We start from the raw sequence: 70,823 nt of genomic DNA, 5'->3' as shown, positions 1-70,823 counted from the left end.
AGAAAGAAAGAAAGAAAGAAAGAAAGAAAGAAAGAAAGAAAGAAAGAAAGAAAGAAAGAAAGAAAGAGACAAAGAGAGAAAGAAAGAAAGGAAAGAAAAAAAGAAAGAAAGAAAGTTGGTTTATACAACTAACTTTATGTTAGTTTTCAGACCAATGGGATTAATTACACCTTATCATTATTTTCCCTTTACATCCAATGATAATTTCTTTCCATCCTATGACTTTCTACTCAAGATCTGTGGAAAATTTCCAAGGCATCAGCCTAAAACTGCCACACCAGCCTACTCAAGGGCTGACACTTGACATGCATCCTCAAAGGAGGAGGGAATGGCATCGAAAGTGAGTTCCAGAAGCTGTATTGCTGGCTCCCGCTGCACATGGCAGAAGTAAGCAGAGGCCTGACCAATGCTATGGTGGAAAATGGATCCAAAACCTCATCACTTTTTAAACAACAAACACTTTAAATGGGAAAAGCACTCGGCTCCATCTCTGTGTGTGTGTCACCAGAAAGGGCATCATTAAGAATTCATTGCAACTTCTGCACCCAATTTTCCGGCCCAGTGCCTTGTCCCACTTGTCTTACTCCAGCTCCAAAGACAGTGGAGGCTCTGCCATGAGCATCAAGGGGCAAACGGGACCTGAATAACAAGATGGAGCTTGAAGAAAGGGCAAGGGAAGCTGAGGGCCTCTGCCAGGGAGCATGAGAAAGAGCCAGGCTTGTATGCAGACCTATGAGGTGTTGCCTGCTTACACAGGTCAGGGGACTTCCTTCCATTCTGTTCTTTCCCTTCTTGAACATCTGGAGTTTATCCAAGGATGGATTTAAGGCTGGGGATTTCTCACAGCTGAAAATGGCCTCTGTGCTGATGGATAAAGGTCCTGAGCTGACAAAAATGGCCAAGCCAAGCAAAACTGTGTCATAGGGTAGGTTCATCAGGGCAGAGAGGTGCTAGGCCTGGCAAGATAATGCTATAAAGGCTGAAGTGGCTGCCCCTGGTGTGTATGAGTGCCTTCAGTCACAGCAAAGTGGCTGCTTAATGTCATGATACCTGTTTGTCAGCAGGGAAAGGGGTTTCATGCTGGGCTTTGCTCAGATTGGGCATTGGGCCACAAGAAACATGAGATCCCAGCTTTTCATTCCTTCCTGATAAGGTGGGAGATGGCTGTTGCCTCTGTTTCTCTGCCATATGTTTTCTGTCTCTATCTTGTGTCACCATCACCCACCAGGCTTCCTGCCTGCGACACCCCTTTCTCTTTCTCTCTGCTTCTCAAGTGGCAGCCAGGGAGATAATTGGTATTTTTGACACTGTCTGTTGAGCACTTTGTGGCAGGAGCTGCCAGGATGAAGCCATGAATTAGATAATTAAAGTTAATTAGAGGCTTTCCAGGGCTATGTTACCAACCTCCAAGAGGACAGTGCCCTCTTTTCGCAGCCGTTGTAGGGAATGGTGCCTTTGGGGGAGAGGAGTAAGAGGTGCTGGTGACATTGATGGTGGTTGTGGTGGCCAAGAGAAGGGTGTTCCAGTGGCATTGGAGGTGCTGGGGGGGTGGACAAACAGCTCAGAAAATTGAGAAACATGGTTGGATGCAGACTGAAGTGAGACAGTAAGGAGACGTGGCGTAGAAAATGCAGCTGAGAGACTCAGTTCTCAGCACCAGCTGATGGGATTCAGCTTTTGCTGCAGCAAAAGCAGTGGATCTCTAAAACCCACCAGGTAAAGAAGAGGCCCTGAAGAGGCAGGTCAACCTGAGCTGTTCATGAGGTGTAATGGCTGATGTGGTGGAGGTAATGAGTTTCTGAACTCCTATGGAGCTGTGGTTACATGTTGGAGGGGTAGCTGGGGGGCAGGTCCCCCACTACTCCTCATTTCTTCCTCTGCTTCTGCAAGGGAGAGTTGGAAGAAAGAGCTTGTCGGTGCAGCATCCATAGAAACTAAGGCCTGAGTGATCTCTGAAGGCACTTGTCCACCCACAGTGGCCAGGTGACCACTCTGCTCTGGCATGTGTGGCCTGCTTCTGTAAGAAGACATCATGGACCCTTCTATGACTCCTGCTTCTCTGAGAAGGTTAGCCTGCCTGTGGCTGAGTGTGCAGTGGACAAGAGCACCAGAGCAGTGGTAGAGTGCGAAGGAGAGAGATGATTCTCCAGGTTTTGCTGTCCCCATCAGATGATCTGCTCTGACTGCATCCACTCTGCCAGTGCTGGGTTGTTCATCTGTGGGGAAGAGGAGGAGACACCGCTCACCCATCACCATCCAAACCTGTAACAGAGAAGGGGGCACCAATTTCTCCAGCACTATTGTGTAGTCAGTGTTTGAAGGTGAAACTGAGGCAGGTCAGCCAGCCTGTGAGGCAGGTTAGATGACAGCTCTCCACCCTAGTTGGAGTTGTTGCCCCGGAGAGGTCACCTTTATCAGTGCAGCTTCTCAACACCCCAGTGCCTTCTTGGAGGAATACAAAACTTGTCTATTGCTAGAAGGCCTTGGAGTGATCACTCTGGCGTATGATGTGGTCTTTCCACAAAAGACTATGAACTTCAGGCTTACTACAGCTGTGAATTTACACCTTTGTAGAGCTCCTGGGTCTAAAAAAACCTGGAAAAATTCCCTTCTGGCTCTAGGGGAGGGATGGACTACTCTGGGTCCCTTGGAAAGTCACATCCCTTATTCATGAGTGTCTCTGGGAAATGGAAGAGATTTGTCTCCCTCACTTTCTCTCCATCTCACTAAATCTCAAGTCTAATTATTGTGGTGGATAGAGAGAGGCAACAAACACATGATGGTAATCAGACCTCAGGGCCTCTTCTGCCTGGTCACTTATCTGTGAGAAGCAGCCAGTCATCCAAAGCACTGTCAGAACAGGGCATGGGCTCTTTCCTCACCTTTGCTTTATCTGGCATGATATGGCCATCACATCTCTTCTCCTCTCCTGCCTTCTGTATTTTCCTCACCATTCTCACTCACCACTCCCTTGGCACTTGCTTTTTATTCTCTTTCCTGGGTTCTCCAGCTTACTTTTCTGTCGCTCTCCTCTGTGTTTCTTAGGGAACCATGACTCTTAGGGAATCATCTCTCTTCTCCTTCCCTTTCCTGATGCTTTCACTCACCACCTTCCACATGCTTCCATTTCCCATTTCTTTCCCCCCCCGTTCGCCCCCTTCTGCCTCCTCCCCTGTCCACGCATTTTCCTCTCTTCTGTAATATCTAATGCAATTCCTCACATCCTGAGTCATCCAAACCTGCAAGGAATTGGTTTCCTGCAGGGAAACAGAATGTGAAAAAAAACTATCTTTGTTCACCAGAAATTAAATATTGACCATATGGGGTGGAAAAAACCCAAGGAACTAGGGAGAAAAAAAAGGAGAAAGAAAGCAAAAAAAAAGCCAGCTCATTGCTCAGGAAGGGCTGAAGGAAGGCAAAACTTGTCTCAGCAAGTATTCACCACTAGGTTTTGGGGGGTATCTGCATCACTGTTTCAGCCAAAGTCCTGCTAAAACTCTGATCCAGACGTGCACTGCAGTGGGGTCAAACTACAGCGCACTGGGGCTGACAGAGGGTGGGAGCTGGGATGCAGCTGTGATACAGCCAGTGTGTGAAACAAACTTAGAATGCCTCTTTCACACACACACACGGTCCTACAGCTTTGTCCTTCTAGGCTGAGTCAGGAAAGAAATTTAATTTTAGGGGGAAAAGTACAGAGCCTGCTGAACGCTGAACCTTTCTTTTATATTAAACAAGGGCTGTAATAAAGTGAAGGCACAGCCCTGCAAACTAAGGAAAGGGGAAATGCAGCCTACCAAGCTGTTGGATATCCTCTGCTTTGGTCCTTTCTGAGGTGGTGCCTCTGCCCAAATTGCCCCAGTTGTGGACTTTGACAGAAATGGCCTTGATGGTGGGGTAGGAAGGGCAGGGCTAGGTTCAGGAGGCTCAGGGGAGAGCTGATTACTCTCTGCAACTACCTGAAGGGAGGCTGTAGCCAGTAGGGGGTTGGTCTCTTCTCTCAGGCAACCAGCACCAGAACAAGAAGACACAGTCTCAAGCTGTGCCAGGGGAAGTTTAGGCTCAAGGTGAGGAGAAAGTTCTTCCCAGAGATAGTTGTTAGCTGTTGGAATGTGCTGCCCAGGGAGGTGGTGGAATCAACATCCCTGGAGGTGTTCAAAAAGGGATTGGACGTGGCACTTGGTACCATGATCTAGTGGTCATGAGGTCTTGGGTGACAGGTTGGACTTGATGATCTTTGAGGTCTTTTCCAACCTTATTGATTCTATGATTCTGTGATTTGTTCTAACATGGTGCCATACAATCAGAAATAGGAGCCTGGTGAACACTGAGAGCATCCATGAACACTGAAAAGTATCCATGGACACCCAAAAGTAGTTCCATGTGGGATGAGATACTTTCCCCTACAGGTGGTCCTCCCCAAGGCTCCCCTGGTAACTTACTGAATGCTCTCAACTGTAACCTTCATCCCAGAGATGACCTGCTGCGGTTTTTGGGCATCACCCACAGGATGGAAGTTTTTAATGAAGGCCTAGTGTGGAGGAAGTGCAACAGATTTAGGCAGGGGCATCACCTCAGCACCACTCAGGTTCTAAGAAGAAGTTGACTCAACACATAGCAGCTCATTGAGGGAGCAGCTTTGGTGGTTAGAGAAAAACTCTCAATGAATGCCTTTGTGTTCCAATGATCTATTGAACAATTTGCATCTCTGTGTACAGTAAGCACAGGTTTAATCCCACATGACTCTGGTATTTTTAGCAGCTTGCTCATGAATAGGGTAACTGGGACCTTTTCTTCCCTCGCTTGCAGGAGCCCTGAAGCCAGGCTCCAAAGACTCCTAGTAAATAGAGAGCTCTCAGGTGAAAATCAAGGTCTCTGAGTGCAGCAGGGAGAGACACAAGAAGGCCAATTAAAATTAAAATATGTGGAGATTTAACTGAATCAGCTGTTTGCAGCTGGGTCTTAGGCTAAATTCACTGCCTTCCTCTGTTGGGATCCATCAAACTGAACAGAAGGTGCAGGGAAAGGCTTCTGCTTTGTCAGTGCTTCAGACAGCACTTCATGCAGTGGTGGTGGGGCAGTGGTGGGCCTTGATGCAGAGCAAGACTGCACACAACAGGAGAGTGGGAAAGTGACAACGCAGAGTGGTAGCAGAGACCTTGTGACTGTGTGGTCTTGATCTGCAGGGCACCAGACCTCTCTCCTTTACCAGGATATCAGAACCCAAGCTGTGTGTTATGGTCTGGGACATAGAGTCTTCAAGCAATGTAGAGGCTATGGCTGTTCTGACAATTTGTGATGGTCTGGAGAACAGATCCTGCCCTGATCAAGCTCTGTAGCTACAGCAGTGTCCTCTGGTATGATGATCTTTGAGGTCTCTTCCAACCTTGGTGGTTCTGTGATTCTGTTTGGAATGTGCTGCCCAGGGAGGTGGTGGAGTCACCATCCCTGGAGGTGTTCAAGAGGGGATTGGATGTGGCACTTGGTGCTGTGGTTTAGTCATGAGGTCACAGAATCACAGAATACATCTGGCTGGAAGAGACCTCAGAGATCTTCTAGTCCAACCCTTGACCCAGTATCATAGTATCATAGGTCTGTGGTGACAGATTGGACTTGAGGATCTTTGAGGTCTCCTCTAGCCTTGGTGATTCTGTGTGATTCTGTGATGCTATTATGAATGAAGGGGGTTGGTGGGCAGGAAAGGATTCCTCTTATGACAGAGTTCTTTCTCCCAGTATTCTGCTGACACCACTTGAAAGAATCTAGAGAGAAGATATTCCTTGGATCTATACCAAGGCTCCTTGGGCAATGTCCATTCAGGAGGTCCTTGCCAGAAACGTTCCCTGTGGCAAGCCATGGTGGGAGGGCTTCTCGGCCTTCAGAGGGGGCAGCCCTCACAGCTACTCCTCCATTGCTAGCGTCTTAGGCAAGAAAAAAGCCCAGTGGAAGAATGCACATTTCCTGGTCCCTGCCCCCATGCAGATGGGGCAGATTTATCTGCTCAGGGACCATGGCCTTTCTTCCAAATGAAGGAGACTGTTTGTGGAACAGAAACAGAAAAAAAAATGCCGTCTCAGCATGAATCAGAGCTGCCTGCATCTTCCCTGCCACTGACGATCCTGAAATGACAAAGGGTCTGAAGAAGGCAAGCAGGGCAAAATTACTGACTCTTTCTTCCAGTATGAGAACACTGAGTACCCTCAAAATGATCAGGGGTAAGAGAAAATCCCAGGAAAACAGCGACTCATGGCACAGAAATATCCCGTGAAACTCCTTTGCCTAAGTGTTTAAAGCAAACCTCTGGGAGTGTTTAACTGCTGATGGCCAGGATCAGGGAGCAGAGAAGAGGGAAGGCTCATGCCCTGCTCTTGCCCAGCCAGCCAGCCCTGGATATCATCAGAGATGGAGTACTGGGACAGATGGTGCTCTGTGCTGACACAGTGCATCCATTCTTCTGCATTTTTGTGCATCTTATTCAACCTCTGTCAGTCTTGAGCCAAGGTCTACCCAGCAAGGCTGCTGCAGTGGTCTGAAATGCCAGATAACTCTTTGCCTGATCCTAAGATCATCTGACAGACCTGATGGGGAAACAGATGCATCTGAAGCTTCCAAACATTGCAGCAGAGATATGCACAGTTTCAGAGCAGAGTTTGTGCAGATGCTGTGGATGGCTCTCCCAGCACACAGCAAGCATCTGCATAAAATTCAAGCCTTGTAACTATTTGGCAGGAGCTGAAAGGGCAAGAAGAATGCTCAGGTAGGAGAAAGCTTAGACATACACAGCACTAATCAGATCAATGAACAAGAGAAAGAACTACATTTAGCTTGGGCTTGTCATCAAATAAAACAGTGTGAGTCATAGAATCAACAAGGTTGGAAAAGACCTCAAAGAACACCAAGTCCAACCTATCACACAACACCTCCTGACTAACTAAACCATGGCTTCAAGTGCCAGGTTCAATCCTTTTTTGAACACCTCTAGGGACTCCACCACCTCCCTGGGCAGCACATTCCAAGGGCAAATTACTCTTTCTGTGAAGAACTTTTCCTCACCTCAAGCCTAAACTTCCCCTGGTGCAGCTTGAGACTGTGTCCTCTTGTTCAGGTACTGGTTGCCTGGGAGAAGAGACCAACCCCCACCTGGCTACAACCTCCTTCCAGGTAGTTGTAGAGAGCAATAAGCTCTCCCCTGAGCTTCCTCTTCTCCAGGACAGCCCCCGAGACGATGCTTGCCCTCAGAACCAGAGTCTTCTTGATTACTCTGCTCAGCACCTTGGCAGGTGTTGTGACCAAGGCCAGGTACATCAGATGACGTGAAAGAGCCATGGTCCAGGGCAGCAGAATCTTCCTAGCAGCAAAATTAGCCTCATGACAAGAATGCTGATGTCAGCAATTGCTGACACAGGAATGTTTGTAGGGAGTGGACAGAAGAAATGAGGGTTTTATTGGTGAAAATAGACAAGGAAGAAGCTGAAACATACAGCTTCATGTGACCCAAAGCTCCTTCTGAACCAAGAGAGGTCTTGAGTCAGGAAAGTCCCTGTGGGATTGATCCCAGGAGATGTAGGTCTATGCTAAATGTGCTGATGACCTTTTTTGCAGTCAGCTTCACATCTACTCCTGAGCAGATGGTAGGTGTGCTTTGCACTACTTGCCTATGGGACACAATGCTGAGTACCTCTGAGCAGGCTTCCAGGTGACTACTCCATGATTGCCCAGAACCTTCAAACTGACAAAAATACAAGAGTATATAAATGGCAAAAGGAAGACTTGGGAAGCATGTGGGTCCTCTGCTAAATGGGGCAAGTGCCCTGGTACGACAGGAGATGGAAAAGGCAGAGGTATTGAATGCCTTCTACAGCTCAGGCTTTACTAGCAAGGCTGGCCTTCAGAAATGGCAAGCCAGGGGAAAATGTGGAGCCAAGGGAAAATGGGTGGAAGAGGACCAGAGTGTACTTAAGTGAACTGGACACATGCAAATCCATGGGCCCTGGTGGGATGTACCCAGCAGTGCTGAGGAATCTGACTGATGTAGTTTCCAGGTCACTCTAAATAATCTTTGAACACTCATGGTGACTAGGGAAAGTGCCTGAGGACTGGAGGAATGTAAATGTCCCTGTGGAAGATCTAAGCCTACATGAAGTCATGGGAAGGATGAAACTGAAATTCTTCTGTCTTCTTAGAGGGGTGATGCTGCTGGGAGGAGTTAATGCATTTCTGCTTCCTGCCAAGTGAGAGCAATGTTGGTGATGCAAGGTTTGCAGAGGAGGATAAATGTCTATTTTTATGGTTTTTTGTCTGGACAAGACAAACTGAATGCAAATCTGGACAAGCTCTTCTTTGGACCTGCTGCATTTGTCTCCTCCAGACCCGCTTGTGTGCTTTGTCCACCTCTTTCTGCTGGTATCATAGCTGATTCTGCTCTACAAACCCTGGCACTCTCACAGTCTTCCCCATCACACTATTTTCATGAAGGCTCAGCTATAAAAGCAACATGCCCTACACTGATTGGTGAGCTGGAAAGAAGAAGAAGCAGGAGATTAAGGAACTCATTGATGATCCATTTGCACACAGATACCCACTGTGATAATCCACACTCACAATAAGGAGGAAGAGGATCAACCATTTGTCCAGGTAGATGACCTGCAGTTCAACAGGTAGTCTTCCAGGGCTGATCCTTGCTACTGTTATCACATTAAACTCACCTGAAGTTCAGGTTAACCCATGTCAACTTGCCACATGCTGGAAGCATCACTGACAGATGATGCAGCCAAACAGACCTGAGTCTAAATCAAACCCCTTGTGCTCATGAAGGCATGTCTGGTGAATCCTAGGAACTGGGACATGTTTATTGCTATGTCATAAGGGTTTGAGGCCCTCCTTGGAGGGAGGGATTCAAAAAGTGGTCATGGTCTAGTAGTCATGAAGTCTTGAGTGACAGATTGGACTTGATGATCTTTGAGGTCTTTTCCAGCCTTATTGATTCTATAATTCTATGATTCTATGAGGGAGTTGAGCTCTGAGCAAAGGAAATAGTAGTAATACAGCAAAACAAATGGTCCAGACTGGCAGGGAGCCAGAATCTGTGACAGAGGGAGTAAGACAGAGCCTTGTCCCCTGAAACTCCCACCAATGCTAGAAAGAGAAAGAGGCAGAAGAAAAAGAGGCACATGGAGGTACAAGTGTGAGGGAGAGAGACTGCATGTGTGAAATGGACATCTTGTGAGAGAGAGGGATCCTATACCACTTGTGAGAGACACATCCTATAGCTTTCATGTTTGTGTCAGAGCTTGTGTGTGAGTGAGACAGGCTGTGAGAGAGAGCCCAAGACACCTTCAGCATGCATGTGAGCAGGGGCATGAGAGCCAGGCAGAAGGAAGGGTGAGATGAAGCGGAGCCTCTCTAACCTCCTCTCTGCCTGGGAGGCCACTTTGGAGGCTTGGAGTTGTGGCAGTTTGGCTCATTTCAGGTGAGGATGGAGAGTCCTAAGAGCTGTGCACTCACCCTTCTGCCTCAAGTCAATACCAAGGGGAGCCAGGGAGCTGCAACAAACTCCTGCCTGCATTCATGCCTTCCCCATTATGGAGCTTGTCCTCCATCCCCACTGAAACTGAAATACCACTGGGCATGTCTCTGGTGGTGAGGATGGAAGTAAGAGAGAGCAGCTGAATGAACCTTCTCCCTTCCGTGTACACTGGGAAGCTAAAGAGATCTCATTCAAAGGTCTCACCCAGCCAGTCCTGCTGCCTCTGTGTTTGTGGTGTTGGTAACTGGAGCAGGAGGCAGCCAGCCTTCATTCTGCTTGCAGGAGGCTCCTCCACAGAGCCAAATGGCCAGTACAGCAACAGCCAGATCCTGTAGCAGGACACTCAGTCCTGTCTAACCACAAAGTTCCACCCCTGAGGAGATGGGAACATTGTGTCCCTTCCCAGCACCTGCTTGGTCTGAGCATATCCCCTCTGCAGGAGAAAGTGTCTGCCATCCAGGGCTCAGAGACCCCTCAGTTTTGGTCAGGGCTCAGTGACAGATCCTCTCCAAGCCCTGCAAGGGTGAGGGAAACATCAGCATGGTAACAAAACAAGGGTTTGTGCTGTGCTCATGCACTGTGAAATGCAGCTCAGCTCTCTGTCAGCTGAAGGGACAAGCAGCATGAGCCTGGGTGATGGGAACAGCCCTCCACATTTGAGTGACTGTCCCCAGAAAAGAGCAAAGGCTGGATGGAAAGCATCCCACTTAAATTCTGCAGATGGAAGATGGCACCATTGCTGCAGGTCCTCAGGGATCCAGAGGGTGAGATTCTGGTTTCCAGAGGCATTTTTGGTTCCTTGGTTTATCCAAAACTTTTGCTCAGTGCTGGCAAGTACCACACAAAATGTGTGGGAGGTATTCTGGAGGAGGCACTGAAGATGGGTGAATGACCTTGCACTGAACACCAGTGTTTGGGCCTCTGACTCACTCTTTGACTGACATCATTTGTGCTAACCCTTAAAACCAGGGAGAGCATCAGCACTGCAGCTTTTCAGAGGTACCATGTGGCATCATCCAAAAGAGCTCTTCAAAGCCTGGGTGATGTCACCACTGCAAAGCTGTGGTGCAGGGCTGAGGAGCCTGTGCATTCCTGGCAGGAGAGCAGGTCTGCCCAACACCTTCCAGCTGCTTGCTCATACCTTAGCACCACACAGCACTAACACAAAGTGAGGACATCGTGTGGCTCTCAGTGCTGGTTGGGAATATGGTTTGTGAGCTGCATCTTTGATCTAAGATTCTGATAACACACACAGAGACTCTGGTCTGTGCCTGGGGCACCCCTTGTGTTGCCCAGGTTCAGGTCTTTTGAGCATGTTGTGTGCCTGTGGTATGTCCCAGGCCTGTGAACTCTTGCAGGCTATTTGCAGCTCATGGGCTTTCGGTCTTCCACCCTTGATTTAGAGAAAACAATGAGGTCCATGTGTGCAGCCCTAGGGATAACCACAAAGACAGCACAGCCTTTCTAAGGAAATGAAAACATCATGCTTTGCTTCTACAGGGAGGGACTATGAGCAGCAACTTTTAACAAAAGGCAACGATTCTCATCCATATGAGCCTCTAGAGACACTCCGTGATGTCACCAACTTGTGCAGCAGTCAATTGCAATATCAGTTCTAGAGGCTAAAGACTGGTGAACCACTTGAACAGAGTGTAATGCCCAGCTGACCACTCCTAATAAGTAGGCTGTCCCTGCAGGCACTAATGAACACTTGTTGTGATTACTTAATCAGAGCTGGCTGGGGAATTTGAGCACATGCCTTCTCATTGTACTGCAGGGCAAGTGTCTGAATGCACTTACCAGCAGGAGTGCCTCAGGAGAGAGTTACAGTGCTAGATAAATGCCTCACTCTAAGCCTCCCAGAAATCGTTGGTCTATGTTGGAGCCATGTGGCTGTAGCTCAAACCCAGAGAGCCAGAGAGCCATACGTCCCTGGGGTTATACCTCTGCCATCCAAACCTGCATGTTGCTGTTGTCTGTGAAGCAAAGGAAGCTTTCTTCATCACTGCTCCCAAGAGAGAGGAAGCACAGCCCTACCCATCAGCCTGGGCTGTGGGTTAATTCACGCTGGATTGAGATTTGATGAGCCTGGAGGGATGTGCACATGTACCTGGAGTGAAATCTATGCCTAGATCCTACGAACAAAGCACAGGGTATCTGTCTGCATTCGACTCTGCACAGAGTGCACATGTGCCCAAGTTGGTGGGATGCCATTCTCCCTCCCACCAGGCTGCCCTTGGGCTCAGCACTGCCTGGAGTACTTCTTATAGCAGCTTGCTCTTCACAGCAGCTCCCTCTCCTTGAAGCCCTGAATATTCTCCCCAAGCACTTGCCCTGTGGTGCCCTGCTCCATGACTTCTCCCTCAGTCCAGTGCCTCCTCTGCGGTCACATTCCCATGCCCGTGACCTCCATCAGTATTACCTGCCCATCCCCATCAGCCTCTGAGAACAGAGGCAACAAACTGACAGGCACAAGCCATTCCTGATGGGAGGGAGAAGATAGTCCCCACAGTTCTCTCATCAAGAGGCCCCTGTAAAACCATCCTAATGAGATTCTCCTTAGGGCCCCTGTCAGCTCTGCCTTTCTTTGCAGGCTCCTTTGACAGACGGATGTCAGTTCAGGGAAAGCTGTTTGATGTTCTTCATCTTAATGAAACTGATCCTCAGGCAGGCACTGTCTCCTTTGCCTCTAGGCACCTCTGGTCTAACAGTGTCAGGCTCCTCTGTGCTTTGTCATACTGGATCCTAATTAGTGGCTGGCTCCTGCTGCCTCTGAAGTCAACAGGGAAAGCATCCCTCTGGCTGCAGTGGAGCAGAAGGTAGAGGATGGGAAAGTCAGCCTACAGAGAAATGGCAAGGATCTGGGTATGTTCCTGCCCATCCTCCCCAGATCTTACTGTCATCTCCTTTTCTCCCTTCCCTCTGCTTACCCAGAGACCAGGGTGGATGTGCAGGCAGGTCTGTGTCTGCTCCCTGGCTGCTGCTGACCTGTTGTGCACGTACATGCTACTGTGGGAGCGAGAGCAGAGCCCCTCTGAGACCACACACTTCAGACTAGCTAAGTGCTGAGAAGAGGTGAGATGAGTGTGAGAGGTGCTGTGGGGTGAGAAGATGTACATTACAGGTTCTCTACTCTGGTCTTACACCCAGAGAATGTGTTGCATCTTTTTGGTTTAAGTTGGCTGAAGTTTAGAGCTCCTGATTATTGTTTTCCTTTCAGAAGACAAATTGTGATGGACCTAGGAAGTTCTCTGGAGACACCCTCTGTTTCCCAAGGAAGTATAAAGTGCTGCTTTGTTAAGTCAAAAACAAGGAGGCATTTTTTTCCCCTGCCTTAAGCACTTTCTTTGAGCTGTTCTTAGTGTTTGGGGTTTTTTTTCCCCTTCCTGCCTGTTATCTCATGCTCTACCAGACTGCTCTGCTTGCTTTATTCCTCTCTCAAACACAGCTTTGCTTTTACATACCTCTGTGTCTTGGGGAGTGGTGTGGGCCTGTGTGCAGGTGATGACCACTAATGCTGCATACAGGAGGTTAATTGTGTCCTGGAAGCGTTTTGAACAAGCACAGCAGCTAAATCCACCTCAGTAGAGGACACTCAATCCATTCGTGGCAGAACTTATTAAAAATCCACTCAGATCCTTACCCACAAGCAAATGCAGGCTCCCCAGGAATCATTAAACCTGCAGTACCTTTTTTATTCATCCTTGTCAGACACATATAGCCCTGTCCTGGGTTCCTTTCTGCTTTCTCAGTGGGATGTGTGTGTGGCTACGCAGGCCAGCACCTCTCTGAGCTTGTGTGCTGGAGCTATTTGAAGTGATTGTTAAACTGCTAATGCAGCAGAAGGAACGAGGAGAATCTCTCCATGGTTCTTGCTGTGATTTCTGCAAGATACCTGACAAACCTTGGTTCCATTATAGCTTTTGAGGCTGTCTCATTCTGCTGTCCTTAACTGTCAGGTCACTTTGGGGCCATGCAGGCTGCCAGAAGGGGAAATCTGACTATGTTGTGTGTACATGGCTGGTCAATTGACAGCGAAGACACTGCTGGGCTTTGGTACGTGGTGCTTGAGGGCTGTGAACTGGACTGCTGGAGGGCTTTGGTATGTGGTGCTTGAGGGCTGTGAACTGGACTGCTGGAGGGCTTTGGTATGTGGTGCTTGAGGGCTGTGAACTGGACTGCTGGAGGGCTTTGGTATGTGGTGCTTGAGGGCTGTGAACTGGACTACTGGAGGGCTTTGGTAGCACTGCTCTAAAAACCACGATGCCTGGAAGGTCCTGGAAGGCAGAGATGGATAAATATCTTGCAAATCATGTGACACCACAAAGACTGTGGTGTAATGTGAGGTTCCTTAGAATCATAGAAGCAATAAGTTTGGAAAAGACCTCAAAGATCATCAAGTCCAACCTGTCACCACAGACCTCATGACTACTAAACCATGGCACCAAGTGCCATGTCCAATCCCCTCTTCAACACCTCCAGGGATGGTGACTCCACCACCTCCCTGGGCAGCACATTCCAACAGCTAACAACTCTCTCTGTGAAGAACTTTCTACTCATCTTGAGCCTAAACTTCCCCTGGCACAGTTTGAGACTATGTCTTCTTGTTCTGGTGCTGATTGCCTGGGGGAAGAGACCAACCCACTCCTGGCTACAACCTCCCTTCAGGTAGTTGTAGAGAGCAATAAGGTCTCCCCTGAGCCTCCTCTCCTCCAGACTAAACAATCCCAGCTCCCTCAGCCTCTCCTCGTAGGGCTTGTGCTCGAGGCCTCTCCCCAGCCTCATTGCCCTTCTCTGGACACGTTCAAGAGTCTCAATGTCCTTCTTAAACTGAGGGACCCAGAACTGGAAATGAGGGGCCCAGAACTGGAGATTTAGATTCCTGCAGCTGAGATATGGTTATCATAATGAATTTTAAATGGTGTCTTTAGGATTTGTACACATATGGGTTTCTTATTGTCAAACTTTCCTTACTCACAGCCTTCTGTCTGTTCCAGAGAAGTACAAATACCTTTACACAGAATTCTAAGGACACAAAATTGCCCCCTCTTCATCTGACACCAGTAACTGGCTCTTTAAAAGAGAAACCTGGCATTAAACTGCTAGGCTTAGCAAGTGTGGTAGAGAAGGATAGAGAAGATTACAAAATGGTATTCATAGTTGCGGTTTGGAGGAGGCAAAGTGGAGTAAGAGGGTAGAGAGGGAAATGGCTGTCCTTAAAGAAGCATCAAGTCATGAAACAGAGCTGCTAGCCCCTCCTGAGAGGGCTCTGCTTGGCTGGGCAGCTTATTGTCTGAAATGAGGAGAAAATGGAGAAGATTCAGGGCAGACCAGCAGATAGAGGGGCAAAATAAGGCCTGACTGATGAGGGAAAATTAAGCACTAAATGTGTTTAGCTTTGCCAAGTGATCACTAAGAGGATGTGTGAGAACCATCTTCCCATCTGAGAACGTGTGCAAGAGTGTGTGTGTGGGCAGCCTTCAGGTCAGTGATGGGGTCAAAGCACTGCAAAGAGCCAGACCTTGCCCCTGTGCAGGTTCAAGGGGAGGCAGCCCTTGGCACAGCACCATAAAGAGACTCCTGCTGAGGATCAGAAGAGATAAGGGTAGTGGGTTTAGGTCAGGTGAGAAATGGGATGAGAAAGAGAATGAGAAAATCTTGCTGCTCCATCTACAGATGCACTTATCTCCCCCACCCTAATCCTCCATTTTTCCTGCTATGTTTACCCCTTTGGGCCTAGTTGCTTTACTTCACTTAGTGTCCTCATCTCAGCCTCTTCACTCTCCACTCCCCACCTTGCCCTCCCCACCTTCTCCCTGTGTTTCCTGCCTCCATTTTTGACACTTTGTTCATGGTTTCTTCTCTCTGATTCACATGCCCATCCTCTCCTTGCTTTTCCCTTCCCCTGCCCATTTCTCTCTTACCCCCCCTCTTCCTTCCTTTCTTGGCAGGTAGACCTGCATCTGTGATTGAAGGTTCATTTTCCTTTCATTCTGTGGGTGACAAACTCTGACTTTGATAATCACTTGTGAAAAATCAAGAGAGAAGCAAACTGCTGCAACAGCATAGAAACTGGCTGTGATGTTCATGAGGACCGAGGGGTGGGAGGGTGCTATGCAGGGTAGAGAGATGTTCTTCTTTCACTCTACAGGATGGGAGGGGGGATGACAAAGACGCTGAACAGATTTGGGACAAATGGGAAATCTCTTCAACAGGCAATTTAGAGCCAAGTGAGCACAATGGAATCTGTTTCCTGAGCTCTGGTCTCTGGGGAAAACTGGGGTTTCACCTTCGAGTTGAGGAGGAAAGATGCTGCACTGCTGGAGCCATGTAGAGGTGTGAGTGCACTGTGAGGTATTGAACAGACCATGTTTCATGTTGCTGGAGTGAGCTCGAGTTCATGTCCTCACCATATCCCCAGGCAGAGCCCACTTTGGTGTTGCTGGGACACCATGTTGAAGCAAACATCTCCATGGCCCTGCTAAGGTGTCACTATGTAGGTGATGTTGCTTCCACAGAGCACTAGCAACCTCTTAGCACTTGCATGAGTGGTTCTGACCTGGTAAGTGAGTCTTATCCATGTTCACTGGAGTGACTGTCACCTCTCACAGCTCCAGGTTGCTCTTTCTAAGGAAATGGCTGTATGTAGCATGATGCTTCCTTCTACCCTGCAGAAGCTGAGTCAGTACAATTTAGACAGAGGAATCCCTCTGTCTCTCGTGGCACAGTGGCACTCACAAAAGCAGAGTCATGGTGATGACACACAGGGACTCTCTGATGCTCCTCCCTCCCTAGAGAGAACTTCTGCCAGGCATTAGTGTCAGACAGAGGATTTAGATGTGGTAGCATACCACCCTGAGCCTCAGCAGCATCAGATGGAAATACTTCTGCTTGTATCTTTGCACGTGTAGCCCAAGTGGAGTGACCAGAAAGGCACAAAGTTCTTAGTGTGAATAAATCCACTGCAGTAAAGTGCTTCACAGGGGCATCCCTTTTGCTTGTAGGCTCCACAGCTTTCGAAGCCAGAGGTTCACCATCTTGCTGTGAACAGCAAGGGTCAGGATGAGGGCATTAGGAGATCATACCAGATCCAGACTGAAAGAAGCCACTGATCCACTTATCTGCCTTTTTGTTACTGACAGCTTAGTGCTTGGAGATCCAATCTGCAGTCCCCAGTGGCATGGCAACACTTGTACTCTCAGCACTTAGATTTCTGTCTGAGAAGACATTCCCCTATGCTCTGGAGGAAGTTTTCTTCCTAGAACACAGGGGAATGAGCAATGGGTAAAGACAGATGGTAGGGAAGGGCATAACTTGGGGATGTGTTGCGCTGTTCTGCTTTGCCTTTTCTAAAGCTCCTCTCCAGTGCCATGAAATTCAGTGCATAGTGGTGGGAGAAGAAGAAAGATGTCAGACAAAGGAGAATTTGGGAGAAGAAGGCAGCGTGGCTAAAGGGGGAAGATGAAGGCAGATCTGCTTTGGGCTAGAGGTGACCGTGAGACTTAGGCTGGTAGGTGTGTAGAGCTGTGACCAAGAAGAGAATAGCATTAAATAGCATAAACAAGAGGACACAGTCTCAAGCTGTGCCAGGGGAAGTTTAGGTTCGAGGTGAGGAGAAAGTTCTTCCCAGAGAGAGTTTTTAGCCATTGGAATGTGCTGCCCAGGGAGGTGGTGGAGTCACCATCCCTGGAGGTGTTCAAGAGGATGTGGCACTTGGTGCCATGGTTTAGTAGTTATGAGGTCTGTGGTGACAGGTTGGACTTGATGATCTTTGAGGTCTCTTCCAACCTTATTGATTCTATGATTTAAAGGAAACACAGCCATGAGGAAGCCACAGGGGAAAAAGCTAGGGGAATTAGAGAGCAGCCTGTCCTGCAAGGGGCACCACACTTCCTCCGACTTCAGACATTTTGCCCCTTGTTCCTCTACCTCTCTCTTGTCTTAATCTGGCTGCCTATGGCTGCTGGGCATGTGCTGGCCAACTCATCCAAAAGTGGAATGCTTAATGGGGTTAATCCTCTCCAGCCCCTCTAGGGCCAGACTGAAGCAAGGAGTAACTGAGCTGTTAAGGAAAACATATGGACACACCTGGGGCTGTAAGAGCCCCATGTTTGATGGACTCCTGGAGCCCTAATGAGAAATGCCCAAACACAAACCAGAGCCTGTAGGAGACAGAGGATGGAGGGTTAAGGGATGGTAGGGAAAAGAGGGCCTCCTGATTGCCACACCTACCAGAGCCATCCAGGCAGGGACCAGGGAAGAGGGGAGCAGGGAGAATGGGACAAGGGAGAAGACAAGAAAGAAACCAAAACCAGGCTGTGTGTCTTTGCTCATTTTCCTTATTGGTTTATTAATGACAAACTAATGGCTTAGTCCCCCTCTGCTGCTTCACTTTGCTGCCTGCCTGCCTTTGCTTGGCAGCCTCCACTGGTGGAGTGGAACATTGCTGCTGAGGGTGCCAGGGAAGGTGCTGGATAGGCAGCCCTGGATGTGTTGTTTTCCTTCACTCCTTCAGTCTCCTTTTATTTTTTTCCATTCACCAGCATGGCATTGATCCAGCTCAGTGAGGATTTCCATTTGTATTTCAGCCTTGCCTGTGACACCACCCCTCAGTCCCTGCAGCTCTGACACGTGCTCTCCTGCTCTCCCAAATGCTCTGCTTCATTCAGCCCCTCCTTCTCCTCAGCCTCTTTGCCATTCCCTCACCACTACATGCAACCCTCCCTTCTCCCTCTGACAGTCCTCCCATGCCACTGCTGATGTCTGCTCTCCCAGTCACTCCATCTTCCCCTGATGTGCCTCAGCCCATCTCCCTGTGCTCCCAATTAGCACAATCACCAGGTTTAGCTGGGAAGCTGGTACATCCAAGTCTGCATGGTGAAAAGATGGGAATTTCTGCTTCAGAGTAAAGCTGCATATGGATGCTCTGGTACCTGCTGGGGCTGCCCTTAGAGACCCTCAGCCTTCAGTCTCAACTCACAATGAACAAGTTATAGCCTAAGTTCCTACAGATCGCCAAGCAGCAGAGCAGTCCCCTCCCTCCTTCTTCACAGTGTGTCCCCCAGGAGCCTCTCCTGTGCATTCAGAAGCTGATACACTGGATGCCCTTTGTTTGGGCTGGCTGGATAGATAAGTGGAGGAACAGAGGATCCCCCCAGAGAGCCTTAAGAAGTGTAGTTGTGCCATGGGTACTAAATCTGTGTCCCCCAGATTAAACAGGCTGGGCAGGCTCATGCTTCCATGAGCTTCTGAAATGCACAGGCTATGAAATATCTTTTGAAGGTTTAGCATGACAATCTGAACATTAGATCCCAAACACCTAGATACTGGGGGGCAGAGTTTTGCAAGTCTTCTGCATAAGAAGTCCTTCTCCTACCCGTAGCCATGTGAGCTGGTGTGATTGTTCACCCTCTGCACCCCAGGTCTGGCCAGGTGAATTGTCCTCCAGTACTGTCTGTCTACCTTTCCATCCTTTCCCCTGTAGCACTCACAGGAGAAGAATGCTCAGTGATTCAAACAAAGCTGGGAACCAGGTGTTGCCCTCATTAGAAGAGAAAATTTAGCACACAGAAAAAGAGAGGAGGAGAGAGAGGGGAAGGGAGGTGGAAGCCAAATGTTCTTGCTGTCAACAGGGAGAATTATCTTGGTTTTGGAAAGGGGTGGGGTCTTCCTGCCCAGCCACTCTTCATCAGGATTAGAGCAGTGAATGGTACAGGCAGGCAGAGCCTTGAGATAGAAAGGAGTGAAGCAGGCTATACCCTCTGAGCATGGGGCCAGTTACACACAGCCAAAGGGGATGAGAAGGCACCAACTCGGAAGGACACAGAGCTCTCAGTCACTGTGGTGCATGTGAGTGAGACAAGTGTAGCAGCACCAGCTGCAAGAAGCAGGGGCCTCTGCATGGGGCCCCTCACTTGCCATGTCTCCCCATCCATCCCCCTCCAGCAGCACAGCCCATACCAGCCCTGCAATAACTCACATGCTGCAAACCAGTGATCCTGCTGCGTCCCTAGCAGCAGTCCCATGACAAACACACTGAGACATTGCTCCCACTCTGCTCTCTGCACCTCGGGAAGCAGAAGCCATCTTCATGAGCCCTTGGACAAGTCAGATGATGCATCAGGAAACTCAGGGAGTCTCTTTCTGCTTAAGGATAAGGTGGGGCTCATGCTGATGTGACGGAGGGAGAATATTCAGCAAACCAGAGCAAAAGCAAGGACACTGGGAACTAACACCTTAGAAAAGCTGGGGTGCTTGGAAGATTTCAGAGAAGATAGAACATGGCATAGTGGCAGACATTTGTCATGGATGGTTTAGCCCTGGATGGAAAAGCTTCCTTTGCCTCAGGAAGCAGTCCCAGCTCTGACAGGGAGACATCTGGCTAAGAAGAGCTCAGCAGATCTCACTACCTGCAGGGACCATGCATGTCAGTCTTTTTCTCCTGGCTTTGCCTCTTCCTGTTCCCCAGTCCCTCAAAAGAGCCATCCAAGCAGAGGAGATTGAAGTCTGCAACATTTCAAAGTCATCTGTTCTTCCTCCCGTCCCAAACCCTGCTGTTCCCTCCCTTTTCTGCTCCTGGCCCCGTGTGCAGTCTCTCCAGGGAATAAGCTCATTGCAGCATCCCTGCTCATCAGCACAGCCAGCATTTAGAAAGGGCCCCAGCTGACATTATCTGTAGGAGAGCTGATGTCACTGTCCCTGTCAGAAGCCAAGCTGGTAGAGAAGGTGTCCTCCACCCAGCCACTCTTTCTACCTCCCTCCCCACTCCAGCCCTCCTCCCTTTCAGTACCTAGCACAACCCCTTGCTCTATTTAGCCTACCTAATGTCACCTCTCTAGGAGTCTTACATGGTCCCTTTTTGCCTTTATTTCAGTAGATGTCCCTTGAAGCACCTGCAGGGCAAGCTTTCTTCATTTTCCCCCCTCCAACCCAGCAGAGTCTCCCTGCCACCCTCATGTTTGCATCCCAGTGATGATGGAGGGCAGTGATTGTGGTACCTACATGGTAAAGGTGCTGAACTCTGACTGTCTTGTCCCAAGAGAGCAAAAGAGGGAGCAGAAATTGCCACCCAGAGTTTCTGTTGTGCTGAATAAGGCTGCATCAGAGGCTGGAAGTTAAAGGAGAGAGGACACAGATGGCTATGCTGGGAGCTGGGCAACTCAATCAGAGCAGACTTCTCTTGAAAGCCTCAGCCAGAACACCTCTCTGACTCTGGAGGGGTGTTAGATTTACAGACTTCCCCATGACTGCCTTGTTTCTCAATATTTTCCATGGTAGGAATGTGAAATTCCTGCTCTTCCACAAACAGAGCTCACCTGCCACCCACACATCCTTACCCCAGCTCCCTGATACTTGAGAGAAGCTAGAATTGAAAATTGCCAGAGGTGCAGAGAGTGCTACTGTGAAGCAAACTGAAGAGTCAGTGACTGAGGCACTGGAGACTGAGTGGGGGATGAAGGATCTCATCTGCACACAATGAGCTAAACCACCATTAATTCAGAAGGTAGGCAAGTTTCAAGCAGGGCTCCTAAGCCTTCAGCCTACCTGTGCTCCCATACTCCAAGGCTGCAAGGAACTTGCTCCTGCTCACTGCTGAGGTACAGCAATGCCAAAAGTATGTTCAGCCACACAAGCCATAGCTCTCTGATCTAGGCATGCAGCTTTTCCAGCAGGTCTTGGGTGGGTTTCCTTTGGCTCAGTCCCTCAGTTGAAGTTTGTCCTGGCTGTGGTCCCTCTGTTCTTCCTGGCTGCCTGGGCAGGGTGTGGCTGTACTTACCCCATGGCTGGGGTGCCCACAAGGAGGTTGTGTCCCCAGCCAAGAGATGGCCAGAAAAGGTAAGGAAGAGAACTCAACACTTAATGAGTAAATTTGGTACATATTGAGTCCTGCACCAGCAGGAAAACCAATGTGAAGAAGAGAAGGGGATTTCCTGGGGGAACACCAAGAGCTAAAAATGCATTGGGAACAAAGTGGGGAAAATCCATTGTCTGGCAGGGCAATCTGAGAAGGTTGGGAATGGAAGGCAAATGGGGAAGGCATGCATTGAGGAGCAGTGGCAGGGCAGGGGACAGGATTCTAAGACTGCAAAGAAAGCAGGATGGGGCATGAGAGAGCAGTGGAAGAGAGGGTCAAAGTAACAGAAGTGAAGAGCTCAGCGTTTCCATGCGTGGTGCTGTGCAGACACAGCTAACAGGGGAAAGTATAAATGACAAAGGGTCTGATCCCAGAGTGGAAGTAGAAAATGGATTTTCACAGGATTGTGGGATATTCTGCCACTGGTTTGCATTTAGATGGCCAGAGGGTAGGAAATAACATCAAACCAGGCAGATACCTTTAAAGCTTTCTCTACAGCAGCATACTAGACTGAGAAGCAACGAAAGCAGGGAGTCAAAGATACTGGAAAAGGGTTAGCCTGATCTCAGCAATGAGACCTCCAGTGCTGGCTGCAGCAAGGTCAGAGCCCTGCTGTGGTGTGATCTCCACTGCCCCAAGAGTCCTCTCCTGGAGGAGGGAAGGTGATTGCTGTGGACTTCATTCAGTTTAGAGGTGGCTTCTTCTGAGAGCTGCTGTAATCATTACTCTTCTGGCCAAGCCTGGCTTGGCACTGAGCTTCTCCAACAATTTGCTCTTGGTGCCACTAACAACCGAGGAGGCATAACCCTTCATGTACAAATGCTCTGAACCAACTCGTCCTTTACCTTCCTTTGTCCTCTCTTGATTGAAGAGTTTCCAAGGCAAGCATTGCTGCATCCAGGTCTCCCTAAAGAGTGTCTCCAAACATTTCAAGCAGTAATCTGGAGAGCACTTACTTTCTGATTAAAGAGATGAGGCTCCATTAGCAGAGAGAGGGAGCAGCATGTGAACGAGGACGGGAGCCTGCCATCAGCAGGGTCCCTGTTCACTGCTCTAGGCTGTCCCCTCTCTCAGTGCTATTCATCAATTTAACCCAACACGATGCCATGGGTTTAAGTGACTCCAGCATTAGAAACTCTGTCAGGCATGAGATTTATGGGGCAATGTGCGACAGAGCTGCTTCCTTTGCCAAGTCACGTATTGTACTCTCTTTCTCTCTTTCTTTCTTCCCTTCCCAGTCTTTGTGGAGCTGGAAAACTGGCTCCTCACTGACTCCTCCAGCTGGGTTGTGAGAGCAGAGAAAGGGCCAACATTCCTGCAGCAGACAAGGGGGAAAAAAGGGGGAATCTGTGGAGAAGGATCAGCATGGGGGGGCCTGAAAGAATCAGCGCAACCTCAGGATGATTTTCAAGAGTAACCCAGAGCATTAGCCTTCCTGTGCTTGCCCTCAAGCCCTCCTCCCTCTTACCTCTACCTGTCCACAAGGATGAACTTCATGCTGAGGCATGACAGCCCCCTTGGATATCCTCAGTAGGCTCAGAGGTGTTACTGTTTTCTCCCTTATTCATAGCATGAGGCTCACCAGTGCTCTCAGGAGCCTGGTGGGAAGCAGAAACCCAGCAGCTTTCTGTGATAATTGGCAACCTGCCCAGCTCTGGGGCTCCCAGAGTGGTTAAGGCCAGGGATGCTGAATGAAGTGTGGCAACAGTAGGAGATGACTGTAGTCCCCACACAGATTTCTTTGCCAAAAGCTATGCAAAGAGCCACTCCTGGCTACATTGGAAGCTCCAGCTTCCAGTCTCCTGACTGGGTGCTCAGTGGCAGCATGGAGGGAAGGTACTTGGGAAAACATAAGGAGATGGTGGAGGTGAGGAGGAGCAGTGGAAGATAGAAAGGAAGAGGAGCCCTGTGAGAAGCAGCAAGCATATGAGGAGTGTATTATCAGTAATGCATGAACCAAGAAGCATGCAGCTCTCGAGTACTTTGTTTTCCTGATGCTCTTCTGCTTAGTGCACTCTCTGCTTGTCCCCTTGGATCTGATTTCTGTTGGATTTAGCAGCAGCTCTGTTAGCCTCACACTAGGTAACCAGTTTGTGGTGAAAACAAGAAGAGAGAAGCCCCCAACCACCCCTGGCAGAGCAGCTGTCACAATGGATTGGCTTCCAGCCCCGTGCCAGCTGCCCCCAGCACCAGCTGTCCATGTGAGTTAAGAGCCTTCTCCTGAGCTGCTGAGAACTGCCACAGCTAGCCTGTATCATTCACAGCATCCATGAGCACAGAGCTGCTGCCCGGGCATCGTATGGCCTGCAGCTCCCTGGCAGCTCAGCTGGCACAGAAGGCAAGCAGCAGCACACACTTGTGCACACACACACACACACCCCCCCACCACCTTAGCTGCACTACTGTGCAACAGCAGCCTGGGCTGGCAACTTGCAGGCACAAATCCAGGCTGCCCCTTAATCTTTCATAGGCTGCCTATGAGCAGCTGGGCACAGAGGGTGGGTGGATGTGCACACACACAGCCTGAGCACGTGGGCATGGGAGGTCTGTGTGTGGAGGGGCACAAGGCACATGGGCACAAAGCAGCGTGCACACGGGCAGCAGACAGGCACAGGCACCTCACAAAGTGTGCTTCCCACCTCTCTCCTCCAGTCACTCTAAGTGCATCTTGTTTTCTGCTGCATGACATTGTGTCTGCCTCTGCCACACCATGGGTTGTGTCACTCACTCCCTCAGCTGTGTGAAATGAATTGATTTGACCTTCTCACACCAAAAACCTACTGTCACCTCTGGATGTCCATGCATCCTGTGATACATTGCTCCATTCCTCTTCCACACCCTTTTGTCCCTGTCCTCTAGACTTCAGCCAGGTGTGTGCTCACAGATGACAAGGTCAGGGCTCCCCAGCCCCAGAGTGGAGTTGTTTGTGTCAAGCAAAAGCCCAGTGCAGGAAATTCCTATGAAAGAATAAAAACTCTTTGTGTGCTCCACTCCTCTCCCTGCCCTTACGCCTCCGCACCTCTTACCACCCCTCATGGGGTCTGGCTGCTGCTCTGGGCTTTGAAGACATCATTAACATTGCAATAATAAAACCAGGCTGTCACTCCACAGCAGCCAGATGAAAACAAACAAACAAAAAGTCGTTGCAGTTAAGAATTTGTTCAGGAAGTCAGGGGGAGGGCAGCACCCACAAGGTGATGGAGAAAACATGGGCTGCCCTTATCACCCTGCTTTCCTTCCCCTGATTCCTCCCTCTCTCTCCACTTGTCTGGCTACCCTCTTGCCATTTCCCTCCCAATCTGTTTGCCTCCCTCCTGGTGTCCTGCCGTGGCACTGCCTGCCACAGGCAGCATCACTGCACCTTCGTTAGGTCCTGCACAGCTCTGTGGATGAATGCTGCTGTCAGCTGGAGCAACGGCTCCAGCCCCCCGCCCCCACACAGGCTGGCTCCTGCTTCTTTCCCTTGGTAAACAGAGCTGTCAGGAGATCAGTTATCCATAATGGCCCTCCGTGGTAACAAATTTTTGTTTGTGGGGGTGTCGAGGAGGAAAAGGTAACCAAAATAAAGATGGCCCTGTGGTGGTAGAACTACCAGCTCTGGACCACATCAGGTGGGGGCTGTGGGGGAGCCTGTTAGGAGAGGGCTGCACCAGCAAGGATGGGGGAAGCACAGGGAAGGCCCAAAGGTTAATCTGCTGTGTCATACCTTAGCTTATTCTGCCATGAAATCATAGAGTCATAGAATCAGTCAGGGTTGGAAGGGACCACAAGGATCATCTAGTTCCAACCCCCCCTGCCACGGGCAGGGACACCTCACACTAGATCAGGCTGACCAGAGCCTCATCCAACCTGGGCTTAAACACCTCCAGGGACGGGGCCTCAACCACCTCCCTGGACAACCCATTCCAGGGCTTCAACCACTCTCATGGTGAAGAACTCCTTCCTCATGCAGCCTTCTTGCCCTGGACCTGCTCTCACACCCTGCTGGCATTTTCCACAATGATGGAGCAGGGTGAAGACTGCACCCCACTGAAGCAGAGCTGGGAGGCTGGGGGAGAACTCCCAGGATAAGCAGGAGACAGGTGAAATTCTAGTTGTCACTGGATGAAAGAGGCATATGGCAGGTTGTGCATGGGACCAGATGTGAAAGGATCAGAAGCCCTTCCTGGCATCTTGAGCACCAACTGACTTTGTGAAGAAACTCCTAATTCTCCCTGGTCTTTCAGCCTGGCAGCTGGTGAGGAACACTCAGCACCATGATGACATTGTTGTTATGTCCAGGGACCACAGATGAAATAGCACATAGCCAGTACCACTTTTTTGGAGAGAGGGCTATCCAATATGGAGAAACAGCATCTGTCAGTACTTTGGGAGAAAAAAGAAGCTGAGAAAAAGAGAGAGAGACAACAATCATCCCCCAGAGATGTGAGGAAGGTTGCTGGAACTGGAGGGGAAGCAGGGGAGGTCTCAAAGCATGACAGCTAAGAGTGTGGGAGATAGAGGCAATAAAGCAATGTCCTGCACATGCAGTGAGACTGTCTTTCTTCCCTTCTTCCCTGGTACTTGGCCAAGCCTAGATGTTGCTGTGCAGTTGCATGTTCTCTGATATGGCATGACATGGCAGAGCTGGCAGTGATCCACACCAGCCTCCCTGGGCTGTGGCCTTCCTTATTGTCCTGGCCTCAACTCTAGGCTTCCAGAGACCACTGCAACCCAGAGGAGGAGACAGGCAGAGCTATTACAGTGCCTGGTGCAGGGGCAGCCCCCAGGGACTCTGACCAATTGGCAAGGGCAGGGGCAAGGGTAACACCTCTTTCCATCTTTGGCAAAAGCCACAGCCGCCTCCAGCAGCAAGCCAGGACAACAGCCAGACTGGCATTGTGGGTGCTTGCTCTTACTCACCAGGGAGACAGTCTGGGAGGAAGGATTTCAACTGTCCTTGTCCTGTCAGTTCCCCCTGCCTGCCCTGTTTTAACCCAGATACATTACAGTAAAATGAATCTGTGAGTCCCCTTGGGATTTCACAGTTGTTGCTGTGCTGTGTAGCACAACTGCTTACAATTTCACAGTGGTGCCAAGGCTGGCACTCATAGCCACTTCCCCTGGAAGAGCCCTTGGGGACAGAGGAAAAGCTCTTTTAGGCTACATTTGAGATTCAACACTCCAGACCACTGTGCAGCTATGGTCATTGCCCTGTGGTCACTGCCCCTGTGCTGTGCCAAGCCTCTGTGTGGGAAGGGAGGCCATCCAGAGGGACCTTGACAGGCTGGAGAGGTGGGCACAAACCAACCTCATGAAGTTCAATAAGAGCAAGCGCAGGGTCCTGCATCTGGGTCGAGGCAATCCCAGGCACAAATACAGGCCGGGCAGTGACTGGCTGGAAAGCAGCCCTGAGGAGAGAGACTTGGGGGTGCTGGGGGAGGAGAAGCTCAACATGAGCTCTCAGTGTGCAATTGCAGTCTGGAAAGCCAATCAGATCCTGGGCTGCATCAGGAGAAGTGTGGCCAGCAGGTCAAGGGAGGTGATTCTCCCCCTCTACTCAGCCCTGGTGAGACCCCACCTGGAGTACTGCCTCCAGTTCTGAAGCCCCTATCACAAGAGGGATGTGGAGGTGCTGGAAGGTGTCCAGAGAAGGGCCACGAGGATGATCAGAGGGCTGGAGCACCTCTCCTATGAGGACAGACTGAAGGAGTTGGGGCTGTTCAGTCTGGAGAAGAGAAGGCTCCGAGGTGACCTAATTGTCGCCTTCCAGTATCTGAAGGGGGCCTACAGGAAGGCAGGGGAAGGACTTCTCAGGCTCTCAGGTAGTGATAGGACTAGGGGGAATGGAATGAAGCTGGAGGTGGGGAGATTCAGGCTAGATGTGAGGAGGAGGTTCTTCGCCATGAGAGTGGTGAAACCCTGGAATGGGTTGTCCAGGGAGGTGGTTGGGGCCCCATCCCTGGGGGTGTTTAAGCCCAGGCTGGATGAGTCTCTGTCCAGCCTGATCTAGTGTGGGGTGTCCCTGCCATGGCAGGGGGGTTGGAACTAGATGATCCTTGTGGTCCCTTCCAACCCTGAATGAAACTATGAAACTATCTGTGCCTGCCTGCTGTGGCCGGGCAGGGAATCAGGTGAGCAAGCTACAGTCTCCATGGCTTCATTGAGGTAGGATGGGAATACCAAGGCATGCTTCATCCAGTCTAGATGAAGCCTTTGCAGGGGCACAACTGAGCCTCATGGAGGAGACAGGCTCAAGCCTCCAGCAGAGGCTGGTAATGCACAGACACATACAGCACGTTTGTGCCCAGGAGAGGCCCTGTCCCTGTCTTGGTGCTGAAACTTGCTGTCCTATAAAGTGGTCACACTATGGAATACTTAATGTAGTGCAACAGAGGCTGTGACTGAGATCCCCTAAGTATAAAAGGATGGGTTAGTTAGAGCTAGTTATGTGGGAGCACACCTTTTCTTTAGGGTTAAGAGATCCTACCTTGCATCATGTGTACTCCTTACCCCCTGTTCATCTTCCAGAAGGCACTAGTTTCTCTTGGCAAGCTTTCCATCCCTCCTTTGACCAAACCCCCATCTCAGCACACTTTTTGCTTGCCTGGACCAAGTTTTTAATGTGAAGCAAGTTATGCTTTGACGCCTTCCCCTCCCTGCTGCCCTGGCCTGATAGCTGTTCATCACTGCCTGAGGACACCAGCCTCCAGAGCACAGGAGCACTTTCTCCTCATAAATCATTGACACAACCCTTTGCCTTCCCATACCCACGGGCTCCCCACCCCTCTCCCTGCCTCTTCTCACCCTGGCTGTGTTTATTACTTACCTCTTCATCTAGCCTTTCTTTTCAAAAATTCTTTTTCATCCTGCAGCAGCTTTTTACCAGTTCCTTTCTTCCTGGGAGGGTGGTAGGGAGGGATGGTGTGTGGGGAGGGCACTTACCCCAGCCACTGCTGGAAATACAAAGGCAGCTTGTGCACGGCATGGCTCTTAATTGGCTGCACTCTGGGACCCCAGGGCCTGTCCTCAGTGATGAAATACAGGCATGCACTTCTCTCCTAGCAGAGAACATTGCAAGAGCAGAGATTCCCAGTCAGGGGGTGGGTGAGGCAAAGTTTGGAACAATTTGTTAAGAAGGCATAGAGTGACCCCAAACAAACCCAACTCTCCTCTTCTCCTCCTGCGCTGAAGCCAGCTGTTTGCCTTCCTGGGGCTTTCCCCCCTCCCACCTCATGCACATGGTGAGTTCTCCCAGGAGGCATCATCATTAAGTGTTAATTGGTTGCTTGTATAAATAGCCTGGTTTCAGCTGGTAGGGGAGATTGGACCCTGCATCTTGATCACCCAGCCCTGGATTTTGGTGACTTTGTGGGGGGAGTGGGTCTGTGAGGCCCTATCCCAGATAGATCACAGAATGCCAAGATGGAAAGGACATCAAGGATGATCTGGTCCAACCTTTTGAGGTGGTGGTGTAGTTCAAATGAGATGGCCCAGCGCCCTGGCAAGCTGAGTCTTAAAACTGACCAATGTAGGAGAATCTGCTACTTCCCTCAGGAGATTGCTCCGATGTCTAACTCTTCTCAGTGTGAAAAAATTTCTTCTGGAGTGCAATTGGAATCTCCTCAGGAATAACTTGTACTCATTACCCCTTGTCTTTTCCATGTGCCTCCTTGTGAAAAGGGAGTCTTCAGCCTCCTGGTAGCCTCCCTTTGTGTACTGGTACATGGTAATAAGGTCTCCCCTAAGCCTTCTCTTCTCAGCCTTTCACATAAGGGTAGGTCTTCCAGTCCTCTGCTCATTCTTGTGGCCCTTCTCTGGACACTTCCTAGTCTGCCCACATCTTTTTTGTACAGCACTAGAGGGAGTCAAAGACCTGCCTTCTGTTGCAGCTCAGCTTGACCCAGAAGCCTCTGGTGATGGACAGGACTGCTCAGTTGCTGATGTATGGAAGGAATGGGTTACCCCCAAACCTCACAGAGGGCAAAGACCTGTTAATGGGGCAGGATTTAAGGCTCCCTCTTCCCCTGCCAAAAGTCCTGGATAAAGACAGACCTGATAATTGACCTGTGTGCTAGGGAAGAGCTACAACTCCTACTTATTTGTGATACAGGGCAGAAAAAGGTTAGGATGTTTTCCTTACTGCCTGTAAAAGCAAGAGTTTCTCCTCACTGATGTGAATCCCTCTTTATCTGATAGCCCAAATCTCAGTAAGAAGGTCATTGTAGGAGAGAGGCAGCTGCAACATACTCCCAACTCTTCCTTCCTTTTAGCAGCAGGTGCTACCCAATTGGTACTATACCCACCGCCAAAGAGCTGGCAGTTTGCCCATCCACCATGCAGCTTCCTCAAACCTTTAAATGCTTTTTGAGGAGGTGACTCCAGCAGGAGAGAAGAGCTGAAGTGCCCTTCTGGGTTAGATGCACACCTGAAGAGGAAAAATGAGCATTTGAAACGATGGAAGGTGCCTGCCAGCTGAGGACAAGAACAAGACAAGATGTGGGTGTATTGTCTCCCAAGGAAGATGAAGTTAATCTGCATGCCAATGAGTGGGGAAGAATTTGCAAGTGGGAAAAGGAAGGGGGGGGGGGGGGGGGGGGAAGGGAAGCGTGTGCCTCAGTTAGCTGGGATCTGTGAAAACAAAAGGGTACAAAAAGCAGGTGGGACTTCACACCTTGTGGGATCAAGGCTGGAGTGTTTCTATCAGCCCATCTTGCCCGGGTTTTATGCCGCTGCTGAACGTGTTCTGAAAACAAACAGAACGTTGAGGAAGAAACTTGTGGAGCAAATGACTGTTTTTTTGGTTGCTAAGCCATCTGTTCTGCTCCAGCAGTTCACCGAGGGCTCCGCCGCCGCTCCCGAGCTGCGGGTGTGTGTCTTTGCGGGGGTGGCTGGCGCTGGCTGGCGTGGCAGGAGGGAGTATCGGGGTGGAGGGGAGGATGTGTGTGTGTGTGTGCTGGCTGGAGAGCTCGCAGAGCTTTGAGCAAATGTGCTTGGGAGGGGAGGAAGAAAGTTGGCTCTGGCAGTGTGTGTAAATGCGGGAAGGGAGCAGGGGGCTGTGCTTTCTGTCTGTGTGCAAGTTTTGTGTGTGTGTGTCTGAGGGGCTAGGATCACAGGCACGGGGTGGGGTTTACATCAGGACGTGGAGCCACAGCTCTACAGCTGCGCAGCTGCAGGTCTGGTCAGTGCATGGCAACTTTGCCCGAAGGTGGAGGCAAAGGTGTGTCTTTGTGCATGTCAAGGAGATAGCCGTGAAGAAGGTATGCAGATGTGCAACAGCAGTGTGTCAGCCAGCGGGCTGAGGGGCAAGGTGGAGGGGGGAGCCGTTTGGAGGGAAATGCTGCATGGTACACACTGCCAGCAATGTGGCCAGAGTGCAAGAGGTGAAGGTCATGGCCAGCCCATTCATGTGCAGGAGCCCAGGTTTCCCACTCTTATGCTTGTCTGCCCCACACCAATCCACTGCTCCTCTGCCATGCAGCCCCTGGAGCCCCAGCTGTGCTGTAGTGATGAGGGACAGTGAAGGCTAATGACATCTGCATATTGATTACCTCGAATCAGGCTCCTCACACCCTCTCCCATCCCTCCCTTCACTCTCATTCTTCCTCACTCCTTGCAGACAAAGCAGTGTTGCCATAGCAGCTGACAGCTTCCACTGGCCTACCTCTCAGGAGGACAGCCAGCAGCAATACAAAAGATGGGCTGTAGGAAGAAACCTATGGCCTGTTTGTTTCATTGTCTTCTGGGAACAGCAGCTGGGATTTCTTTGGTAACCTTCTGAGGCTGGTGGTAGTCACCTCAGACACATCCAGGTGCTGTACCGAGGGAGAGCTGCTCGTGTGCTGGGCATGCATGGTGCTGCTCACCCCCAGCCAGCTTTGTCCAGCTGCAGTGCACTCTTCTGAAACCTAAACTGTGCTATGACAGCATTAAGAAGGGTTCTCCAGACCACTCCTGGCTGGCACTGCAGGCATCCTTTCCTTCTCTCCCTGTCATGCTGCTGCACTACAGAAGTGAAGAGGGCATCAGCCTCCACCCCAGAAGCAGCTGCATTAAAAGCTGAGCTGAATGCTACCTCTGTCTGCTCTAAGCAGCATCATTTAGAGAATGTACTTGATTGGTTGGTAGCACTAAGAGAGTTGGTGTTGTTTTGTGCAACAGTTAGTGTCCCCTGGAAAGATAGTGTCCTGTTTTGGGGATGAAAAGTTTTATTTCTGTGGTTTTTAAGCACTCCTTCCTTAGGACAGGATTATAGATCTTTGATTTACCCTGATACAGCAGTTCTTATGTTTTTACTGTGTCAGTATGTCCTGGTGCACATCTTCAAACCTCTTTCACCCAAACACTTCAATAACTTTCATTTATGAGGCTCAGGGCCTTTACACTACATGCTCTTCTCCCACCTAAAAGCTCCAAACCCCACAACCCTTCACCCTCACCAAAAAAAACCCCAACACCAAAACCCCCAAGACCTTCAGATCAAGAAGCATCACAGTCCTGTGGGATTTGGGAGATTCTAACTCTGTCATAGGCCTGTGGGGCAAACCACAGCCTTCTCCTTCAGCTTTAAGATAATGGTGACCATGTTGCCTCTTCACCCACATGTTGCCTCAGGGTCCAGGGCTTGGGGATGGGAAGCTGTTGCCTGCACTCCTCTCCTTCTTGCTTCCTTTCAGCATTGGTGTCTTAGTGTTGCTTGGGACAGAAAACAAAGAAATAAGCATAGTGTGTAGTGATGACACACCAGTGGGCAAGCTGAGCAAATCTCAGTGGTCAGCAACCCAGAAAGCTGATGGAAAACCTCTAAAGCCAAGGTATCTGCCCAAGAATCCATGGAGAGCAGGCAGCTGAGCATGATCAACATAATCACAGCAGCAACAGCAGCAGCAGCAGCAGCAATCTCCTGCAATCCTTGCTTGCTACAGCTGGCCCTAGATTAGATACTCTCTCCACTTTGAACAACCATAGAAATTCTTCTTTCAGTGTGGAGCTATCTCTGCACAGATGCATCTCAAACATCTCAGCAAGGAATTTCAGCTGGTGTTGCAAGCAGAGCAGCCACTGGGATAGGGGCAGCCCTCCCTTGAAGGTTAGCAGAGTGTCTCATTTTCATGTGGCAGGTCAGAGAAAGAAGGCCCTGTGGAGAGAGGGATCTGTACCAGTTGTGAGCTGTACCAGCCTCAGGAATGCAGGCAGAATGATAGGGAGCAGCACAAATCAATAGTGTGAATGGGTGGCCTGACTGACTTCCCCACCAGAGACAGGGTCACAGAATTAGATTTAGGAGAAAGCAGTAATGGAAGAAAATAAGCAGGTTCTGCTGACAGGGAGAGGAGAGGAGAGGAGATGAGAGGAAAATGGAAGAAGAGGTTGAGAGAAGGAAAGTCATGAGAAATAGGGGGAGGTGAGGCATGCAAGTGTGACGGATTCTTTGCTTAAATGGAAAGTGTGTCTATCTCCCCAGGTTTAGGTGGTGTTTGAGAGGAGCTGGCTGGGATTTGTGAGAAAATAAAAATGCTCTAATTGAAAAGGAGTGGATGCAGTTTGTATTAATAATGGGCAAAAATCATCAAGTAATGGAATTGTTTAGAATCCTATTAGTTTGCTCCATGCAGTGAGAGGAAGGGCTTGATTATCTTTGCAGTGGGCTATACTATTAAAAGGAGAGCCCAGACTGCTGCTGGTCCCCTATGCAAATTGAAGATGTAATTTATTGAAGCAATTTATTTTCTGTTGGGAAGAAGAGGGAAAGATGGGAAAAATATAAGAGCTGCAATCAAGTATTGGATTCTTAATCTGAAAACCTGCCTCTTATCAGCCTTCTTTCAATCATCATCCAAGAAAAAAACCCCAAACAAAATTCATGCCTTCATTGGGTTTAAAGATGCAGGAGCAGACAGAATGGATAGGGGGAAAAAAAATGAGATCTCATGAGGAGGCTTGTTACATCTTGGAGTTTATATTATTGGCAGCAGTTGCTCCAAATCCAAGGGAAATCAACCTTGGGCTGCCTAGACTGGCATCAAGTAGATCCTGAAGGTCAATACCAAGGTGCTGGCTATCTAATCCCTCCTGAGGACAAAGGGATCATGTTGCTAAACTTGGGATTAATCCAGAGTTCATTCATTCCTGCTGTCTGTCTGTCTCTGTGCTAATCTGGCCCTTGCAAACCAGACCAGAGTGAGGGAATGACAAGTGACTCCAGTATTCACATTTCTAGTCCTTCCCAATCAATGGGATTTTAGATGCCTCAATAGGAATTAGGTACTTAACAGTGTGCTAAGTGGAGCTCTCCCTTGCCTGGCATGTGCACTAGAAATGCCTTACAAGCTGCTGCTTTTGCTGTTCTTTGATTTGCTCAGATAAAGTCCTAGATCCCTTCCTGTCCATTTTCTCCTGGCTCCAGTATCAACCCATGGATCTGACAGGACTCTGTAACTCTTCCTGCCCCTTTCCTGTCACTTGCATGCTCATGCTTATGTTAGCCTTGGTTCCTGGTTCATCCCTTTCATGGAGGAGTCCTGCTGCTGTAGCTCCCTGACAGTTGCCATTCATCTTTCTTTTGGGCCATAAAAAATCACAAAGACATTGAGATGCTGGAGTGGGTCCACAGAAGAGCAACCAAGCTGCTGAAGGGACTGAAAAACAAGGCTTATAAGGAGCTGCTAAGGGAACTGGGGCTGTTTAGTCTGAGGAAAAGGAGGCTGAGGGGAGTCTTTACTGCTCTCTACAGCTACCTGAAGTGAGGGTGTTGTGAGGTGGGTGTTGGTCTCCTCTGCCAAATAACTAGTGGTAGAACAAGAGGAAATTGCCTCAGTCTACACCAGGGAATGTTTAGGCTGGACATTAGGGAGGGGAAATCATTGAAAGGGTTGTCAGACATTGGAAAAGGCTGACCAGGGAGGCTGCTGAGTCACCATTCCTGGATGTGTTTACAAGTTGTGTAGATGTGGTACCTGGGGATATGGTTTAGTGGTGAATTTGGTAGAGCAGGACTCGATGCTCTTGAAGGTCTTTTCCTACCTAAATGGTTTGATGATTCTAAATGCATATCTGCCACTCTGTCTGGTGAGGACAGTATCACCTGAAAACAAGAGAGGAGAAAAAGCTGCTGGTAATGCAGGCTAATTACAAAGGCATTGCTTTACTGCAAGCAGGTGGCTATTTGTTCTGTATGAACACAAACAAATCTAAGTACATCATCCTCTGCTGCCACAAAAAAAACCCTCTCTCCATCATTAAGCACATGCCCACATGCATGTTCCTCAATAGTTCTCCACTGAAGTAACATAATGATTGTAGGGTACTGAGCTGATCTTGGGTGGCTACATGTAGTGGGTAATTATTGCCTTGTTTTTCCTTTTGTCTGAACCTCTCTGAGAGGGAGGGGAAGAGATGGATCCTGATAACAGCCTGTGAGGTAGAATAAAATACCGTGGGTGGAAGCACAGCCTTTGGCACTTGCTGGTGGCACACATGCCTTGCTGCTCATGGTCACCCAGCCAAAATAGGAATCCTGATATAATCTTCTTCCCATATCTGGTCTTTGACAGCTCCACGGTTAAACAGTGTGGAACAAACTGCACTGCTCCCCAAATCATTTGCTGTCTTTGCCTGAATAATTTCAAGTCATCTCATCAGAAAGCCCTTGTCTGGCTTATCATTCTCTTCCTTTTTCTTTTCCCAAAGCCTTTTCAATGCCTAGAAGATTCTGAAGGCCCATGGACACAGCCCTTTGAGGCTTTGTCTACACCGAACACGTGCAGGGCACTTTGAGCACTGTTCTCAGGATGTCCACACTGCAATTGTTTGTTCACTCCTCAGCATGGCTGTGGCTTGTACAAATCAGCAATCTTCTGGATGAGGTTCCTGCCCAGTTTGAGAGAGAGCCAATACAAATGGTCATTGTATGGCCTCCTGTTCAGGTAGAGGAAAGGAGAGTTGAACTGTATATGCTGCTTCAGGCCACCTGGATTTGACAATTAGTGCCCCGAGTCTATGGCAAATTAGCCAATTCATAGAGGGCCAACTCCATCTTCTAACCTGGTCACAAACATCCAGACCAAATCCTATTCACCCTCCTCACCTCTGTTCACCCCCAAGCAGAGAAGCACCAGCTCTTCTGATTTTGAATGCTCAGTACTCCCAGCAAGTGGAGGGATGGCAGGCGTGGCTTTGACAACTCATTTGCACGGCGCCTCAAAACCAAATCTCTGCAGAGGATTCTGCTGACCCTTGAAATGCAGCCAAGAGGGAATGCCAGAATCTTGCATTTCAAACTTTCTCCTTCCTTTGCTTTGTTTCTTGGAGGCAAAAGAGAGTAAATCTTGCCTTCTGTCCTTTGCTAGGTACGTGCCTGGGTGTGATCCATGTGCGTTGCGTGCAAAAACATTTTCCTCAGGATACAAAAACCCTCGAAAAGGAGTGGAGTGAAAGATGGCAGTGACAGATCTGTTGAACAGGAGGGGCTGAACCTACAGTGACTGATGTTGTTGGTACTGGGAACAGCAGACAACAGGCTGGGGAGACAAAAAGAGGAATGGTAGGGGCTGGGGCTAGGGATCAGGGAGAGAACAGTCCATGTGTCTCAGCTAATGCTCCCTGGCAGAGCAGCAGCACTAATGGATATTAAAAGTGTCAGCCTCAAGATTTAGCAAAATGGTACCTATCCTGATGCATCTCATCCTGGCACACAGAGCCCAGAGCAGAGGAGAAATTAGGGCCAACAGACTGTACATGCTGAGTGTGGGGTTGCCCTTTCCTCGTGTCAGGCACCTTACTTTTGTGACTCTGCTTGTAATGGTGACGATTCCACGCTGTATTCTAACAGCATGCATGTTCCTAGGTGGGAAGCCATTATCCAAAATCCACACAGACCTGCTCTCCTCTATGCCAAACAGTGCACAGAGGAGAATGAAGGGAGGCATGTCCATTCCCCAAAGGGAAGGAGGAAGCTTGAGCCTAGAGTCATCTGCCCCTGCCCCATGGAGTGAGATACAGACATGGCTGGAGACCTGTGGGTCTTTCTCTTCTGATGCCAGTGCCACCCTCACTCAGGTGTGACTTGCCCCTCTTCTTTGTGGCAGAACACTGAGAAAATGGGAAGAGTCATTCCCCAGCCCTTGGAGACCCTCTGTGGAAAGATGGTGAAAGGAAGGAATTCCCCTGCCTTTCCTCACTGAGTAGATGAAACTCCACTGCACATGGGGTACCAAAATTAAAAAGGGAAAGAAAAGAGTAATCAGGGAGAGGTGGAGCAAGGTTCCCTTTGCTGATTCCACTCATTCCCCTCAATCTGCTCTACCCTCCCCTTACATCTGTGGTGGGGCTTTATTGGCACAGCAATGTCACAACTAGTGTCTGATTTGGATACTGGCAGGGGGGCCTAATAAAGGGATAAGTATAGTGCCCCTTCTCCCTCCTGCTCATAGTGACACTATTCAGCTCCATCTATCCATACTCAGGCCTCATGTCCAGAGTGCCAAGGAAAAAAAACACCTGAGTTTTGTCCTTGTACTGCTAAGCAGCCACAGTGTGACCTGACAGAGCTGGACTCCATCTCCCTCCCAGGTTTTCCTTGGCTGTGCTGTGATTTGATCCATCTTTACACCAAGTGGCTGACTGCCACTCTGCCAGCACTTGGAGATGGATGATCCTGTTACCCAGCCAGCTAGGGAGCATTGCCCCTGGGGCTCTGGCCAGTCAAGCTGTCAGTGATCCAAACAGTGCAGATTTCCTTGCAAGCTTGCTCACAGATGAAGACCAAGCCTTCAGGTACCTTCCTGGCTTCCTCTAGGTTAGAAAGGAGCAGTGTGCACAGAAGTGTCTCACACCTTCCTTGTGCTAGGGCCCACTGTGTCAGAGGTAGCCACCTAAATACTCCCACTTGCTAAATTATTGACACTGACAAATGTTGCCTTACTTTGACTCACATCTCTCTCACTTCCACTCAGGCTTGTGTTTGGGGTTCAGGAGACTGGAGAGCGAGGGAGGCTAATTCTGATTCTATCATGGTGGCCAAGCCCTGGGATCAAATGGGCTTTTGGGGCATGGTTCTTCATGGCAGGCAAACCAAATCAGTGTGGCAGGGAGTTTCCCCAGAGGCACAGTGCTACTTCACTCCTACTCTCCCTGCCTACCTTCCCACTGCAGCGAGGGAGATGCCGCACTGGTTAGGAGCCAGCTGAACACAATCTCCCTGAAGAGCTGAGGAGAGGAAGGGATAATCCACAGAAGAGTGGAAAAGCCAGGGGGAAAGAGGAAGGAAAGCATGCATGGGCATGAGTCACATTCTCCAGAAAAGGGAATCAAACTGTGATTGTGCTTATGACAAAGAAGGTATCAGTGAGTCTGCAGTCCATCCCCTCAGTTAGGGTGCTGGGGTTATTCCTAAGAATAACAATGTCATTGCATGCAGCTGTTGCAGCTACCTCACCCCAGAGAGCTTGCAGCTTAGTAGATGAGGCAACCCAGGGAAAACTGAGAGCTACTTCAGCGCTGCTTTATAGAGGTAGTAAAAGGTAAAGATGAAATAGCTAACCTCCAACAACACTGGGAGGTCTGAGGCTCAGCTCTCCACAGGTGAATTCATTGCCTTCTAATTCAAGGTGAATTCTTGGTCTTCAGGTGCTCAAGAATTAAAGGAGTGAAAATTCCTTCTTGGATTAAAGAAAATTTCTGAAGGGGTTGCTGGGCTCCTCGTGGCAGTCCTCTGCATGATGGAAGGAGGCTTCACTCTCCTACCCACCTTTATTTCTCATCTTTTTTCCTTCCTTCTGGGTATTGCAGCCTGAAATAGGGAAGGAGGCATGGGGATTGGGGTCTCAGCAACACTAGGGAAACAGCTTTGCTAAGTGTCTATACCCTAGAAGGCATCTGACCTCCTCAGCTCCTCCAGAGCAGAGGATTTAACAAGGTGAATTCTCTCAAATGGTTTCCAGAGGAGAGGCAGATGCAGGAGAGCAAATCCCAACTTTCTGATTGCAAATTGGCTTCATCTAAGAGAAATTTATCCTATGGGAATAGAATCATAGAATTGTTTTGGTTGAGAAAGTCCTCTAAGACAATTGAGTCCAACCTATTCCAGTGCCTGACCACTCCTTCTGCAAAGAACTTTTTCCTGATCTCCAGTCTAAATCTAAGCCATCCCAAGTTCTTTCCCTGGAGCATCCCTCTTCCCAGTTTTCATCATGCCCTTCCTTCATGTCCCTTTTGTCACTTGGCCTGTCTCTTCTCAAGCTGCTCTTCCACATGCATCTGACCCACCTCCCCAGAAACTCACTTTTCTTATCCTTCTTCCTAGGGGGTAGTTCTGCCCTCTCCTCTGCTGTTGAGGTATTCCTGCCTATAAATGATGTTAATGACATTGCTATAATGAGCAGAGGAAGAAGACAAAAAGCCTATGAGACCTGGGTGGGCCCAAGGTGTAAAGCTCCCCCCACCCCCACCCCTTCTCCATAGACAGATACTCTTCCAAAGCCCTGAGGCTGGGGCACACAGCACAGTTTGGGAGAGAGGGACTGGAGCAAGAAGTAGGTATTGAAAGCATGCCTGATGAGGTGAGATGCTGAGCTAGTTTGAGTATTCTGGTGGCAGCAGCATGTAAAATCCCATTATGGCTTCAGTATGCTCAGTTTAATACACTGAACCCTCCGTTGCTCCAGCTGCCCCTGCCAGGCATCTCAATCTCTTAACAATTCCCAGCTCCCAGGCACAGCCTGCCTGCTATAGGGAGAGAAGAGGAAATATGCAGCAGCCCACAAACCTACCTAGAAGACAGAGACTTTCTTCTTCTCCTTCCTCCCCCACAGCAAGGATCCCAAGGGTTTGCTGAGGGTTACCATGGTTTTGACTGCCTCTCTGGATGTTGGCTGCTCAGGACAACAAACCTGGGCCTGGAGGGGTGAGAGCTGCCCAGGGCATAACAGTGTAGCTGGGTACTAACCCCCAGCTAAAGGGCTGGAGGTTTTGTCAGAAGTGGGTTGAGCTGTGAGCTGGGCAGGTGTAGGGGTTTGAGATGAAAATGGTAGCTTTGCTTTCTCCTAGTCAGGCAGAATGATCATAGAATCATAGAATCAATAAGGCTGGAAAAGATCATCAAGTCCAACCTGTCACCCAGCACCTCATGACTACTAAACCATGGCACCAAGTGCTACATCCAATCCCCTCTTGAACACCTCCAGGGATGGTGACTCCACCACCTCCCTGGGCAGCACATTCTAATGAGGAATGACTCTCTCTGTGAAGAACTTTCTCCTCACCTGCAGCCTAAATCTCCCCTGGCACAGTTTGAGACTGTGTCCTCTTGTTCTGGTGCTGGTTGCCTGGGAGAAGAGACCAACCCCCTCCTGGCTATGACCTCCCATCAGGTAGCTGTAGACAGCAATAAGGTCACCCCTGAGCCTCCTCTTCTCCAGGCTAAGCAACCCCAGCTCCCTCAGCCTCTCCTCACAGGGCTGTGCTCCAGGCCTCTCCCCAGCCTTGTTGCCCTTCTCTGGACACGTTCAAGAGTCTCAATGTCCTTCTTAAACTGAGGCCCCCAGAACTGGATACAGGACTCATGGTGTGGCTTAACCCTTCCCTGCTCCTGCTGGCCACACTATTCTTGATGCAGGCCAGGATGCCGTTGGCCTTCTTGGCCACCTGGGCACACTGCTGGCTCATGTTCATGTTGTGCCATCTTTTAGCATCACCCAAATGCTTTCTAACATCCTGCAAGTTCTTGATTTCCTTCAGGATACGTGCTACATCTGCTTCCCTGGTGATCTGGGGAAACAGGCATGAGGAGCTGCCATGGGGGAGTCTGCAGCAAAGCTGAGAATCATGGAGGTGTTTGTGGGAAAGCTGGGAAGAGGCTCTGTGCCTTGACCTGTGGCAAGATAAACATTTCCTTCGAATCAAAACAATAAAATTTTCCTCTGTGTGATTGCAAGGGGATAAACAGAGCTACAGGTGGTACCTAGCTCCTTCTGGATGGCATCCCTTCCCACTACTATGTCAACTGCATCACTTGGTGTCATCTGCAGACTTGCTGAGGGTGTCCTCACTCCCTCTCACTGTATCATTAATTAAGAGATTAAAAAGTATTGGTCCCAGGACAGAGTTGCCACTCATTGCTCAGTGTCTTCCATTGGGTGACTAAGGATTGTCTACTCTCCCCATGTGTTGTCTACATTTACTTGAATCTTAGGTGCATCAGAGTAAAGGGATGACTGTAGGGACACCAAGCTGTGAGACATAAAGCTGTCAGTGTCTGGGCTTTGGGGCTGACTGGCATTTTCAGGAACCCCTGAGTGCACTTCTCCCCCACAGCAGGTAGTTCTGAGCTGCTTGCTTCTCCTTGTCCTTTTCCACTGCCTCCCTTGAAGTTCCTATAGCCTCTTTGTGTGTGAAGAACAATTTCTTCTGCTGAATGTCCTCTGGAAAGGAGGCCAAGCTGGCCCATTAGCTCCTGGATATTGAAACCATGACTCCAGAGCACAGTGGTGCAGCTGGAGAGGAAACTTGAAGAATGCAGCAAGGAAAACAGCTCTGCACAACAGAGTCCTTGTAGACTATGATCATGATTAAAGCCTTGCCAGCCCTCCCTGGCTACCTTGCTGTTTATTTTGGGTCTGTTATTTGCTCTCATTTTGGTGTTTTCCAAGATCTGTATTAGCTCAAGGCCAAACAATCCCATGAGAGGAAAGGAATACCTGTGGTGGGGATACCTGTGGTGCAAATCCAGAGGACCATCTCTCACTCTGCCACCAGCAGCCACAGGATCCTTTCCATGCAGAAAGTGAAAATCTTCAGAGCTGTCTCTCTTTTTCTCCTACTGCTGAGGGCTGGTCATGGAAGCCCAGCTGGAATTTGGGGTGTTTTTCTCAGCCAGAAGGCAGCAGGCACCAGGCAAATCACTGTTATCTGCGTCTCTTCTTTCTGAGGGAGGGCCATGTATCTTTTTCATTTAGGTAATAACAGGCTTTTGGCAGTGCCTCCAGCACAAACCCAGGCTGCAGGTGAGCAGCAGGAGCTGAAGAGCTTGGCTCAGGTTTAGCAACTCACTTTCCACTGATAATAGGGGGTTTTCCCAGAGCTCTGCCAAGGCAGACTGAGTCTGTCCAGGAGGGCAGGAATGGCAGCATCTCCCATCAGAAACATAAAAGGAAAGGAAGAGGGACATTGGTTGAAGGTGAGAGGATAGTGACATTTATAAAGAGGGATGAGCAAAACACAGGGCTGAAGCCACCATTGGAAAGAGAAGGCATGGACAGAGGTGAAGTGAAAGGTTTAGAGCAGGGGGGGGTGGTAAAGTGAGGGTTTAATCCTCCCACCACATAAATAAAGGGAAAGAATGAGGGATTCTGGAAAGGAGCAAAAATCTGGGCAAATGAGAGATGTGTCAAATTGATGATGATGACAGATAGCCCCCCTCCCCCCTCCCAGTAATATTTCTTGGGAAATAAAATGCTAGCTTTCTGCACACTTTATGTCATGTTGGAAGAAGGATCAATCAACAAGCTCCAAGAAATTCCTGTTACATGACTTTTCAAACAGCTGCAGGAGTTCATATTTCTCTCCCTTGTATTTTCCTCTCCTACCTGGCAATAGAAATTAAAAGAGCACAGGCACACAACACTAAAAAGAAAGGGGGGGAAAAGAGCAAGCTCAAACTCAGTCATGGGTTAAATTTGTTAATGTATCAGACTATTTCAAGGTGCCTCTCCTCAACAAGTCAATTTTAAAAGCTCTCCTTGGGTTTTTTTTTCCTTCCCTCAATCAGGAGTGAATTCAATTTTCCATGTGCACATTGTGCATTTGCCTCCCCTGTGCAGCAGAATGGTGATGATACCTTTGGGGGCCCATTTTTTTTTGCCCCAGTGGTGAGGTCTGTGAACCCCAAAAGAGGCTCTGCTTTACCTGTGAATGCGATTCCAATCAGATAGGACCTCACTGTCACTCAGGGGCTTGCTGACTAGCAATAAATATTCATAGAACTGATTAGACATTAATTGCACAAATTGCACCACCTCTTCAGCCAACCCCAGGAACCTTGATGCCACCATCACAGTTAAAGAGACAGTAGAAAATGTCTTTTCTCTAGGTTCCTTAAGGTCAGCCTAGTACCTCAGAAGGAAGGGGTGACTGCTAAATGCCTCGCCTTGCAAAGCCCCTTCAAATAGCCCCCACATTCCTTCCCCAGATTCTGCCTCATACATTGGGCTGTCCTTCCACTAGTATAGCCCTCATGGGGCAGGAGCCCTATGGTCTCTGCAGCACTCACTGCAGTCTGTCCTGCTTCCCTCTCTCCATATACTGTTTGCTGTCAAACCCCACGAGGACTGTCCCTCCCTGCTCCTCTGATCCCTGCTCTTCCCTTACAGATTGTTCTGCCAGAGCCATTCTGCAAGGAGAGACTATGGAGAGGCATGGAGCTGGGATGCATGTGGACTCTGTGTGGATGGGGCTCTGAGTGTGCAGGACACCACACACACACACATCTCTATCTGTACTCACACACACTCACAGGCAACCCCATTTATCCAGCAAGGTAGAGGAGCACAGGCTGTGCTAGCAGGGCACGTGCTCCTCTCCAACATGTCTGCGTCATCAAGACTTGCGAGCCCTTGCACCACCTCCACCCTCAGCCTAAAGTGTCAGGCTGGCAGGTCCAGCACCACCGCCGTGCAGCCCCAGGGAGAGGAGAGCTGCTGTGACACGGAGTGCCCCTTGGTGCTGTGACACAGTGGCTGTGGTAAAGGTTGCAGACTGTTCAAGGAATGTCACGCTCTGTTCCTGACATTTCTGTCACCCGTGCTCTGGAACTGAGGTGAAAGCCCTGATCTTGTCACTGCAAGCTCTCCTTCATCAACCACCCCCACAACACCCAGGCTCCTCCACCCTCTCTGACTCTCTCCTTGTAGCCCCCTCTTGTTGCATCATACACAGCCTCCTTGCGGTTGATCCAGCAGCATCGGCTCTCAGGAGCAAAGCGGTGTGTGCACACAGGCTCACACACAGGAATGTGATAACCTGGGACAGGCCACATTCATCTTCATCACAGGGAGGCAGCAGGATTGGGAATGGCATGGCAAGATGAGGCTGCTGCGTGCCCCTGTCGCAGGCAGTTAGAGCAAAGCCACTGCAGACGTGACAGCAGTGACACTCCAAGAAATGCTGCTCAGGTCTCAGCCCTGCTCTGCCCAGGCTTCTTCTAACCCCTCAGACTGGCCCTCTGTTAGGCTGGAGACAGAGTGATCCAGCACGAGGCGCAGCAGAGAGGCCATGGTGCCCGTGAAAGCTGTCCAGCCTCCTGGCTTTCTGCTCTGAACTTTCTGTGTGAAATGCATACTCAAAGGAAGTTTAAAGAATGAGGAAGTATCGTGGTGGGTCCCCCACCCTCAGATGATGAGTTGCTTTCCAGCCACCAAACATAAAGGATGGGAGAGAGGAGGAACTGCCTATGCCATTCAAACCATCTCACATACAGCAGGGCTGTGCTGCTTTCCATACAAACCCTCAAACTCAGAGGGCATGCAGACCGGCTCCCACCCCTCTGAGGCCCTTGTAGTAGCCTTCTATTTCTCCAGGTTTTCTCTGGAAAACCTGTCAGCCTCTCTTGGTGGCAATCCAAGAGGAGGGATCAGATGTGGGGACTCACAGAGCATATCACAGAGGGAGTTAAAAGGCTGACAAGCCCACTCCTGATAACCCTGTTTAGCCAGCAGAAAAGAGCCGTTTGGTTTTCCCTTAATGCTGAAGGGTTTGTGACACAGAGCTGAGCAGTTTCAGACCTGTCAGAAATGGACAGCATCTCAGCTGACTGCTTCCACCCCCTCCCTGAGCACCACTCCTGGCTAGGTCACTTTCAGAGTCTTGCCTTCCAATACAGGCCTCCCTTTTCTCCCGAGCTCCCATCACCAAAGGCATTCACCCCCTGGGAAAAGACAGGTTCACCTCATGCCCTTTGATCTGCTCTGGATCCATAATTCAGCCCAGTCTGTCTCCATTCATACACTGCCCTTCCCTTCCACCTCACAGAGATTTTCCCTACCCTTTGCTGGATACCTAAGCTGTGCTGACAGAGGCTGCTGGCTTTCCTCACAGCTGCTCCATCTCTGCAGACAGTTTCTAGAATGCCTTTTTAAAATGCATTAGCCTTCCAAAAAAAGGAGCTGATAAACAGGAGACAGGAGGAAGGGAAAAAGGGGAGAGAATGCAGCCATGTGGTCTATTCCACGTATCTGTGGTGCTCCCCTGCCAGCCCTTTTATGAAAATAGATGGACATGTATTGTGGAAATGAATGGCTGGGTATGCACAGAAGTCCTTAGGCAGTCTTCTGTGTGTATGTCTGTGTGAGCCACCCACCACCCTGCCTATGATGAGAAAGAGGAACATGTCTGCTGGATGGACTGCAGACCTAGAGGACCCTGTGCACGTCTATGTGTCTACTTCCACGCGGGTGCTGCTGCTGCAGCTGCCCTTAGCAAAGGGGATATGTGATGGTGGCCAGCAAAACATGCCCTGGTGGTGCCATCCCAGTTGCACAAGTCATTCCCATCATCAGTTTGCAAGGGTTCCAAGCATGGCTGTTGAAACACATAGATGTGAGTGGATGGTTAAGTTTTATATCCCTATCCTGAGCCACTCTGGGCAATACTAAATATGTTGCTATTTGCTAAGAATCATAGAATCAAGCAGGTTGGATAAGACCTCAGAGATCATCAAGTCCAACCTATTACCTCATACCTAACACCACCTGACAACTAAACCATGGCTCCAAGTGCCACAGCCAATCTTTTTTTGAACACCTCCAGGGACAGTGACTCCATCACCTCCCTGGGCAGCACATTCCAATGGCCAGTTACTCTTTCTGTGAAGAACTTTCTCCTCACCTCGAGCCTAGACTTCCCCTGGTGCAGCTTGAGACTGAGTGAGGTTGAGGATAACACTCTGAGAGTGAGCATGTTGCATTGCTGGTAGGCAACATCTGCACTGAGTTCCCAGCACAGAGGAGAATGGGAAAGGAGCATGGGGATTGTTCTTCTGTGCTGGAGCCAAGGAAGGGCAATGGAAACTCAAACTTACTGTCTTTCTCCCTACCTCAGTCTCTCAGAGGGAAGAAACCTGGTCCATCTCCTTCTGACACTTGAGGTTAGTTTAATGGATGGAAATCACACAACTGCCTGTCTCCATGCATTGTTATCTTTTGTCACAGGGAGCATGAGCCTATGGGGCAGTAGAACAGGCATTTCTCACCTGAATCCTAGGCTCTGGGGCAACTTTTGCTAACCAAGCATGTGTTTACATTTCTCTTACATGTATTGGAGATGTTGCCAAGATAAAAAGCTCTATTCTGACTTCTCTTCCCACCTTTGGGCAGGACCCTGCCTTCCTGCATTGGACCCAAAGCAAGACTTAATGTGTGTGTGAGCACACGTGCTGCAGAGCAGCGGGCAGCAAACTCTCTCCCTCTCCCATCACTGACAAAGAGACTCAATGCAGGAGACGTTTGCGGGCAGAAGAAAACCTTCACGTTCCTTCTGCGGGCCGAACGCGTGCTCCCGCTCCCAGATACGCTCCCTGCCTCTTGAAATTAATTCAACATTCCTGTGGCTTGGGCAAAAATAACCGGAATGAATAATGGAGCTGTGCCGGTCCCGCTGCGGATCGCCTGGTAGACAGAGCCCTCTGCAGGAAGGAGAGAAGGCAGGAGCCCGAGACAGCGCCGACGTTTACCAGGGGAGACCTGGAGGATGATGAAATAGCAATAGCTTCTCGCGTCCTTTAACGCTGCAGGTGTAATTGGCTATGGTGAGGCTCTGCTCTTGGCCTCCCTGCTGTTCCCAGTCCCCAGCGTTACAGCTCCCTGCACCTCTCCTCTTGGCCCACGGACTGCTCCTGCCGCCCACGCTGCCCAGCTGCTGCCTGCCTGTGCCAGGAGCTCAGCCTGCCTGCAGTTTGGGTGCAGTGCAGAGCTGCAGTGGTGCTCAGGCTGCTTTGCTAGGCACAAGAATGTGACACTTACCTCACGTCCTCTATCACCCAAACACTCACATTATCCTGAGTCCTGGGCTTATTTCAAGCACTTTATTTCTCTCTTTATGCAAGAGACAACTCCCCACCCAGACTTGAGATGGAACCACTGTGTGAAGGTGGAAAAGCCTCTGTCTGTGTGCAGGCACCTCCAATTTCTCATGCCTTCTGCCTGCAGGCCTTTCAGATACAAAGCCCAGGCCTCTGATGGGCTACAAGGAAGCAAGCTTTGTTGGGTGGCCTTCAGCCAGGAGGACAGCTTGCATTTGTGTTTCTGCCATAGGAAGGCCTATGGCAGTCCCTGAGTCTCAAAACAGAGACAAATGATCCAGAGCCACACTCCTGGTCCAACAGCCTCTCTACACTCAGTTACCCCTTATCTCCCTTTCCAGCACCTTAAACTTTCTGAAACCTCTGGCTCAGTCACAGAGCAGGGACTTCCTAGGATTACAGCCCTCACAGCTACAGGGAGAGGCAGAGAGTGCTCTCTTCTGCACAGAAGGTCTGGCTCCCCTTGGCCTCTGGTTCCACAATGTGGTGTTAAATATCAATGGTCTATTCTCCACAACCACTACACATCTGTTTGTGGAAGACAAACTACTGGGGCTTTTCAGTAATGCAGCTACTGGACCATGCATCTGAGAGCATCTCTGTGGTTCCTGAAAAGAACAAAAAATAGCCAGGCTGGAGACATTCTGGAAAGATTCTTGCCTCCTCTCAGATCCTGGGGCTTTCTGGGAGAACCTAAAGGCCAGGTGCTGTTGAGCCCTTACATTTGGACATGAGGAGCACCATGCCCATGGTTCTTAAGTCCTCAGTGGATGGCACCGTGCGCCTCTGCCTTCAGTTTGGAATGGGAAGAAGCAAATCTGGCACGATGTCCTGTCATTGATCTTCCTGCCAAGTGGGAGGCAGAGGGAACCAATACTCCCAAATTTCTTCACTGGAAGAGCCCAGCAGAGGAGGGAAGCTGTCCAACAACTACATCTTCCTGCTGCCAGTGATGAAGACAGGGCTCAATTTTTGCTGGCAATCTTTTTCTTACGGGCAGAGACCAGATCATAGAAAGGATCCTGTGTGATGCTGGTACTGGAAATAAAAGGAGATGGGAGCATAAGTAAGAGATTTACTGCTGGAAAGCAGGACAGGCAGCACCCAGCTCTATTTTCACACACACCACTCACCAAAATGTAAGAATGGAGATCTGCAGACCCACAGCAGAGAATTTACCTGTGGTTAGAGATTCCCCAGAAGGCCCTTGAGACTCTTGGAAGCAAATAGGTACCACAGTTGCTAGATTGCAAACATGTCTTTCCACCCCCGTTTTTCAAGCTCTAGTAGCCAAATGAACTTTGTGACCATTGGTCCCTGGGACAGAAAAATAAGCAAGCTCAGGCTTCCCTTTCTGGTCTCCTCACCTTATTGCCTCAATCCACTCATCACGTTCTGCTGGAGTTGATGCTGAGATCTTGTAGGACTGATGCTTGCCTTCAACCACCTTCCCATCCCCATCTGTTTTGCAGGCTTTGATCTTCTGCCCTTTACAGTTGGGGTTGAAGAGCTCAAAGCAGTTCTGTCAAAAGGGAATAAAATGGGTCAATAGAGGAGGACAGGACAGACCAAGGAAACTGTGCTGCCTTCAGCCATGGGTGACAGGATTCCTCTGTGAGCTGGATCTTCAGACCACCCCTCTTAGCTAAATACATTCCTCCCGTGAAGAACTGGACCCTGAAACAGGCTTTATGTAAAGATGGAGCAGCAACAGTTAACAGCAAACACCTGGGAGCTGTCACTCTGCTCTAGTCAGGAAGATCTCTCCCCCTTTTTCTCTTCTGCCTGCCACCACAAACATAGAAGGCACTTTTCCCTGAGTCATAACACATCAAAGAGTGAATCCCCAAGAGATGCATAGATGAATACTGTCACTTCCTGGGCAAGTTTGCTAACACCACAGCACTGTTTGGTCTACAAGTGCTGTAACTCATTATGGAGACTCCTGGAGAGAGAAACTGAACCCACATCTCCTGGTACAAAATGAGTAAGGGTGTCAGCTGTGTGTGCCCCTCTCTGGCCCCCTACACACACATGAAAAAATGCAACACAGAGAGTCAGAGGACAGCTCTCCATTCACACCACATCTCCTCTGGTCAAAGACAGTCATGTTTGGATACCATCATGTTTAGATTGGGGGACAAGGCAGTCTTCTCTTTGAGGAGCAGGGTAAGTGTGGGTATGTGCACCCTCTCTTCTCTCTGACCACCTGAGACCCTGTGTTGGCAGAGCACCAAGCACCAGAGGCTTACTGGCTTTTTGGGATCATCCACCTTCCGAATGGACAGGTTCTCCAGGGGGATAATGCCCAGAGGCTCTTTGTCCTGAAGGCAAGGAAACATGAATTAACACACAACGTGCTCCCCACCTCTATGCCTCTATTTAGAGCCTCTCTGCTTTCCCAGCTGTGTGCCTTTGTGGGCATGACAAGGACAGTGTATGCCTGAGGAAACACCTCCATTTACACAACGGGGAGCTTGTTTGCTCATTTAACAGGAGATCACTGCAACAGCTGCAGTGTCCAGCCTCCCTCCTCCTCAAGATCAGAGGAGAGGAAACAACATAGGAGAGAGAGGAGGTCTAAGATGAGTCTGGGAGAATACAGTAGAAAAGAAGAGTTGCCCCTGTACCCTCTGCTCCTCCCTGGCCCCTCAGAGGCTCATAACCACTCAGGACACCACTTCCCAACCAGGAGTTGAGCCTTTACCGTGGTATATTCGAAGTAATACAGGCAGTTATCAGTCAGAATGAACCAACGGCGTTTCCAGGTTTTCACACGTCCTCCTAGAGGCAGTGAGGTTCAAAAGCCGTTAGTCACACATTTTGCTATCTTTCCCAGCCCAGCCCTCTCTGAGCACCAGACAATGCAGGCACAAACACATCCTCCCAGCTCTCCCTGCAGATCATCCCCGAGGAGACAGCCGTGGTGCTCACTGCTGATGGGATGCCACATGCTGGACATGCACACGCAGGAAGCCAGTTTTGCTCTCATGACGCTAGGGAGGGGAAGGGGTGAGGGATATCTTTCTGAGTCCTTTTTTTTGAGCAGAGCCTGCAGGAGCCGGGAGGAGAAAGCAGGTAGCTGGTTTCAACAGCAGATGTCAGCCTCGCCCCATCACAGCAGAAGGGAGGGCGGGCCCGCAGAGATGCTGGTGGATTCCTGGTGAAGATTTGTGGAGGCAAGCAGGAAGGGGATTTAGAGGAGCTAAGGGAATCATCCCCCTTACCTAGTTTCAGGAGCCAGCCCTCACGGTTAGGGTTGAAGAAAGTATGTGTGAGGTCGTTCCCATCGTCCTCTGGTATAGAGAATGGTTCGTTCCTGATGCTCTCAAACAGATTCTGCCTCACAGCATTGGTGGAGGGAAGAGAAAGAAAGAAAGAAAGACTTCTGACAAAGTTTATACACAACTCTCCTCTGTCCATCTGGTCTCATTGTTCTCTTTCCACAAGAAAAGGTAGCTAAGTGGGGAGGGGAGCAGGCAGGGTTACAACAGCCCTCAGTCTGCACCTCACAGGGGCTCAGGGGGCATCACCAGCTCCGTTCTGCATCCTATGCCAAAAAAACCCCAAGAGACCCAGTATGGAAAGTCACAGACACACAAGTGTGCACCCACAGCAAGAGAGGCTGCAGTGACCAAACCCAGCCTGTCACACAGGTGCTGCTGTGGGCCTTGAAGCAGAAACATGACAAGGCAGAAACATGGCACAGCACAGACTGCAGCCCCATTTAGGCCCTGGGTTGGTGGTGCCAAACACTCTGCTGAGAGCCTGTATGGAGAGACCAAGGCACACACTCACATGACCTCAAGGCATTACATTTTATAGAGCCAAGGCTTTTTCCCTAAGGGACACAAATGGTGACACTCAGCAGCAGAGTGACAGGGAGATGGGTTACCAGTTTTCAAGGGATGAAAAAAAATCTTGCTTGTTTAATTGGATTTAGAATAGAATAGAATAGAATAGAATAGAATAGAATAGAATAGAATAGAATAGAATAGAATAGAATGAACCAGGTTGGAAGAGACCTTTGAGATCATCGAGTCCAACCTATCATCCAACACCATCTAATCAACTAAACCATGGCACCAAGCACCCCATCCAGTCTCTTCCTAAACACCTCCAGTGCTTTGCTCTTATTTGTTACACAAATCCCAAGCCAAGAGCAAGTGCAGGCTCCTGCCACTTCCCTCAAACTGCCTGAAAGAGAAGACACTCTCCAGAAAAATCTACAGCCTTTACCCTGAGGAGATGCTGCTGAGCAAACCCAAGTGTGGGATGTAGGCAGCCTCTTTGACACAAGACACAAGTTATTCTCCCTAAGTTAGTTGAATGAAGCTAGACACATGTAGGCAGGTTGCCCACCTCTACCTTGCCTCTCTGGGTAGGTCCCATGTCTACTGAACCTTTGGGGAAGGTTCCAGCTTTGCTAACGGATGCATCTGCTGTCCCTGTCTCCCCTGCTCTGTGTCTTCATCCTCTGGGATCAGAGACACCATAGACCTGCTGAGAGCTTTAAAGATGCTGTAAGAGATTCTGGAAGAGACCCTGACACTCATTTGGGGCTTGTTGGCTAAGATGCACCCTGGTGTGAGAGAGGTCAGGCACTGGTGTCCTGCCTGCAGTGAACACTGGAGTCAGCTGAGCCATTTACATATGAGCAAGGGAAAGGGATTCATAATCTGGGCCACAGTGACATTGTTTCACATACACAGAGATACACATGGAAGAGTCCACTTGGGGGCTAGGACTCTCAAAGCTGGCCTAAAGTCAGGTGCCCTGTTACCTCCCACAGAGGTGGGTGCCCCATCCACACATTCTCATACCTACAAGACACGCAGACCCTTACAGCTCATTTCCTCTCTCACATAGTTCTAATCTGCTCCTTTCTCATACAAACACACTTGAAAGCACAAACTTTCATAACTCAATGCTGGTATGCTCTGAATGACTCCAGTCCCATTGCTCTTGCTCCATGTCTCCACCAACAAGCGTGTGTGCAGTCCCTCTCCAAAGCAGTTTCCATGCTTTGCTTTGGTACATACTGGCCTCTTTCCTCCCACAGCCCTTCCCCTTACACAGCAGACCTGTGGTCCATGGATGCCAGGCCAGAGGGGAGAGACTGATGAGAAAATGAGAGGTCTTCTTACCTTCAAGAGCTCTTCTGGCAGGTCCCCTCCATTGTCAATGCCTCTGTTGATCGACACAAACCTTTCAAAGGGGGGTTTGTCTTTCACATTGGGGTTGTGTAAGCTGGTGTTAAGCATGATGATAGAGAAGGAGAGTATATAACAGGTATCTGGCAACGAGAAAGAAAACCAGGATGGGTGGCACTTGTCTTAGATGGCAGATCAGTCCACATCCAAATCCTTTTTTGCCCTGTGGGAAAATACCTGGAGGTATTGCTGGACTAAAAGCTGGACATGAGTCAACAATGCACACTTGCAGCCTAGAAGGCAAATTGCATGTGCAGCATCAAAAGAAGCACAGGCAGCAGAATGAGAGGTGGTTCTGCCACTCTACTCTAGTGAGACTCCACCTTACAGAGGCCTTCCAGCATCTGAAGGGAACCTACAAGAAAGCTGGAGAGAGACTGATTACAAGAGCCTGTAGCACTAGGGCATGGGGCAATGGTTTTAAACTAGAGAAGAACAGATTTAGTCTGGACATTAGGAAGTTCTTTAATATGATGGTGGTGGAACACTGGAACAGCTTGCCCAGGGAGGCAGCAGAGGCACCTTCCCTGGATGCATTCAATGTCAGACCTGATGTGGTTCTGAGCAATCTGATCTAGTTTGGACTAGATGACCTCTAAAGGTCCCTTCCAGCCCAGTGCTTTCTATGATTCTGTCTTAACAGGTGGCTTTGTTTCCAGTCAGTGGAGAACAGTGTCATCCTCTCAGCTGTGTGAAGAAAAGGGAAATGTCCTTTCTCCTAGGAGAAAGAGGGGCAGAGCTGACTTCCTATGATGGAGGTGATTCTACCCCTTCAGGGTAGCAGGGCAAGTTCAGTAGAGCTGGCCCAAGAATGGCTCTGCCAGCAGGGAAGTTTCTACAGACCAATGCCTGTCAGTGCTATCCTTGCTGCAATGAGGTATACCTCATGCAGAGCTGTCAGCACCTTTCAAGTCTGTTTCCCAAGGGGATGGACTGGAGCACAGTAGCAAAAGAAGGACTGAAGACCCTCAGTGTGTTGAAAAGCTTTCACAAGAGCTGGACTGCTTCCCGCAGTTTAAAGGGAAACATTCACACTACCAAGCGGTGCCCTCTGTGCTTTGAGAATAGAAAAAGAAGGCTTCTCTCTGAAGCAACCAGTGAGGCTCATCTTTACAGGCTGCTTTGTTCTCATGACTACCTGTGGAGTGGAACACTCCTGGGTTGCACTTGCAGTACCAGTTGGCAAAGGCCTCCATCATGCGGTCAATCTTCTGTGCCTCCCCAGGCAGCCGGAAGCTCCATAGGAACTGTCTGTCAGGAGCAGCACGCCAGAGAGTCAGTCAGAGTGGGTGCAAGGGACAGTCCTGCCTTCTCCCAACCCGTGGGGCACCATGAAAATAAAAGAAGCCATCCTATCACACTTGGGGACATCACACTGCATGAAACAGGAGCTCTGCTCCCCTCTCGAGAAATCACCTGGGCTCATCCTAAAAGCAGGAAGCAGAACTAAACATCCTGGAAGTTATGGCTCCTTTTCCCTAAGGAGGCAGCAGAGACCTCAACAGAGAGTCCTGCCAGGGGGCTGGCCTGTAAGAAAACAAAGATGCTCTAAGACAAAGTCACTTTGTCACTGAGGTAATGGGAATTGGGACATGGGAAACATCTCCTGGTGCTAAAAATATCTTGCCCTGTTTCCCCAGCCACTGAAGCCACAGTGACCCACTTTGCTCTGCACACCTCTGCACGTGGACAGCCCAGTCAAGGGGTCATGAACGATGTCCCCCAGGAAAAGGTCTTAACACCTCACAGGACAAGAGCCTTGGAGCTGATACACACAGCAGAGACTTGGGGAGCTCTGTGTGTTTCCAGTAGGACTTCACAACCTTACTGAGTGGTAAGGCCCAGTGGCTGAGCAGGCTCCTGCACCACCTGCCATGTTCTGCATGCTCACTCACCTCAGTGCCTGCACTAGGTTGAGGTTGGCGAACTGATGACATGCCACAAAGGCTTGGAGGATCTGAATGTTTGTAGGGTCCCTGGAAGAGGACAGAAGTAAAAGGTCAGAACAGAGCTTTGACTCTGCTCAGTTAGGATGGCACTTGATCTGACAACATGAATCTGGCTCCATCTTAGTCACCATCTCCACTTTCCCTTTGACCAACAAGAAGCCAAGATGCACACTCTTGTCTGGGAAGACTGACCCCACTACAGGCAGGATAAAACATAGCCCATACAGCCAACCTGAGCCACACTCCAAAGCCCACCCACCCTGAGTGTACTGCCAGCCACTTCAGTGTAGTTTGGGGTATGTTCAGTCTTGGCACTTGACAGAGATCTGCCAGTGGTTATCTAAAATGCTGTTGAGACAGGCAAGGCAGGACAGGACTTCCAAAGGGCCTCCTCCCCCTGACTGTATTGCTCACTGTTGGAAGAGGTTTTACAGCTCACCTTCCACCCAGGTAATCCCCAATGGCTGTCTTGTTCAGGCCTTCACCCTTGTGAAGGAATTTGGCTATTTCCTGTAGGTCTGAGGACAATACCTGGTGCTCAATCAGGTACTGGATGCCCTGGAGGAGGAGAAGCAAGAGAGGGAAGTAAGACAGCTCTGTGGTCTGATGAGAAAGTGCAAACCAAACATCCTGATATCAGCATTCCTTGGCTTTGTCCCCTGTGTTATTTCCCAGCCCCTTTATGGAAGGCCACAGCCATGTTTCCACTCTTTTTCCATCCTGACTAGAATAGGAATAGGAATAGAATGAACCAGGTTGGAAGAGACCTTTGAGATCATCGAGTCCAACCTATCACCCAACACTATCTAATCAACCAAACCATGGCACCAAGCACCCCATCCAGTCTCTTCCTAAACACCTCCAGTGATGGTGACTCCACCACCTGGGCAGCCCATTCCAATGGCAAATCACTCTTTCTATGAAGAACTTCTTCCTAACATCCAGCCTAAACCTCCCCTGGCACAGCTTGAGACTGTGTCCTCTTGTTCTGGTGCTGGTTGTCTGGGAGAAGAGACCAACCCCAGCTGGCTACAACCTCCCTTCAGGTAGTTGTAGACAGGTTGTTTCATCCAGCATGATGGATCAGTCCCACTTCTATTTCAGCCCCAAATGTGGATAGATGGAGGAAGGTCTGTGGAAGCTGATGGAAACTCAAGCAAACAAAACAAGGCTATGTAGGGTAAAAGTCCAAAAAGGCAAGGTCAAAATTTGCTCATTTTGATATTTTCAATCCAAATATTTTGTGTTCTCTTCCTAAATGCAATTTGTCTGAATTTACTTAAAGGGAAAAAAAAAGTTTGATTAAAAGAAGTAATAAAAGAAGGTATTCAGGAGAAACAAAAAGAAAGGAAGGGGAAAAAAAAAGGATTGAGACATTTTTTGTCTTCTTTTCTTTCCCCTGCATTTTCTTCTGTGTATTCTTTACAGCTCCATCCTCCTCAACAAGCCAACCTCATGAGGTTCAACAAGACCAAGGGCAGGGTCCTGCAGCTGGCTGGAGGCAATCCCAGGCACAAATCCAGGCTGGGCAGTGACTGGCTGGAAAGCAGCCCTGAGGAGAGAGACTTTGAGGTGCTGGTGGAGGAGAAGCTCAACAGGAGCTCTCAATGTGCACTTGTAGCCCGCAAAGCCAATCAGATCCTGGGCTGCATCAAGAGAAGTGTGGCCAGCAGGTCAAGGGAGGTGATTCTTCCCCTCTACTCAGCTCTGGTGAGACCCCACCTGGAGTACTGCCTCCAGTTCTGTAGCCCCTATTACAAGAGGGATGTGGAGGTGCTGGAAGGTGTCCAGAGAAGGGCCACAAGGATGATCAGAGGGCTGGAGCACCTCTCCTATGAGGATAGACTGAAGGAGTTGGGGCTGTTCAGTCTGCAGAAGAGAAGGCTCTGAGGTGACCTAATTGTGGCCTTCCAGTATCTGAAGGGGGCCTGAAAGAAGGCTGGGGAGGGACTTCTCAGGATCTCAGGTAGTGATAGGACTAGGAGGATGGAATGAAGCTGGAGGTGGGGAGATTCAGGCTAGATGTGAGGAGGAGGTTCTGCACCATGAGAGTGGTGAAGCCCTGGAATGGGTTGTCCAGGGAGGTGTTTAAGAGCAGGCTGGATGAGGCTCTGGCCAGCCTGATCTAGTGTGGGGTGTCCTTGCCCATGGCAGGGGGGTTGGAACTAGATGATCCTTGTGGTCCCTTCCAACCCTGACTGATACTATGATACTATGGTTTTTAAGGAATGCTGAGGGTTGGAACTGAGCTGGGCAAAGAGTCAACCTCCTGGTTTTAGAGGGAATTTCACCACTTTCAAAGTCACAGGAAGTGGAGGTTTTGCTCAGATGTACTTAACAATGCCTAAAACCAAGGCAACTCTCCAGACCACATTGCAATTCTCCTCACAAAACACAATAAAGGAATGAAAATTGGTTTAGATCCATCAAAATGTTCTGCTTCAATGGAATCAATTCACTTTGCCTTGTAATATATAAGAAAGTGTTTCTAAAATGCCCCAAAGAAAAAGCAGTTTCAAAAGGAGAAGCTGAAATGTTTGTGAGACTTTTCCACACTGTTTTTTTGTTGTTCCCCCTTTCCCCCCAAGTTTAATTTTGCAAACCATCATGGTGATGATCGGGCTCCATTTCCCAGAAGAAAATGTTTCACAAAATCATTGACTGGTTTGGGGTGGAAGGAATCTTTGAAGGTCATCTTGTCCAACACCCTCTCCTCCTCTGCAGTAAGCAGGGACATCTTCAATTAGGTCAGGTTGCTCAGGACTCCAACCAACCTGACCTTGAGTGTTCTCAGGTATGGAGCATGTACTTCATCACCAGGCAACCTGTTCAGTGTTTCACCACCCTCATGGTAAACTATTTCTTCCTTGCATCTACTCTAAATCTACCCTCTTTCAGTTTCAATCTGTTGCCCCTTGCCCTACCACCCTTGTGGTAAACAATTTCTTCCTTGCATCTACTCTAAATCTACCCTCTTTCAGTTTCAATCTGTTGCCCCTTGCCCTACCACCCTTGTGGTAAACAATTTCTTCCTTGCATCTACCCTAAATCTACCCCCTTTTAGTTTAAATCTGTTTCCCCTTGCCCTACCACCCTTGTGGTAAACAATTTCTTCCTTGCATCTACTCTAAATCTACCCTCTTTCAGTTTCAATCTGTTGCCCCTTGCCCTACCACCCTTGTGGTAAACAATTTCTTCCTTGCATCTACCCTAAATCTACCTTCCTTCAGTTTCAATCTGTTGCCCCTTGCCCTATCACAACAGGTTTTTTTTTCCCCAGAAGGTTTTATTCAGCCAGATTCCCAAGTTACCTCCTCTAGCCTCAGAAACTAGCCCTGAGATCCTGGGGGTAGGAAATCACTTAAAGTATCAGCATTACATGGATGAAGTGTAACCTTCACAAGGAGAGGCAGAGACAGTTCCTTGCATTGCAGCACCTATGGCACGGAGCGAAGGGGAAGCAGTGAACAGAGTCTGTGTAATATAGGCACAAAGTACAGGATTTCAACCAGGCTGATGGGCACTGAACTGATAAATCTAAACCAGTTTGGGCTCAGAACTAGTGCAGGTATTTCTGCACAGCATGGCAGAGAGCCACAGTGAGAGATGCTTCCGGGCCTCAAACCAAGGTCAGACAAAATGAAACCTGCTCTAACACAGGCATGCAGGATGGAAGTGCTGACATCAGTGCTCTGAGACAGCTCCCACTGCCAGAGAGGTGTCCAAGGAATGGGCAAGCTTGCCAGCTGAGGTGTGAACGCTGGGGAAGGTATGTTGAGCCTCAGCAGGGCAGAAGAGGAGGCATGAATAGTTGCCACTCAGACCATCAGCCATGCAAGATGCTAGCTGTGGTGGTTAGCTGACAATGAGCAACCATTCAATTGAAGCTTGTGGTTTTCCTTACAGAGCTCAAAAAATGGCCTACCCGTGAGGAGGAAGAGGAAGCTGCCTTTGTCACATCTCTACTTGATCACAATGATTTTAGAGCTTTCTGCAGAGAGGGCTGTGGAGTTTGGACCCCACTGGTCAGAGTCCCAGAAAGCACAAAACCTGAATTCCCTCTACACTCCAGCCTGTCCTACCAAACTCAAACCTGCTCCCAAACTGACAGAGGCAGCTTGTCCTCCTCTCTTCTGAATGAGACAAAGAACCTGACATAGTCTCAAACCCTCTTACCTTCTTACTATATTCCCCATCACACTATGGCCAGTTCTTAGCCTCCCACTGGCAAGAGGAGCTGGGCTGAGGGAGATTTGGCTCTCTTGACACAATGGCAGTGTTAAACCATCCTCCCTTCACTCCTCTTGGTTTTGGATTGCATTTGATGGAATGGCTTACAGTCACATGATGAGGAGAGGCAACACACTTTGATCATATCAGGAGACCATTTTCAGGGTGCTACTAACTGGAGCCTTAGCCAGGTAGGAAACCAATCAGAACCACAGAACCACCAAGGCTGGAAGAGACCTCAAAGATCATCAAGTCCAACCTGTCACCACAGACCTCATGACTAAACCATGGCACCAAGTGCCACATCCAATCCCCTCTTGAACACCTCCAGGGATGGTGACTCCACCACCTCCCTGGGCAGCACATTCCAATGGCTAACAACTCTCTCAGTGAAGAACTTTCTTCTCACCTCAAGCCTAAACTTCCCTTGATGCAGCTTGAGACTGTGTCCACTTAGTTTCATGCTGTAGTTTCTTTTAACAGTGGGGGCTACAAACAGACTGGCAGTCAAGAGAAGCTCCTCCTCCCAGCTTTCTCCTCATAAGTGGAATGAGCAGATCTTACCTTTGCAGGGTCCATGTTGAATTTTTTCCGTCCCAGGGACAGAATTTTATCCCTCTCTACTAGCTTGCTGCAAACATAAAGAAGAAGAAGGGAAGTCAAACTTAGAATAAAGAGCCATGTGCCAACTTGCTCACAAGGAAACTGAGGTAGCTCAAGGACTGTTCAGGAATGAAGAGAAATCTCAGAGAGATGCTGGTCTCATTCCCTGTCCTTGTTGTGAGTGTTCTCATCATATGAAATCCCATTGATGATTTTGTTCTCTTAACATCAACAGAGACTCTGTAAACTCAGGTGTACAGAAAATGAAGGAGAGGTGACAACCTTGGTGGTAACCAACATGGCTTCACCAGGGGCAAATCATGCCTGATGATACATGCCTGAGTTACAACATCAGTGGATAAGGGAAGAGCCTACGAGGTGTCCAGGAGGCCTACAAGAAAGCTAGGAAGGGACTCTTTACAAGAGCTTGTGGGGATAGGATGAGAAGGAATGGATTGAAGCTTGAAAAGGGTAGAATTAGACTGGATATTAGAAAGAAATTCTTTACAGTGAGGGTGGTGGAACACTGGAACAGGTTGCCCGAGGAGGTTGCAGGTGTCCCCTCCCTGGAGCTATTCAAGGCCAGGCAGGATGAGGCCTTGAGCAGTCTGGTCTAGTAGAAGGTGTCCTTGCTCATGGCAGGGAGGTTGGAACTAGTTGATCTTCAAGGTCCTTTCCAACCCAAACCATCCCATGAATCTATGAATATGCCTCTTGTCCCACTTGCCTGGTCTGCTCTCCGGGATTATTTTCTGCCTCTTGCATCTTCTTTGTGTTTAGGAAGCACTCAATCTCTGCAAACACTTCAGCAATCTCTTGCTTGAGCTTCTGCAAAAGAAAGATCGTGAGGATGAAGGCAGTGGAGGGAAAACCAGCAGAGACACACAAAGCATGTCTTACTTCTTCCCTCAATCACAGGAAAAAGACGAGTCAGATGGTCATGAGCAGTCAAGGATATCTGTGAAATGGGCACTGCTCTGGAGTGACCCTGCTGGATTCCAGAGGAAAACAATGGGAGAGAGGGGCAGAAGGAGTTCTCATGTCTGTTGTTAATCAAGGCTTGAAAATCAAGCTTAGCCAGTGTGGAGAATGTTAGAGAAATCACTCCAGTGATGATTTCAGTTCCTCAAACAATGCCAGATGTGAGAATCCTTCTGTTGTGCCCATTTCCTTCTAGCTTTTACTTTGCATAGCCCTGCTGAGCATTCAGGAAAGGGGAAGTGGAACCAGCAGCTATAAGGTCAATATGAACTTGAAGTGGCCATGTTGTGAAACACAGTTTTTAATGTACCTGTCACTCAAATACCAGTGAGTAGATACCTGTCTTTGGTAGATACCTGTCTTTAGGAGAAGAAAGAAGAGAGGAGGAGTGAAAGAAGAGTAATTACTGCCAAATTAAATTGTTTCCTTTAGACCCACAAGAGAGCATGGCCTTCTTGGCTGGATATTCTGCATTACCAAGGAAATGAAGATGTCATAGAATGGCTCAGGTTGGAAGGGACCTCAGAGATCATCTACTCCAACTTCCCCACCATGGGCAGGGACACCTCTCAACTAGACTCAGCTGCTCAAGGCCTCATCCAATCTGGCCTTGAACACCTCCAAAGAGGAGGAATCCTTGGGCAGCCTATTCCAGAGTCTCACCAGCCTTGTACTGAAGAACTTCTTCCTAAGATCCAGTCTAAACCTATTCTCCCTCAGCTTAAAGCCATCCCCACTTGTTCTATTACTGGTTACCCTTATGAAAAGTTCCTCTCCAACCTTCCTGTAGGATCCCTATGTCTGTATCTCCTTGCAGTTACAGCCCTCCTCAGAGCCACCATACATCACAGCTCTCTTCAGAAATCACCCAAATTCTTCCCCATGCAAACCAGAACAGGCAGGGGAGGAAGGGTTTTTTCATGACAGATCTTGCCTCAACAAGGAGTGAGGCTGGAGCTGCAGTATGCACATAGGTAGAGACACAGGAGTTCTCCAGTATCTCAGAATTTGAAGAGCTCCTGGATTTCAGTTTTGCTCTGCCCTTCCTTCTGTTTTATTTCATTAGTCTTGAGAGCTGGAACTGTTCCTTACTAAGCTTGCAGTTATTACTTCCTTACCAAGTACTACACAAATGTAACAAAGCTCTTGAAGCTCCTGAATTTCAAGTGATTATCACTTTTGTTATTTCATTCACTGCTGCCTTCTGTCAGCATAATCAGCAGGTCTAGACATATCCTCACCCCTACGCCCTCTCCCCCCACCAGACACTCACTTCATGTCTTTGTCTTAAAGGGTGTTTCTAGATACTTGCTGAGGAAATCATAGAATCAATAAGGTTGGAAAAGACCTTGAAGATCATCAAGTCCAACCTGTCACCCAACACCTCATGACTACTAAACCATGGCACCAAGTGCCACGTCCAGCCCTCTCCTGAACACCTCCAGGGACGGTGACTCCACCACCCCCCTGGGCAGCACATTCCAATGGCTAACAACTCTCTCTGAGAAGAGAGACTTCCACCTGTGAAAACCTGAGAGTTTTAACCTGGGAAAAAGTCTCTAGCTGTACACACATTTTCATCTAAACTCATCCAGCTCCACTGGACATGTACACCCCACTGCATAACGGCTTTGAGATTTAGAGTATGGGTCTGTGTAGTCTAGAAGCTTTCCCCTGCTCATAGAAGGTAAAAAACCTACTCTGACTCCTACAGTGCCCATTGCCTGCACTGAAAGTTGAAGAGGCAGGCAGGCAGGCAAACCGCAGGCACATACATTCACAGCCTGTTTTGCATGGTGGGAAAAGCACAAATGGTGAGTCTGGAGCCTGAGAGGTGGCAGGGAGTGTTAGCTCAATCCTTTATGTATGGAAATACTGCACCTGCTCCCCAGGCATCTGGACACCTTCATGTTGTGGCAAAAAAGAATCAGTGCAAGTCCAATGACTGAGTGCAATAAACTCTCTGAAATGGAAGATCACATTGGTCTAGCAACTAGGACTAGAATAGGACTAGGGGCAATGGGAAAAAACAACTAGAAATGGGTAGATTCAGATTGGATGTTAGGAAGAAGTTCTTCCCCATGAGGGCAGTGAGACACTGGAACAGGTTGCCCAGGGAGGTGGTGGAAGCCTCATCCCTGGAGGTGTTTAAGGCCAGGCTGGTTGTGGCTCTGAGCAACCTGATCTAGTGTGAGGTGTCCCTGCCCATGGCAGGGGGGTGGAATTAGATGACCCTTGAGGTCCCTTCCAACCCTAACAAATCTATGGTTCTATGATTGCATGGTGGTAGAGGCAGAAGAGAATAGAAAGTATATGGCACCATGCAGGATTGTGAGGCAGTGCTACTGACTGATTGTCAGTCTGTCACTTATGGACATCTCAGGACTCAGTGAAGAAATGTTTGGGTCTACCAAAAGAATATAGGAGAAAAAAAGAAGTTCAACCATGGAAACATCAATCAGCCCTTCAGGTCAATTCAGACTGAGCTTCAGAAAGGGTCTTGGTAAGGTTTCCTAAGTTTCCTAAATCATTTAAGTCCCTGATTAGCTCAGAAAAAAAAAGAAGTTCAACCATGGAAACTTGTGTGGAAAGTCCTTCCCATCACATCTCTCTAAAGAGACAGGATCCCATGACATATCAGTCCTAGTTAACAGCTGCATCCTTCTGTGGTTATCAAATGTTTGTCTGGCTTGTGGACCCCTAATAAATCCTCTGTTAAGGAGGGAGAATTGGAGGATGTCCCTGCTCGCTGCAGGGGGACTGGACTAGATGACTTTGGAGGTCCCTTCCAACCCAAACCATCTGTGATTCTATGATCCTTAACAGAGGATAAACACAGGGGGTTGCAGCAGGTAACTAGGACTGATATGACATTAGCAGGTAATCAGTAATTTGAAATAATTAGAAATGCTGAGCAAGATGCCTGCCAGCTTGAGTTAATAAAGTCATTCTCATTTCCTTAATCCTAAATATGCAATCTCAGCTCATTCCTGATAATGAGCTGACCAGGCTTTTTCAAATGTCTCATTAGGGCAGCTGATTACTCCTGCAGCAAAGGCTGACATAGGTTGGATGTACACTGGTGGCAAATACACCAGGGCAGCGTGACGTTCAGAATTCAAGCTGGATCATGCCAGAGCAAATGTCTCCGGTGCAGGAGCACTATTGCATGGCCTGGACTGTTACGTGAAATCACAGAATCACAGAAACATTCAGGTTGGAAAAGACCCTCAGGATCACCAAGTCCAACCAAAACTTCTTGGTGAAGACTATTTTAAGAAGGCTAGGCAGAGAGGAGGAGCAGGATGATCCTTACCTTAATGTCCTCCAAAAGCTCCTGCCTGTGCTGCCTGATTGTCTCTATTTCAGCCTTTTCAGCCTCACTCAGATCAGTTGACCCTGGAAGAACAAAGGTGCCTGTGAGAATGGTGCTAGGGCAAACATGTCACAGGAAAAAGCTGTCTCAGCCTTTCAGAGCCTATCCTCTCCTAGGGCCATGCCACAGCAACTCCGATTCCTGTGTTTCCTCATCTATGATCCCTGCTGTTGCAGCCACTCAGATTTGCCCTGCAAATGGTTCTCAGCCCAGAGCAAGCACAGGTCCCTCCTTGACATCAGTCATTGTGCTGGTAGGCCTCAGCAACTCAACTGATTTTGCTTACTATGAGCAAGCCCTTACCAAATGGTCTTTGGCAGCTTTGATGCCAGTCATCCTTATACACTGAAAAGGTGTGACTTAAATCTTTCATCTACATCCAAACCTCCCATGAGAAACCACTGCCTTCATGGACTGATCCACTGCAGCTAGAGTCAAAAATGGCTTAAGGGAGAGAAGTGAGATTTTTCAAGCCTGAGGGCAGGATCTAGGAGAATGAAAGCCTTGCTGAAGAAGGAGCATGTGTGGGAGGCTGTTGTTCTGTGGACCACAGACAGTGCAGAAATACAAGTAGGCTTCCTTGTAATGCACAGGAAGTTAAACAGATATCAAGCACAGACAAGGTGACCACAAAATGATTCATAAAAGACCTAGAGGAATTGGGGTGACAGGACTGGGGCTAAATATAACCCAGGTAAAGCACAAGTTCTTCAGCAAGGAGAAGGCTGCAGCCCTAGAAAGGCAAAGGAGAGGATGAGCCTCAGGAAAAATCAGGAGGCACACACAAGGCTGAGAGCACTGGAGCTCCTGCTAGGTCACTGCAGAACTTGCATACAAGGTCCTTGCTGCACCTAAATACTGCAAGACAAAGCTTTCCCAGGAAGCCAGATCAGGTCACTGGATGCCTTGCTCTGCTCTTTCATGAAACACAATCCCCTGGGCCTCCCATCTTCCTGGAAAAAAGGGAAGTGGCACCAGCTGTCTTGGAAATTCTTTTAGTGTGGATCTCACATGCAAAATAACTGCTATAAATATGAGTGGAGGGAAAAAAGGGGAAGGAACCAGACAAGACAGAAGGAAGAAGGGACAAGGGCAGTCATCTCAGAGCCTATATACTTCTTTCCTATCACAGCCACACCAACTCAGAGAGCCCTGCTTTCCTTAGCTCTAATCTGCCCCCCTTCCTCCCAGCTATCCACTTGCTAAGTCTCTTCTGTTAGGTCTCTCAGGCTGCAGCTTCTCTCTCATCATTCCTCCTGCTGTTTTCAAGCACTGCATTCCTTGGGGGGAGGATGCTGAGCCTCTGGGAGGAATTCATTAGGCAAGGAGCCGGTGTAAAGCCCTCCTCCCAGCTCTGCAAGCAGCGCTCAGGAAGAGCTGAAAGATGCTGACTAATTGCTGAAGTCAATCAAAAGGGGAGGAAAACCTGTGGCATCCAGCAGCTCACAACACCAAAATCTCTATGTGAGGGGAAAACAAACAAGCAAGGAAGCAAATAAAACCCCAACCAAACTAAAAGTACCGACAGCAAAACAACCCACAACCCATGCAGTGGCTTTGCTGCTTGTTGGGTGAGCTGCTGACTTCCCCTTGAATGTCAGCCCTGTGTCTGTGAGTTGGGGCTGGCTCTTCCAACCTGGGTTTTGTCTCCCACCATTCTGGCATCTGCAAGATGTGAGGCCAATCTCTCAGTCTCCCCAGATTTATTTCTCTCGTCTGTGTGAGGGCTGTAGATTATGAAATCACTGGAATGGTTCCCTGACAAATTGCCACTCAGACCCCTTGTCCTCTATTCATATTCCATAAAAGTACCACAGCAGGACATACCTGAGGAACCTTCCTTTCCCTCACCCCATCAGCAAAGTCTGTGGTGTGGCTGCCTGCATTGCTTCAGTTGTTCTGTGTCTACTGAAGCAGCCTAAAGCCATCTCAGAGACATGAGGGTCCCAGAGGACACCACCTCACCCACATGACCGCCACTGGGTCTGCAAATAACTCAGTCCCCCTTCCTCCTGAGAAACCCAGCTCCCAAGTGATTTACATGGTCAGCTTGTCAGAATGAGAAATGTGTGGGAAGGACTCTGTGTGGTGAGCATGGGGGAGAAAAGGCATACAAGTCATGGAGAAGGAGAGGGAATCAAGGGAGAAAAAAAGAACTAAAAGGTGACATAGTATGGAAAAATACATCAATCAGCCTCCCAGGTCAATTCAGACTGAGCTTCAGAAAGGGTCTTGGTAAGGTTTCCTGAGTTTCCTGAGCCATTTAAGTCCCTGATTAGCTCAGAAAGTAATTCTGAGGTCAGTGCCTGCACTTCACTCTGCTTCCCTAGCACCACATCTAAAGCTCTGTGTTAATACAGACATTGGGGTCTACAGTTAGGGGAAGCAAACACAAAGGGCTTGTTTGGGGGACCATCCAAAGAAAGGCAGCCAAGGCAGCAGAGGCAGATGGGTAAGTAGCAGATGAGGTAATGACAGCAGGATGCCTTTACTTCCCTCTCCACAGTGAGGAGAGGGACACTGGGAATGAAGCATCACCTGGCCTGCTCCAAACACTTGAAACCACAGAGGGAATTCATTCCTGTGCTGGGGGACTGAGGAACATCTTCAGCTTCATTGTGATCCTCAATATCACCAAGTTCCACTTCCCTCTAGGGCTAGGTCAGGACACAGATGAAGCATAGCCCTGGTCAGGGTTCTCTGCACAGGGGGATATTTCATCCCAACGAAGAACATCCCATGACAACACCAGCAGGTTTCAGGGGGATGCTGTCAGCCAAACCAGTGCTGAAGTCTTGTAGTTCAGACACAAGACATAAAAATCTGGCTGGCCATCCTCTCCAGACACGACATGAAGTTGCTGCTTGGAGTTTATTTTCAGAGAGCAAATGTGTGGATTACACCTGCTCTTGAGGTTGTTACCTTGCTATCAGGGCAGACCCAGACAGAAAGACCTGCCAACTCTTCAGAAAGTCCCCAGGCTTGTATTTGCAGTGCTGTCACTCAAAAGAGAACGCAGACTTCAAGTCCAGTTGTAGCAGCTTCCACCCTCAGCTTCCCCATCTGGAGGGCAGGTCAGAGTTACCCAAAGGTCTGGGTACTCAGGTGGCCAGCAAAGAGTTGTGTTTGCTGGTCTCATTTCCCGCTGCAAAGGGCAGTGCAGAGCTGTCCAGGTGCTAAGTGAGGCTTTTAATCCCAATAAAACAGTCTAAGAATAGGAAGATAGCTTTTGGAGCACAGATGTAAGTGGGAAGTGACTACCCAGGAGAGCTGGAAAGATGGACTGCAGAAACAGGAGGGGAAGGTTGTGAAGAATCTGTAGCACTGTTACACACCAGCCAGGTGCTACTCACCCACAGTGCAACAGCAGAGGCTCAGCTGCCTGATTTGCAAGGCAATGTAGGGCTCTGAGTGTGGCTGCTAAAGGGTTTGGACACTCCACCCGTGGCAACACACAGGCAGAGCAGCCTGACGGGCAATTTGCACCTCCATGGAGCTGTCTGGTGGCAGAACTTCACCTGAAAGGCCTTTTATTTTTTTGAGGTGGTCGCTGTGTCATGTCCAGCACAGATCAGCACCTCCCCAGCCAGGTACCAGGTAGAGAATAGGAAGCCTTCATGCTCCTCAATTCCCTCCAGCCCAATCTGTCTCCCTCCTGCAGCACAGAGTTCTCCTCCAGCTTGTGTCAGAAGAAATTCGACACAGACCTCACACAGGTTTAATTTGCACATTCCAGCTGTGCAGGAGAAAGGTATAAAGAAGAATTTACGTTGTCTCCTGGTCCACTTACCCATATGACAGTAATTTACAGTAATCAGGAGAGCTTCCAGTCACTTTTGCCTATGGCTGTCACCCAACATGTCCTAGCACGTGGTACCATGGCAGCAGTCTGCTCCCCCATGTTTCAAACACCCATCTCAAGGATTTGGCATACTGCCTCTGTGACCTCACCCAGACAGTTGCTAGAGGCTCCTGGAGGAAGCTGGAAGTGGACATGACTGCAAGGAGAACAGCCTCCCTACAGACATAGGTCTCATCTGCACTCAGCTGAGGCAGACCAGTATCTAACAGGACCACTGTGTCTCTAGTCAAGAGTGACTCAAGGGGCAGGTGTGTGAGCACTTTTAGCCTTTAGGAGAATCACACCACAAGCAGGTAAGTTTAAACACATCCATTGCACTAAAGCTCACTGGAAAAGTGCATCTGACAACAGCCTTGGCTCCCGGGGCAGAGCAGCCTCAAGCAAACCTGCTGTCCCACCCAGCTGGGAAGTGACAGCCTGGGACTGAGCAAACTCACCAGTCAGCACCAGCACATTTCTGCAGGCATTGCCTGGCTCCAGGCTCTGCCTCCAGCCAGAGCTGAGCGAACCTGCAGTGGCCCCCAGCAGGATCTCCTTGTGCTATTGCAGAGTGCAGCTTGTAATTCACTCAGAAACATGCAACTCGAGTGAATGCCGTCAGCTCTGCTAGCCTCAGTTTCTGTGGAAAGCACCTTCAAACAAGTAGCAAAACATGAGGTCCCCCTCCACCTCCTCCTTCCCAGCTTGTAACATAAATCTTAGAATTGTTTTGGTTGGAAAAGACCTTCAAGATCATCAAGTCCAACCATTACCTAACTACCAAGCCTGGTGCTAAATCATGTCTCTCAGCACCACGTCAAGTCTTTCAAATACCTGCAGGGATGAGGATTCAACCACTTCTCTGGGAAGCCTGTTCCAGTGTTTGAGGGCTGTTTCAGCAAAGGAGTTTCTTCTAATATCCAATCTAAAGCTCCCCTGGTGCAACTTGAGACCATCTCCTCTCATCCTATCACTTGTTACTAATTAGAAGAGACACTCACCTCACTAGAACCTCCTTTTGGGGGAGTTGCAGAAGCTTTGCCCACAGCTGCTTTCAGGTAGTGAGGGCTAGGGGATCTGAAGATCACTGTCACAAACATTCATAGCAAGAAGCTGGCAAGAGCTCAGCTCCCATAGCCCCAGCCAATTTCCCTGACACACAAGGCTGGTATGAGATTTGAAGGTGTCCTTTCCGTGGCTCCCCACCTAGGAGCTAAAAGGTGTAGAACAGCTGCTGAAACTTGGCACTGCTTTTTCCCTTCGCTCTGTGCTCTATATTCCATATGCAAAAGCCTGTGAGGACAGAAAGTCATACACAGACACAGCAGGGCCACTGCTTGGCCCTTGCTCAGCCTATTCCTATTCATCTCTCCCTGTCTGCTGCCTTTGCACAGACAGACTCAGACTTTCCTCAGACAGAGGCTATGAATGTCCAGTCTGTCAGTATGCTTTTCCCTGCTGAATCCCAACCACTTTATCCACCAGGTGCCAGAGTAGAAATCAAATCCCAAATCTCTCTCAGTTCCTCAGATGTGGCTTATCTCCCCTCACCCAGGACCAGGCAGGCCCACCTGCAAGTCACTTGGGGTTGGTAGAGCCCTAATACAGTAATACACCTGATTTAACAGGGACATAAGCAAGAGAGGCCCCAGTGCCAAAAGCCTTGCAAGTACCTTGCACTGGGGTACCCGACTGCGTGAGACTCCTCAAAAGCAGACTAGCTTATGGGGGCAGTAGGGAAACACCACTGAGGAGCTTACAAGCCATGCCAGTCCCATGAAGAGAAGCCAAAGCTTACAGGTGCTCACCCCAAGTGTCACATACACCATCGATAGCCCTGAGCAAGTTCCCAGCTCAGCTCAGGATCACCATCACAAAAGATCACAGCAGTAGACACTTCCAGCACAAAGATCATTCAAGTCGGTAGGAAAATTCCTTCTGACATGAAAGGGGTTTGCTTGTAGGAGAGCAAATAAAAACAAAACCGTGCCTAATGCTGAAGGCTGACAAGAAATTAACTGCACCAGCAGGGATCTGTCACCATCTCATTCCTCCAGCAAACAGCCACAGCATCCACTCCAGCTGCGAGCATCTCATGGTGCACTCTGCCCTGTCAAACAGAGCACACGGCCCTCACAGCAAACAAGGCAAAAGACAGTCAAGGCTTACCAGCAGGACAAAAGTCCATCCTGAAGGGTGCAATATATATTTCAACAGAAGGGTTGTTCCTCCTTGCCTTCTGCTTTTCAGATGCTTCACAGAACTGAAACAACTTGGAGCCAATGACCAAGATGATAGCAGCACTGGGGGGGGGGGGGCGGGGCTGCTCTATGACTCCGCCCTTCCTCTGCTTGTCCCTCCGACCACATCTCAGGAGCTTGCACCAGTGAAGGAAACTGTGCATGCCACTATCATCAAACAGAGGCTCCTTGGCTACTTCTGACAAGAGAATCCACGAATGCATTTCCATCTCGGCAGCCTTTTTGGGACAGCTCTGATCACACATCTCTGAGGGGACTGAAGTGAAGTGCAAGAGGCTGATAGTTCTCTGATTTTTTTTGTCTGAGATACTCCAAGAAGAGAGGGGTGAAAAAGGAAGTTCTTGATTCAGAAAACCCATCTGATTAGGGAAGTGGTTTCATTTTAAAGGAAAGATTCTTCCAGTGTTAATTCTGCAGCAGTGGGGAGGTGGGATGGGGGTGGGGGAGATTAATGACCCAAAACTGGAAGGAAGAAGAGATCCTTTTTCTTCTTTTTGCTCATTCACTGCTAAGTGGCTTGTGCTCTAACTCTTGGTTCTTTTTTTCCCCACTAACAACCTGTTTCTCTTGAGAAGCCTTGTAAGGAAGGACAGAGTGAACTCAGGAGGGAGCCCTCACTAAGGTTCAGCAATATGCCTGCTGTAGGAGAGCTGGTGTGGGCAAGGCACTTTTGAAGGTATTTTTGCTGCTCTGTCCATCTGTGAGGCAGTGAGGGGCTCTTTTTCCCCTCATCCCTCTCCACACAGCCCCAGAAGTCTGTACACTTCCACTTGAGCTGTATTTGATTGCCATGTGATTTATGTAGTAGAGGATGTAGGCATGTTGGGGAAAAAACAAGAACTGGTGATTGAATAAATAGATCAGTGTAAAATTCAAACCAGATGTGATGCCCATACAGGACTCTTGACACCTCTGGCAAGACTGATGCTGTAGAGGGATAGTTCCCCTCCATTCCTGAACACTTATCTCTGAAGAACTCTACATCCTTAACTGCCTGACCTGTTGCTGTACTCAAAATGGGCCTTGAGTAGGACAGCAAAACAGGCTCAGACTTCTACCTATCATCTTTCCATGAGCAGCAAGGTAGAGTCTGCAAGAGCATGGCATGTGTAGGAAAACAAGAAATGACTCTCCTGCTCTTTTTGCAGTCAGATCTATCACCTGTGTACACTTGCTCACCATTTAGAACAGGCTCCTGTGAGGCTGTAGGTCCTTTACTCTCTAGGAAAGGAAGAGCTATTACCTTTCCACATTGCCATTCCCTGAGTCTGGTCTGGAGAGAATAACTGGCCCTTTAAAAGGCTTGATGGGAAAGGTAGGATCTGCCTGAATGCTCTGGCTGAGGTCCATGGCTCTAGGGCCATTCAGCCTACAAAGTCAGGCACAGATTGCTCGTCCTTCCTCTCAGTTGCTTGCATTTGCTATAACCTGTGGCTATGCTATAGATTCAGTGCTGTCACTGGAGAGGACAGAGTGGGAGGTAGCTCATCCTAGAAGATGTCAAGGGATAGCAGAAATTCTGGTCCAGAATGAGTTCACACAGGCAGCTGCAGGCAATCTTTAGGAAGAGTCAGGGGCAATCATTTAGCCCTCACTTTCCACAGCCACTTCAATGTTTTCAAAGAAGCAGCTAGGAGCTTATCTGGGAGGGACTAAAGGAAGGTGAAAAGAACAGACTTTATTAATGCAAATTGATTTATCATAGCATGGCTTCAGTTGGAAGGGATCTTAAAGGTCCTCTAGTTCCAAGGCCACTGCCCTTGGCAGGGATGCCTCCCACTAGACCAGCTTGCTCAAAGTCTCATCCAGCCTGGCTTTAAACGCTTCCAGGGATAAAGTGTCCACAACTTCTCTGGGCAACCCATTCCAGTGTCTCACCATCCTCACAGTGAAGAATTTCTCCCTAACATCTGATCTAAATCTGCCCTGCTCTAGTTTAAA

General features: G+C 49.1%; 1 protein-coding gene across 1 annotated transcript; it reads right to left on the bottom strand.

The window, feature by feature from the left end:
• Positions 1-46,429: 46,429 nt before the first annotated feature.
• CYTH4 (cytohesin 4) lies at positions 46,430-68,868 on the bottom strand. Its single transcript, XM_068141701.1, has 13 exons — positions 68,791-68,868; positions 62,721-62,803; positions 59,151-59,251; positions 58,385-58,451; positions 54,030-54,148; positions 53,537-53,617; positions 52,780-52,892; positions 51,576-51,724; positions 49,656-49,767; positions 49,136-49,212; positions 48,681-48,752; positions 47,796-47,950; positions 46,430-47,466 (listed from the first exon to the last, which is right to left on the bottom strand). Exons 1-13 carry the CDS (start codon positions 68,807-68,809, stop codon positions 47,394-47,396), a joined length of 1,221 nt encoding a protein of 406 aa, XP_067997802.1. The 5' UTR covers positions 68,810-68,868; the 3' UTR covers positions 46,430-47,393.
• Positions 68,869-70,823: the final 1,955 nt, after the last annotated feature.

This window comes from Melanerpes formicivorus, unplaced genomic scaffold, assembly GCF_026170545.1.
Source record: "Melanerpes formicivorus ecotype bairdi unplaced genomic scaffold, bMelFor1.0.p_v2 SCAF_8, whole genome shotgun sequence".
Lineage (NCBI taxonomy): Eukaryota > Metazoa > Chordata > Aves > Piciformes > Picidae > Melanerpes > Melanerpes formicivorus.
Note: the sequence above shows the minus strand (reverse complement) of the source record. Positions and strands in the feature narration are given on the sequence as shown.

Excerpts from the sequence above, each read along its gene's own strand:
- CYTH4 (XM_068141701.1), bottom strand. Across the intron at positions 59,252-62,720 it reads AGCTTTTGGAGGACATTAAG|AAGCTCAAGCAAGAGATTGC; the intron begins GTAAGGATCATC and ends TTTCTTTTGCAG. Across the intron at positions 47,467-47,795 it reads GAGTGGATTGAGGCAATAAG|TACCAGCATCACACAGGATC; the intron begins GTGAGGAGACCA and ends TTTTATTTCCAG.